The following is a 55,395-nucleotide window of genomic DNA, read 5'->3' as shown; positions in this document are numbered from 1 at the left end:
GAGCGGAGCCGCGAGCTCAGCGTGAGCGGCCGGCCCGGGGAGCCCCCGGCAGCAGGCAGGCTGCGGCGGCTACGGCCAGAGCATCCCCGGTGGAGGGGGAGCCAGCGGGGCCGGCGGGGAGGGAGGTGGCAGGGCGGGGTGGAGGCGCGTCTCCCTGCTGAGAGAGCTGGGACTTGAAGAGCTCTTGGTTTTTTCCCGACCATCTCTTTCCGCCTCCCCACCCGCCCATCTCCCTGCCTCCCTCTCCCCCCTCCTTCCCTCCCGCCTTCCCTCCCTCCCCTCCAGAATAAAGGTTGGGACAGTCTCGCGCTCCGGCATGGGTGCGAGCCCAACGCCTCCTGGCGCCGGCTACGCTCCTGGCTCTCCCAGGTCGCCCGGAGCCGCGCCCCCGCACCGCCCAGGAGGGATGCTGCTCCGGCAGCTGCCTGGGGCTGCTCCGCTGCTGCTGGCCCTCGTGCTGCTCACTGTGCCTCCACCCGCTCTGGGGGTCCCTCCAGGTAGGGTCGTCCCTAGCCCGCTCGCGAGCCTGCGGGGCGAGGGGGGTGGCGGGCCGGGCCGGGCGGGGGCCCGAGCGGGGCGCGGGCAGAGCCGCCTCGCCCCCCCGCACTGCGGGAGGAGGCCCGTGGCGGCCCCCGATCGGGTGAGGCTGTTGCTCTCGGGGGCGCGGGCCCCGCTCGCTGGGCGCTGCGGGACGGCGAGTGTGCGGGACGGGCGGCCGGGGACAGCCCCGAAGCGCCGAACTCGGTCCGAGAGCGGTCGGTCCGAGCAGGATGGAGTTGACTTTCTTCGGCGCGCTGGCGGCCGGAGGGATGGAAAGCGCATTTTGCTGTAGGTGGCAAGATGCACGGAAAGAGGCAGTGGCGGAGCGGAGACCCGGCGGTCATGCCTTGCCGTGGGTTTTCGGTGTTGATTGCGAATTGAGGATTCTGTGGGTTAAGGGCTGAATCAGCTTTTGCCAACTCCGACACGGTGGTGTTTTGTGACCTTGATTGTAATGTGAGGTGACCAGCAAGAGAGACTGGGAGAAACTGGTATATAGTGAGGGAGAGCGCCTATCCAGTTTGGAGACTCAGAACAGCAGCAAAGCTCAAACTCAAATGCGTCACTTCGATATTTTAAAGTTTATTTATCATATATGTCTTCAGAGAAGTGATTGATGAGCCAGCCAAGTGCCGTTCAAGAACTGACCAATTACAGTTTCTTTCTTGGAGAAAATATAGTGGAGACTCCACATCTTTTACTCCCTGATCTAAACTTAGTGACTCCCAAGACATTAAAGAGAGATGTTGTTTGTTTTAGCATCTTGTCTCTTGCCATGAATGACAAAGAGGATTTGTGCTCCTTACGAATTAAAATGAACAGAAATACAACTAAAACAACCCAGTTCCCCTGTCATAGAAATCCCTGCCAGTGCTACCTTCCTGCTGTCCTGCTCAAGTATTCAGGTAGCTGAGCTTAAGTTAAAACTATAACTGCATTTTTCAGGGAAGCATAGTTGGGTGAAAAGAGATGCCTCGTGCAACCTCTCTCCTGTAGTCAGTCAGTCAATCAAATAGAAAAAAAAACAACTTGCATAAACATCTTTCTGGCAAACTAGTCAGATAATCTAAGATAATCTTTCAAAAATAATTATGTTTATAAAAATTGAAACAGGCTCTGAGAAATGCAAAAGCCAAGGAGCGCAAGCTTTCCTTGCTGTAATTTGGAAGTTTTGTTGTCCCATTCATCAACTGTACTTCTGCTATTGCCTGCTGTTCTGTCAAAGAGCAAGCAATAAAGCTGCTCAAGCTTTTGTCCAGTTCACCCAAAACTAGGCTTAATCTAGAGCTCCTATCAGCAGGTACCAATGGGAAGGGCAGGTGTGGAATGCTCACCTGCATGCCAGCCTTCCGTCCTTCCTGTGACTGAAACTCCTTCATCTTTGAACCCCTCCCATGACTCCCTTCCCCATGTTGAGTCATAATCCTTGCTGTTTATCTTCAAAGTCTCACAAGCCATGTTCTCCTTGACTAATTCTGTAATGTTGCATCGTGTCGCTCCCCTGCCCCTGCTCCATCTATAGCAGCCGTCATGTTTTCTCACGTCTCTTCTCCCAGCCCCTTTTCACCCATTCGTCTGTGCAATGACTTATGTGTGGCATTGCCTTCCCTCCCACCTCTTTGCATTCCCTCCCTAGGCCCTGCCTTGTGACACTTAAGGGAATCAGTCAGATGCTAATCAAAGGAGAAGCATTTATTTTATTAAAAGCAAAACCAAAACAAACCTCACAATTTTTTCTCATTAGCCTCATAGCCAGCTCTGTGACAAGAAGGATGGGATGATTCTGTCTGATGCTTTTGACATAATTTAAAAAACAGAGCAGTAAGGGTCATGATAAATAGCAGGGTCACATTTTTTCTGGTTTCATAAACATGGATCTGGATTAACTCTGATGTGAATTACACAGAGCTGTCCTGGGATTTATGCAGTGGTGTTGAGATCTCATCTCTGTAGACTGCTTCCAAGAAAGCAGTCTTGCTTTCTTTGTAGAAGACAAAGCTCTTGCTACATCAGGAGGCTTTTAGAGGTCCCTGTGCCTTTTCAGTCAACTGCAGTTTTCTTTTAAAGCTTTCCTCCTTTTACCTGATTAAAAAAGTCGCAAGAGGGCCACCCTCCAGGGAGTGTATTAATCCTGTTTTCCCATCCCACTCTGTAGAACATGCTCGTGGACTGCTGCAATCACATGGGACTCTGAAATACTAAAGAGCTCTGGCCACATGCAGGCAGCCCCCGATTGGGGTGAGCTGTTCCTCTACTTTATGTAAAGCAGGACTAGGACCACTCTTTCTAAAGGAGATTTTGCATTAAAGAGAAATATGCTACAGGTACAAACTTCAACAGAGACTGCAAAAAGAAACCACCAGTTACCACTTTCTGTTTGTTTTTCCCTGGACATTTGTGGATCAGATTTCATTTCCATAAATATTTTAAAACATTTGTCCTTTTTGCAAAACATGTTCGCATGAAATGCAAAAATCCATAAAGTCAAGTCTACATATTTTCAGAGCAGAGAAAAAAAAAATGCATCAGCTTGAAGTCCAGGCAACACGTCTAGACTGGCCAGCTGCTGAGTGTGTTTTAAGAAAGCCTCATGCCAAACAAACAACCAAGTTTAAGACAGGCCATGGCTTCTCCAGCACCCAGACAAATGGCTGGAAGGTGCAGAGGTAACAGCTAGGGAGCAAGCCCTGTGGGGTCCATTTCCAGAAGTGAACCCTTGCCAAGGCAACCTCTGTGCTACAAACTGCCTGGCAGCCTGTTGGGTTTCTAGTTACACATGAACCTGCAAAGGGCTTCCAAAGCCATTCTGGGACCATGAAAGTGTCCAGCAGAACAAGCAAGCAGTAAAGTTTGAGGCCAGATTCAATTAGCAGATCTGGCCAGAAAAAGATTAGGGTCTTTCAACATGCCTTTTTTCTCCTGCCACATGCTGTAAAAACTTACCTGGAATTTCAGACAGTAAGAAAGAAACATGAAGTATTATTTTATCATCTTTTGCCAGAGCAAGATTGCATATTTTCTAGTGATTTGTTCTGCTTACCTTTAGGAGACACAAGTAACAGCCTTCATTTCTTTCATAAGAAGACTAATAGACATCAACAGAGGGATTTTTTTTTCCTTGAAAAGGGTCCAAATGTTTTTCTTTTTTTCCTAATTCTATTTTGCTACTGTTATCTACTGTTTTATGTTACTGTTGCTATTCTGTCTTCCTGCAGCAGTCCTTGGCTATTTCTCTCCTCTTCGAGGCCCTCAACCTCTATTTGAGTCTTTCCTTTTCCTGCCAGATTTCAGCCAACTTACAAAATCTTTGTTATTGAAAACTAACCATCTAAGAGAAACCCCTGCAAGGTAATATCTGTGTTCCTACAGGTATCTTCTAACAATCAGACATTTTACTCAGTGACAAGAGAAGGGAAACAAATAGGTGATAAAGCCTCTGCTTTTAAATGTCAGTTCTTTCACGATTCTTTAAAAATGATCATACGGAATTTTGCTAAAGGTGCAGGCTCAGATACTGAGAGACAAAGGAACTTTTTTTTTTTTTCCCCAAAAGTAATATTTTCAAAGTAGACAGGACAAAGGAGTGACTGGTCATGTATAGGGTTAATATTGTCTGCAAAGTAATTGAGAAAATTATCCAATGGTTTCTGAGGACGCTCTATTACCAGGCTAGGGTAGGAGAGACTCCAGGGATTTAAAAGCAGTCAATAGCTCTAAAAAAAAGACAGAGCAAGCTTTTGGTTCATGTTCATATTAGGTTAGAGCAATAAGTCAATGTAGCTTTGCCATACCAGTACTGTCTTCAGACTTACATACACAAAGCTGCTTCTGGTTTGCAAACAAAGCTGGCTCCAAGTCTGCTCAATGTTATTCTGCCCTGTGTCTATCTTCTCCCATCACACTGGCTCATGTGAGACTGTAGTGAGCTCATAGGATTCAACAACAAAGGATCTAGTTAGGGGACAGTAGTTATAGCTAGGAGTTAATAGTTGCTTCCTGATCAGTTGCTGGGACCAGTGGAGAGATGGTACCCCACCTCCTTCCATCAGCACAGTAAGCATTGTCACACCCATTCAACAAGGTATACCACAGCCACTGCATGGAGTGGATGCTTTTCTCATGGGGCTCTTCTTGGGAGCGTGCCTAGCACCCCAACACCACGTGTGAACAGTGTTGAAAGAGCTGAGGCAGTATGGAGGATATTCTGCTGCCTGGGATCACTTACTTTAAAAATAAATAAACCTGCTTAGCAGACAGATTTATTACCAGTCATGAGGGATTATGCAGCCGAGTCACTTTGATTCATTAGGCCGTTCAGAGAGTTTGTGTAAGTTCCTGGAAGCTGTCTGAGATGGTCTTTAACCGTCCTCTTACTGTTACCTGATGGTGAAGGGGAAACTTGGAAAGCACTTGTGCTGAATTTGTTTTTCCCTATGTTTGGTAATAGATTTCGACAAGCTGTTTAAAGAACTGAGCCTTCTGCCTTATGCTGTGCTGAGCTGTCCTTCCGACTCAGCTACATGTAGACTTTTCTATTCTTTCCTCCTTCCCTCCCTATAATATTTAATCAACAAAGCCCTACCTCCATTTCCCTGAGGCCAGAGTAATGCGTCTTTCTGCATTTAGAAACCTCCTACGCATGTGAACGTGTCCTTTGTGCAGTGATGTTGTTTTAATTAGCCACATCTCTCTTTTTGGCCAGAAATATAAAATGACTGTGCACAGCTTTTCTGCAGCCAAGAGGCAGTGCAACCCCCTTGGTGCCCAGCTGGGGGGAGTGGGAGAGGTGCCTAGCCTGGGGGTTAGGGTTGAAAAGGCAGAGGAGGCAGACTGTGTCCGGAGCTGGCAGGGAAGGGAAGCAAAGCTTGGACGGGAGAGAGAAGCGGGGAGAAGGCAACCCTGGCTGACCCTGAGGATAGGCAGAGAGGCAGAAGAAGCATGCCTAAAAGAAATCAGAAAGCATGGCATGAGACATCCTCTTTGTAATGACCAACATGTTGTGGAAAAACCCTGATTACAGAGGATGATGTTAGGCCAAAACTATTAGGAAAATAACCCGTCTGAGACCAAACTGCACGAGGCAATAGCTGAATGCTAGTGTAACTGTCCTTAGCTTCAGCAAGACACAAGTCTGTCCCAGGTGGTCTCCTGATACTTACATTCAAAATGCTTGTTAGATAACATGCTTATTAATCTTTTACACTTTACTTTGTCTCCTTAAAATTGTATCCAGTATTTTCCATCTGAGTATAAGTCATTCAGAAAGAGCTGGCTTAGAGACCTTTGAAGTTAATATGTCTCAGAAGCTTCTGTGATGCTCAGCAAATTTCCTTTTCATTAGGGACTGACTCCATTTTGTAGCATTATAATAGGAATTTTAATGAATATTCCTTAAATCATTAGTTATGTAAATACTGCTGATGAAAAGACAAATTTGCTGTTCATAAGTGGTCCTTGTCATGACTAGATCAAGCTATTGAATATATCATATACCAGTACTGGCTAAATCATTGTCCATTGCCAATCGATGCCCATACTTGGGTTCTGCAGTGCCTCATCTTCAGTTTTATTAGCCAACACTGCATGTTACACAGGTTACAATGTGGCATTTCCATTTTAACTGTGTCATTGCTGTGGTCTACAGATGAGTAAAATATGTGTTCGCTCTCCTCTTGGTGGGAAGTGAAACACCCTGTGAAATGCTCTCTCAACTTCAAAGTGATGCTGGCAAAGCAAAGCAGAGATGTCCTCTGGCTTTCAGTTCTGCCATAAGGAAAATGAACATAATCCTGACCCTAACTGTCTTGTAATTTTTATTAGCTCTCTTTGGCTTGCAGCAATGACCCTGTGAATAATGCATGCTGCTAGATGGCTTTCCTAAGGAAAGAAGGCTTACGCAATCATATTGTCTGCCACTGCCTGCCTTCTCCTTACTCCATAATAACTCAAAAACAGCTGGCCAATTTCAACCAAATTTGACAGAGGCAAAAGGAGTCTTGAAGATATTGTATTAAGTAAAAAACTAAAAGATAAAAAACGGGAACCACATAGGGAATAGACACTCTTGTAGTCACCTTAATGAGGAACGTGAGCTCAGTTCTCCCTACAGGTCTGAGGTGCCACTCGGATACTCAAGTCTAAGAAACACATTCATGGAAAATCAGTTGTCACTGTTTTGCTGCTCATGCAATGACTTGTTTCTTCACAGATCACTCAGGGTGAGCCCCAGAAGTCATGCTCCAAGCCTGTAGCAGAGAAAGTTACAGAGAGCTGCCAGGAAATTTGCCAGTGCAGGCCACCTCCACTGTTACCACCGCCTCCTCCACCTCCACCGCCCCCAAGGTTGCTGGCGGTGCCGAGTAAGTAGCCACTGGTACAGTTGTGGTGCACTGAAGGAGGGCAAAGCGACGGGGACACCTGGACAGACAGAAGGAGAAAGGATGTGGGAGAGGGCACAGCTAGCTTGTTTGTCATTTTCCACTTAGCAAATGGAGGAAGAAGTGTTCTCAGTAGAGATGGAGATCTGTTTTCTGATCAATGAATGATGCTTAGCTTTTGGAGGAAAGCCAGACAAGTTCCCTCCTATCATTGTATTATATATGATTCCCTAGTTTTAAATGGTTTCCTAATCCCCTAGCCCTGGGAAATGCTTTCCTACGGAGACTTAGCGCTGTGCTGACCTTTGAGTTGCATGAACTCCTTTTACGCCAGGTACGCGGCTTGACAGTCTGGATACTCCAAGGGAAATTAATTACGGCTGTTACAAAAATCAGAGGCATGTCAGAAGTCAGTGGCAATTGAGCAGTTTTCCCACTAATGCACATACAGGCTAAGACTCATCTATTTCTCTTCATAAAAATCAATGCTCCCCATCTTTATCCGAGTTCCTCCTAATTTCCAGCCATGCGTCCCCATGTCCAGCACACTTGGTGCCTTCAGCTCTGCCAGCTCCCTTCCACATCAGTGGTCCTGTGATCCCTGATGCACAGATCATTTCTGGAGAGTGATAGCTGTGCTGGTGGTCCCCCAGAGGCAGTCCCTGTGCAGTGGGACAGACCTCACCAGTGCTATGTGCGCTCACTGGGTGCAGAGACATGGACTAGGTCCCAGGTATTTGGTATTCCAGCAAATCTCCTTAATGTTTATGCATTTTCACAAATTCATCTCTCCCTATAAGGCTGCCTATTAATTCATCTCCCTGCTTATATAAACTCTCCTGGGAGCAACGTTGCAAAGTATATCTAGTGTCCTCAGCACTTCCCTCAAGGAAAAATAAATCATTAGGTATCATCATTGGGCTGTTTGTCTTTATCAGTGCCGTCTCCAGATGTGCAGAAGACACGAAGTCTTCTGCACAGCTTTTAGTCAGACGGAGGACAGGCAGAATTTTTCAGTGTCTTTTCTGCCAGGAGCATGATTTGTACTTGTGCTACACTGCAGAAAATTAAGGCAAAGGCAGAGAAAAACCAACAGGGAAACACTTGGGAAAGAAAGTACAAAGACAGCTGGGAAAGGAGAGAGGGATGTTTTTTATAGCAGAAAAAATCTCTTTCAATGTTCAGGAAAATGTCATGGACAGTAATATTGAAAATTACCTTGATCTTTGTATCACAGGCAGAAAATTACGTACTTTGCCACTCTGTTTTCTTATACTTGGGGCACCCTGTGTCCCTGAGGGAGACAAGATGTGGCATTGGCACAGGGACCAGCCCTGCTGTCCAGCTGCAGTGGGAAGGGGGGACTGGTGCCAGGCTGCTTCCCCTCCCTGGGCTGCCATCAGGCAGCTGCTTTGAGTGCATGGATTTGGCTCCTGTGAAGTGGGAAGGAAGTCATGTCAGAAAAAAAGAAGTCTGTCACACATTGCAAAAAGATGAACAAGAATTCAAATGGGCCTGTGACTGGGATAGCCTGATGCTTACTCAGGCTGGATTGCCAGGTGCTAACCCAGTTTTAAAAATGAGCTATATATATCCAGATGACTAATATTTAAGCAAGTGACTTCATTTCAAATACAATGAAAAAAATAGATTACACATTTCTTTCACCAGTAAGCTTTAGAGTAGCAATCAAGTGCCTCATCTTGAAAGATGCTTTCATTATTATCAGCTGTCTAGGCACTGTGATTTAGCCCATGTGTACAGCAATCCTCATCCTTGTGATAAGGAACAAGCCTAGTGGTTAAATATTGATGTTATAGATACTGCTTTTAAAATGGTATTCAGAGAAGAAGGCACTAAAAAGCCAAAACGAGCTATTGTGAAGTGGTTGAAGCTAGACTTGCACTTTGCACTTTCTAAGTGATTGAAGTTTAGCATTGGAAAGACCTTAGCAAAAAAGCAGCAGCCTGGGAGCTGCAAGATTTTTACCTTTACAAGGTACAGTGTCTGCCCCACGAGGCACTCCATAAAGATGCTGGCATTGCTCTCAGAGGTTTGTGAGGCACAAAAGGCTGCAGTCTGCTAGGTACTGTCCTTAAAAGCTCTCTCAGCAATCAAACTGAATCTTGCTGGAGGTTTAGATCAACTCTAAAACAGCTGCTGTGGTTTGGGCTGGATGATTAAAGCCAGTACATACAAAATTCCTGTCTATCCAATAACTAAAGACAGTTCAGTTACCTGCTAAATGAAGCCATCTAGTGCTCTTTGACAGCTGCTGCTGTGGAAAAGCAGGGGATCCTCTATGTGTCCTCTTTATTAGTCCCACCTGAATGTTTTGCAGCCCTCCTTGGTTGTATGGGATAGCACTGGGTAACTGTTTGTGAGCAGCTGAGTCATTCTCTGAAAGGTTATTATTGTTCTTGAGGACAACTGAGGACTTTCAGGAACAGTTACAGAATCACAGAATATGCTGAATTGGAAAGGACCCACAAGGACCATCAAGTCCAACTCCTGACCCTGCACAGGACTATCCCCAAGAGTCACACCATGTGCCTGAGTGTATCATCCAAATGCTTCTTGAACTCTGTCAGGCTTGGTGCTGTCACCACTTCCCTGAGGAACTCATTCCAGCATCCAACCACCCTTCTTCTATGTGAAGAACCTCTTTCTAATATCCAGCCTAAACCTCTGCTGACACAACTTCAGTCCATTCCCTTGAGTTCTGTCACAGGTCACCACAGAGAACAGATCAATGTCTGCCCCCCCTCTTCCCCTCATGAGGAAGTTGTAGACTACAATGAGATCTCTCCTCAGTCTCCTCTTCTGCATGCTGAACAGACCAAGTGACCTCAGCCACTCCTCATACAGCTTCCCCTTAAGGCCCTTCATCGTCTTCGTTGCCCTCCTTTGGACACTCTCCAATGGCTTAATATCTTTCTTATATTGTGGTGCCCAAAACTGCCCCAATATTCAAGGTGAGGCCACCCCAGTGCAGAACAGAGCGGGACAATCCCCTCCCTTGACCGACTGGAGATGCTTTGCCTGATGCCCCCCCAGGACACGGTTGGGCCCCCTGGCTGCCAGGGCACTGCTGACTCATATTCAACTTGCCATCAACCAGGACCCCCAGGTCCCTTTCAGTGGCACTGCTTTCCAGCATCTCATTCCCCAGTCTGTCTGTACATCCAGGGTTGCCCCATCTCAGGTGCAGAATCCAGCACTTTCCCTTGTTGAACTTCAAATGCTTGATGATTGCCCAGTCCTGTAATTTGTCGAGGTCTCTCTGCAGGGCCTCCCTGCCTTGGAGGGAGTCAACAGCTCCTCCGAGTTTTGTGTCATCTGCAAACTTGCTTAGTGTCCCTTCCAGTCCTGCGTTGAAGTAATTTATGAAGATGTTGAAGAGCACAAGGCCTAAGATGGAGCCCTGTGGAACCCCACTAGTGACAGGTCACCAGTCTGATGTTTCCCCATTCACTATTACCTTCTGTGCTCCACCTGTGAGCCAATTGCTCACCCATCACATGGTGTGCTTATCCAGCTGTGTGCTGGACATTTGTCCAGAAGGATCCTGTGAGAGACAGTATCAAAAGCTTTACTGAAATCCAAAAATATTACATCAACTGGCAGTGCATTAAGCATCCCTTTAGACATTTTGATATCGACAGGTTGATCCAGCAACAAATCATTAGCTCTGTTTCCTGCAGATAGATTTGTACAAAATCTATTACATGTTGTGAATTCCATAATTCATATATAACTGGCAAATGTTGTGTTTACTCTGAGTGGAAATAAGCTAATTCCCTCTGCAGAAAATTATTAGAATTACACACAGCTTAGCAGGCAGTCTAAAACCTCGAGCAGTGTTAGGAACACCAGCTTTCCAGGCTTTAGGAGACACCTCCCTGTTACAGTTGTGTATTTACAGCAGGAATGTGTGGGTGTTCAGGAAGGACATCAGCTGTGCTGCCCCCTGTGGATGCTGGTTCTCTCAGTTTTGCTGGGTGAGCCTTATCTTTTTCTGCAAAGTGGGGCCTATGGAGGATTTAAGTTTTTGGTTTCCTGAGCTTCATTCCAGATGCAGTTTGTTGGCAGCACATTGAGATATTGCTGTCTTGTTTGGTATGTATACCTTGCTGAGGTTCTTCAAGGAAAGGGGCTCCAGCCCATGTTAGAAGAAAGTAGGATGGTGGGGACTGTGTGATGAAGTGGTGAGGACCGTCAGGAGACGTGGTCTCGGAGCCGATTGAGGTTCCTCCAGACAGTCTGGCATATTGATGTTTCCGGAGTAAGTCCCCTTATGCAAGCAGCAGCCTGCACTTTAACCCATGCCTAGAAAACTGCTCATTGATAAAGTGAAGGGAAAGCTCATGAGGCTCTGAGGGGCCTAAGGCCAACTAAGCTTAGATGCTGACAGCAAAGGAAGGAGGAACTTTCAGTGAGTATGCACCCTCAATAAGGCTCTGGTGACCTGAAGGAGATAGAGATGCTCAGAACCTGGCCTTTAATTAACTGTGTCTTTTTTCCCCCCGATCTGCTTTCCTCTTTGCCTCTGGATTTCAGCCAGGACTAAGACAAGGTGGATGGAGTACTTGTTTAGGCAGCATTTCCAACCTGCCTTCATGGACCCATGAGATTAAGCTAGTTCAAATGATGTTGACCCTTAAAAATCTAAGAAACTGCTGTTGTCAACCCTTAAATACTCTGTGAGCATGCAGGTTTCTCCAGGGGCATTGCAAAGAAGAAAGGACTTTGTTTGAAAATAAAAGGCAGGTTTTCAAAACAGGAAAGGGTTAGAGCTGCAGTCAGTATCAGTTTTAGACTGTGTAAGGTCTGAGGAAAAAACCATTTCAGAAAGTACTTCTTTAAAATGGTACAAGGAAGAGAAAGGATGTTCTACATGAACTCCTCACCTGCTGGTGAGCAACATTTGCTGTCTCTGCTCTACCTGTCTCCTGAACTGTGTGAGGAGTCCACAGTACTGCCATCTGCTCTCTGTATGATGGAAGGGTTCAGTCAAATATTGCTTCAGTCAGAATTTAGAGGATGAAGCTTAAGCCGAGTCTGGATACATGAACCATGTTGTATGCTTGCACACAGGTACACAGTGAAGTCTTTACATCTCTTGACCTCAGTGACAGTTTGTCCTGAGCTGACAGTTGAGATCAAGCATGATCACGTCAGTGCAAAGCCAGAGTGAATGACATCACTGCAGAAGACTCTAATCTCCATGCAGTAATTGTATAATTCTGTTTTTAAGGTGAAATCCTTTCCTTTATCTTCAGAGATAGAGCATCTAATTAACTAATTATTTGGACTGACGAAAATGCCAAAATAAAAATGACAAACTCCAGGAAGGCTGAAACCTTTTGGCAACTATATAAGCTCAGATGTACAGCTTGATTTCAGAAAGTGTGCAGGGTCCCTTCAGTGCAAGTAGGAAAGCTAAGGACATTCAGATCTTTTGGGACAGATGATAGAATCATGGAATGGATCATATTAAAAGGGACCTTGAAGACCATCTAATTCCACCCCTCTGCCACAGTCAAGGACACTTTCACTAGACTGGGTTGCTCAAAACTGCATCCAACCTGGCCTTGCACACTTCCAGGAATGGGGCATCCAGAACTTCTCTGGGCAACCTATTCCAATGCCTCACCACCTTCACAGTAAAAAATTTCTTCTCAATACCTGATCTAAATTTATGCTCTTTCCATTTAAATCTGTTATCCTTTATCCTTATTCCTACATGCCCTTGTAAAATACCCGTCTCCAGATTTCTTGTAGACTCCATTCAGGTACTGGAAGGTGCTACAACATCTCCTGAAGCCTTCTCCAATCCTCTCAGGAACAACCCCAACTCTCTCAGCCTGTCTTTGTAGAATAGGTGATCCAGCCCTCTGATCATCTTCATGCCCCTCCTCTAGACTCACTCCAAGAGATTCACATTCTCCTTATGTTGGGCACCCCAGAGCTGATCACTGTTCTGCAGGTGGAGTCTCATGAGAGTGGGGTAGAGGGAAGAATCAGCTTCCTCAATATGATGGTCATGCTTATATTCATGCAGCCCAGGACATGGCTGGATTTCTGGGCTGCAAGCTCACACTGTTTCTTGTTCAGCAACATCCCCAAATCTTCCACCTCAGGGCTGCTCTCAATCCAGTCTCCACCCAGCCTATATTTGTGCTTGGTATTGCCCTGATCTGGGTGCCAGACCTTGTTGAACTTCACAAGGTTTTCACGGGCCCACCTCTCAAGCTTGTCAAGGTCCCTCTGGATGGCATCCGTTCCCTCCAGTGTGTTGACTGCATGACACATCTTGGTGTTGCTGGCAAACTTGCTGAGGGTGCACTCAATCCCACTATCCATGATGCTGACACAGATGTTAAACAGCACTGGTCCTAATAGTGACCCCTGAAGAACTGCACTGAAGGAGATATTTGGACACACCTGAGGAGCCTTGGGTTGATTTCTCCCAAGTGCTGATGTCCAAGGGAATTGTTAGCAAACAGACAGGGCTGGGTTTGTTTTATAATATGGGGAAGACATTTTTCTCCATGCTTCATACAACATAGTGACTACCAAAACTGAACAGCAGAGAGAGAACTACAGTAGCCCCCAAATGGCCAGGGCCACATCATCTCCTACATGAAGACATTTGTGGTAGTGACTGCTACTGTGAGAGCAAGTCTGGTCTAGACAGTGACTGTTTTTAAATGCAAACAGTATGCTGAAACAGGGAAGCCCTTCCAGTTTTGGTAACACAGCTGTCATACTCTGAATTGCAGTCTTCTGTGAGAACATTGTTCATAATTTACAAAGCAAAACCAAAATTCAATTCTTGTCTTCTCCCACATACACTTTCATGTTACTGGAGGAATGTGACTCTCAGAATTGGCAGTAGGATTTTGAGGCTCTCAAATCTAATTTGAAATCCAACCCCGCAGCCTGGAGTCATAGATGATGGCACATATAGATTCCAGTCCAGGTCTCCATCATGTTGTTTTCACATCACAGACACTCCGATCTCTCTTAGCACAGTGAACCAAATAATTAAGCGTCCAAGACTGGATTTAAGCAGAATTCACTCACCTAAATCAGAAATGCAGTGATTGGATTTTCTGCCTCAAGTAGCTGGCACCTCTGATTTTATCACTGAAGACATAATCCTGATGTTTTTTGGATTTAGCACAGTTATTTCTGGTGTAGGAATAAAAGTTACAAGTCGTCACCTCTCAATCAAAATGAGAAAATTATTTAGGGTGAGGACATTTCTTAAACAGCAGTCAAATAAGAAATTTGAAATAGTTCGGGCATCTAAAATGTTATAGTAAGTCTGAAGAGCTGGATTAGTGACCAAAAAGCAGGTAAGATTGGAAAGGTTCCTGCTAATACTTCCATGATAGAATTCTGCTGTCACTCGTGCACCTGACATCTCATATTGGGTTGTTGTAAACTCCCTGTCTGTCTGTGTAAAACACTGGTTAGAGCAGACTGTCAATCACAGATTCCACTCCTTTCCCAATTCAGAGTTTTTCACCACAATAAATTCTGAAATGTTTTGTCAAGTCTAATTGTTATTTGGGCAAGTGATGAATCTTCCCCCTGCTCTGGGACCTTCTGTATTTGTTTTGAATTTTTCATGCAGTAATAAATCTATATAATGGAAAAATCCTCTCTCTTGAAAATGCATTTTGAAGTATTTAAAAGTAAGAGCCTCAGGACAGATTTTGCAGTGCAGGAATCAGTGGGAGTTCTGCTATCTATAGATTAAAAGCATTGTCTAATTTTTTAAAAGAAACATGAGATATTAAACTGGTTCTGCAGTAGAACAGTCCTTTCTATTCTGAGATGCATACTCCAACAGCTTGTTTTCTTTGTTGTTTTTTTTTAAACAGAAGGAGTTGGCTAAGCTGGAGACATTAATTCCTTCTGTGGATGGCAGTCCATTTGTATGTGCCTACCATTTCACTGATTAAGAAGATAACAAATCTTCAGTGAAGTTACTGATGAGTCAGAGGCTGCTGATTTACAAGTAATTGTAGGTTCACCTGCCCCTGGCAGAAGGAGTTGTGCCTCATCTTGACAAGTCAGAAGTCAATGCTTAATTGGCACAAGCTGTTCCAGCAGGGAGGGCTAAGCAGCTGACCTCGCTAAAACAGACCCACAGAAATATGTTCTTGTAATAGTTGTGAGCATTGTATTTTTGTGAACATGATACAAAGGTGTTGCACTGCTTGTGTAATTGCAACTTATGGGCAATTTTTGAATCAATATAGCAGATCAAGGAAGCAGCAGTCTGGGAATTTGGGATGTTATCCCAAAGTGAGGACATAGTGTCCATTAATATACTATGAACATAGGTTAATAACTGATGCCACTGCCAAAAACTGTCATTAATAATTATGCAAGTTAATTTAATACTTCCACTAGTAAATCATATTACCATTATAACCACATAAATACAGCAGCAGATTGTGGATTCTTAATTGTTATTTAAATTAATCGTTTTATAATTTTGAAGTGTCTTTTAAATGGAGCTGGTATTTCATCAGTTCATTGGTTAGAAATATTTTTAGACAAAGATCTGTTCCTTGACAAATGCTGCTATTAAACTGGACCTTTACCAATGGAGCAGATTCTCTTGAATCATCTCTGGACATTTTCCTTTCCTTCTGGAAGCAATGCATAATCTTATTTCATCGCCACTATCAAAGGAAACTACTGTCAGTGGAGCACAGGGAGGGTTTGGTATAACCCTCGCTTAGGTTTGTCAAGCTGCAGGTGCTCTACCTCCTCTTTATAGGGCACCATTCTACAGCATGGGCTGCTTACAGCTGTAGGCTTCAGCAAGGAGTGATGGTGAGCAGCACTTCTGCAAAAGCTTGCCTACCTGTGCAGGTCTAGACTTCTGTGTAAAGCCTGAGGACAATGCAGGCAGCAACCTGCTACCAATTTGGTTGTAGTTGTGACTGGAAGGTAACCTGTGCCTTTTCTTTTACCTTTCAGAGAGTTACAAATGGACTGAGTGGTGATTGAGGACTTCATATTGGGCATTTGGCATGGTGAAATGCCTTGGTCTGTTAAATGTGATGTAATTGCCTTTTTAGTGTTCTATATTTTATGGAAACTGCATGAAAATTTATCATTTGAAAAATATGATTTTATTTATATTAGAATTAAATTTACTCCTGGTTTGGAAGGCATTACACACGTCAGTTCCATTTTACTCTACATGTGTCATCAACTTAATTTCCCTTAAGTTGAACCTGAATACAATTTGGAAAAGGAACTTAAGTGCACTAGGTATGGGAATTATTTATTGATCTCCTGAGGGGCATTTTTAAGTGATCACTGTAGCTCTTATTTCTGGCAATAACTGAGCCATTGAAATTATAGAAGGAATAAACCACGTAATATCAAACAGCAGGATAATGTTTATATAGATGCCGTACACCAACAGAAGTATCAGCTACTTAGTCAGCTGACTGTTCCATAAAACTTAGACATATGATTTGCAATATGGCTTTCTTAGTAAAGTAAACTCGTTAAAGCCATCTGTACTTACCAATCTAAAGTGTGTGACTATTATAGTCACTCTCTCCATATAGTGGAGTGCTCAACAGGCAGACCATTAATTTTTCAGAGATGAACACAAACTGGTGCCTTAGAAACCGCTGTATTAACACATTAGGAAAATGTTCTGAGTATTTCCAAGTCTTCCACAATCTGTGTTAGGAAATTCAGTCTGCAGTTGGCTGAAGCTGGTTTTGTATCAGGCTTCTCTGAAGGCACTAATGAGAAAGTGTCAACTCTAAGACGTGAGGTTTGTCCTGTCTTTGCTATTACCTGGAGGTTCCTGACCTCTTTAAAAAGCTTTCCAAAAGATAATATCTTAGTTATACCAGTAGCACAGAATTTTATTCACATTGCATAGCCTGTGATTTTGATGGCACCACTCGTGAATGCTGTTGAACTTGAAGAAGTTGTGCAGATCTGGACTTTAATTTAATCTGTACACAGAACATTATACCAAGAAAATCTGTCATCTTTCTGTGGGCTTGAATCTACCAGCCTTGAGGTATCTCATTAATCATTTGCTGGTCAAAGACTGGTCATCAATATAGGAGTTTAGACTCCTGAAACCGTGTTACAGCTGTTTGCATTTCAGCCTATATCATCCCTCCTTTGAAGGTCTGTTCACTGCAAGAGCCGAAAGATTGATAAGCTCTCAGAATACTTGATGGTGATGTACTGTGACTCCTGCAAGTGAGGCATCTTGCCCACCCTCTGGGGAATGGTGAAAAGAGAGTCCAGGGCACTGCTTATCCCTCTTGCCACCAATCTGCTGGGAGATCACAAGAGAGTCAGCTACCCTATCAGCCACTCAGAGTTGTCATATCTGAAACAAAGATACGTTTTCACCTCTGTAAACTTTGGATTTGAGACTAGTGGACATCAAGCACTGAAGATTATTATTATTATTATTATTATTATTATTATTATTATTAGGCTCAGAAGTGAACTATAATTGCTATAGAATTGATCAGCTGTGTCCTGTCCTACCACTCGTTGAAGAGGAGGCTGTACCATCACACAGCGAGGATGACCATGCCAGGAGTGAGATGCAAAGTCTATGGCTATGCTGTTACCACACAGTAATGAATGAAAGGAGGCAGCCTGAGGAGCTGGACATGAACCCACAGTACAACACAGCACTATGTCCTGTCTTATTTCTCCTCTGTCAGTGATGATACAGCTTCAACAAAACCCTGACAAAGGAGTTTGCTGTATCAGCAAATATAGGAATTAACAACCTGGAAAGGCTATCACTATTTGTACTTACAGTGTCCACACAACTGCCACTACCACAGGACCTTAACAGGCTCACTGGAACCTGCCTTCATGGCACCTTTTGGGGCATGGATTTCATCCAAGGGTGCCTGAGGCTCAGTGGAAGCAAGAGCTAGCTTTTCAAGAGCTTTTATCACCTAAAAATGCAGATGGATGCTGAATGAGCTCTCCAAACCACTTAGCTCTCAGCAAGTGTCCTAAGCCATGGCCCACTCCACCTTATTTTGGAGTGGAGAGGTGCTTTCTATGTGTTGTTTACAAATCACTTCCTCACTGTTGATCTGAGGTGAGTGGTGGCCAGCAGGTCACAAGGGAGGATGAGGCCAATTTTCTACTTAATGTCTTTGCTCTTTGGCAGTCACTTCTCCATGAGATGCCTCCTGCAGCTTCACTGCCCCATGAAGGAGCCTATCTCTCCCAGAAATATCTGGTAGCTGGTGATGAGCCCATCTTCTGCCCTAAGACAGCCTCTGAAGCAGCCTGAAAGCAGGCCAGCTTGACTGGGGAAGAAACTCTCCAGAAGACTCATTTCTTTTCATAGTTATCTTACTGCAGTGGATCTGGGAGGGGATATTGGCTATGTGATGAAAGTGGGAAAATGCATCTGCTTTCCCTAGTGAGTTCCACTTTAGAAGCAACCCTTCTTTCACTGGTCCCTACTTTTGTTTGATGTCAAATGGCTCAGGGCCCAGTGCCATAAGCCTGCAAGCAAAGGTAGCTCTTTTCCCAGGAAGCTTGAACAAGTCTCCCCATATCTGATTCCTAACAGCAAACCTCCTCCTGCCCATGTTGAAGTTGTTCATGCCTGTACTGAGCTACTTGGGTCTCAGCAGGCAGGCACCCACCACAACAAACACCAAAACAGAAGCTCCTGGGTTGTTTCAGCCTTATTATGAGATGCAGCGAGGAACGGTCTCACACAGTGGGGCGGCCAACCAGCTCCTTGCAGAAGTGGCCACAGGACACCATACCTGGGGCATGCAGGCAGGGGACAGGCTGCAGTATTTGCTTGCTCTGCAAGGCTGATGACAGATTGTTACAGGCACCAAGCTCATCTTTAAAACATGTTGGGAGTCCACTCATCTTTGTGTGTCATACTGGTTTTTAGATCCTCCCTGGGAAATCTGTGCCAGCCAGAGCAGAATGGGGGGAGGGGCACATCTGTATGGGTGTCTGTGTGCATGTGTGCAGTCTTGTTAATGGAAGTATGCTTGTTAATGGAAGTGTGCTGAAATGGCAAAGGCAGACTTAACATGAAGGTTCAGTGTTTTCAGGCCGCTTTTTTTCCAGGATACTCTTTTCACTGCTGTAATGTGATGAGGTCATCACGTTTGCTGGGACAAGCAGATGATGCTCAGCACTGATTTTTCCCCACTGAAGAATTGCCAGTGCTCATAACGTGCCTGTGCACGTCACTCGCTGCTGGAGAGTCAGACTGTGTGTTTGTGCAATGAAGTGGATGGTACTGTGCTGGCATATCTCTATGTCTCTCAGTGGTGCCTCTGTTCAAAAGAACTGAGAATTACTGTCCCCAGGTCAGTGCTGTGCTCTGCTGTTCTGTCACAGACTGTGGCCTTACTGCTGTGTTTCCTTGAAAAGTTAGTTGACGGGAAGGTCAGGGAAATAGAACTAGTCCTTTAGAAATATAGATGAAGTACTTATAAGTGGGCCTATTTATTAAAGAATCGGGAAAGGAATAACAATGGTGTTGACATGCAGCCTTATGTTGCACTTTTTATCTTTACATCTTGCAGCTATTTAGAAAGATGGGGCTATCCTGTTCCCATCCTGGAGAAGGAGAAACAAGGCTGGAGTGGAGGTCTTTCCAAAATCACCCAACAATCAAGGGGGAGAGCTAAGCGTGGAACCCACATCCTGAGAGGAATTTCTTGTCTTCCACTCACGGTGACACTCTGCCTAAGTAAAGAGAGGTTAAAACCTGTACCATAAAACTCAGAAGATTAACTTAAGGTTTTGTATCTGCGTACCCGACTTAAATCATTCCGGTTGTCTGAGTGCTGAGAACCTCTGGAAATCAGGTCACCTTCTAAAATAAATTCCAGGGTACTAATTTAACAGCAAATTCTCAGGCACTTGTGACCTGTTTCTTAGATGAATCAGATACCCACTAATTTCATCGACATCTCCTGCATTTCAGAAAACATACCACCAAGTACAGTAGGGCTCACTTAAGCATCAGCTCCCACAGAGGGACAGGACTTAGGACTACCCGGAGGTGTCACTGGGATTGTCTCAGTGCTGCCTAGCCTGGCGGTGATCCAGGTTGTGGAGAGCAGGCAACTCTGAAGGTACCCACGAGGCTCTCCTGAGTGTCGGTGTTAGCTGCAAGGAGAAGGCTGCCTTGCAAGGCACAGACTTTGGTTCTCATTTGCTTGGGACAGAAACCAATAGGGTGTGATTTAATCAGGGTAAAAACAATTCAATCCTTTATGTTGAGAGAGAATCAAATGATGATGGAAAAACGGCGTCTCATCGGGAGACTGCTATTAGAAAAACACAGGACAAAGTCAGATCAGAGGGCAGTGGCTGATGTGAGCATGCATTGTAAAGATAAATGCCAGAGCTGAGTGTTAACACAGAAGCTAGCTATGATGTAATCTCCTTAAAAGCCTTTTTTCCACAAGGCCTATAAATGCTACTACTTCTCCAGATCGTGCTTTAGAGAACAGATTCTCCCTCTTTGCTCTCTAACCCCACTCTCATCCAAAAGACCTTGGCAGCTGAAACCATGTTTTGCCCCTACTTGTGGGGTTGTGCCTCAGTTCTGGTGGGTCCCATCAACTTCACCAACAACCTAATAGGATTAAGGCTGGCAGGTCTGACCCTCAGCCTGTCGATCGTTTGGAACACAGACTTTCCCTCCCTACTTTGTTTGACAATCCATTGACTGCTCTGATCTGTGCATTGGCATCCTTCCATAAGTATGTAGAATTGTTCTCTAGTTTTCCTCTGCAGTTGTACAAAACCAATACAGGTTATCCTACAAGCTTAGCATCATCCCTTCCTGGGCACCCTGTGGGATCCTACCTTGTTCCTGTCCATAGGTCTTGCCTGCTCAGAGCTCCTGGGCGCGGTGTCAGTGTGCTGGCTTGGGGCAGAGATTTGGCACCTGCCTGGGAAGGCAAAAAGGGAGTTTTTTGCTTCCACCCCATATTGTAGTTTTGGCCAAATCAAGTGTTTGTGTTTACTCTCAAAGAAGAGGCAACATGTTCCAGAGGGTAGGACTGGCCAGGAGTCAAAAGACATTTTGTTTCCTGGCTCTCTCACAGAGCTGCAGTGACTTTGCACAAGCCACTTCCTCACAATGTGCTTCACTTTTATCTGAGAGACCAATACTTTCACCTGCTATTATTTTATTTTGGTCCTTATTATATGTTCATTTTCTATAGGAATCTCAAATCTGCCAAGGAAAAGCAGCTACAGGACACCTACCAAGACAGCACAGCAACATGGGGCTTTAGTGAAATCCACTGCAAAACCCAAACCTAAATGCATGCAGGTTCAATAACCTCTAAAGGTTAGATCTTGAGCATCACACTTAAAACTCCCCCACCCAGCTGCTCTCTTTCTCACTGACTGTATCCAGGCTCAGGGTTTTTCACCTGCAGTTTCAGATCTGTTTCTTGCAATGAGCCATGCATTACTCTATTGCCTGTGACCTTCAGAAAATTCCTGCAGAAGTGCCCCTTTCTTCCACCTCCTGCACATTCCAGTCTCAAAAACTAAGTATGTTTCTTGTTTCAGAAGGGAAGTGTTTTTAGAAAGGAAGAGAAAACTAAGGAGATGAGGGAACCAAGAGTGTAGAATAACAGCGTCTCCAGTGTAAGAGCTGCGGGGGAGGGAATTTCTCCAGCATCAATCCCACACATTTTTATTATAGCAGAAGTTCCCGCTGCGTAGTGATTGCAGTATCCCCCTTAAAAGTGTAGTAGGAACATATGCATAGAACAGCTGCATGATATAAACTTGTCTGCAGCATAATGCAATAAACAGAAGTATCATCTGCTACAGGAATAGCTGATTTCTACCAGTGTTATTTAACCTAGCTGTTCCAGGGAGGCCGTAAATCAGGCCAGGCTTCTGCTGAGCACACCGCTATTGCCTGCTTATTTACCCAACTGGCTGCTGGCACTCCGGAGATGGCCCTAAGATTACAGGCAACAGGAAGGGTGAAGATCTATAAGGAAGTTTAAAAAAAAAACAACAACAAACAAACAAACAAAAAAAAAAACCAGACATTTTTTCTGGAATAAAATTTGCTCCAGAATTACGTGATTCTTCTTTTCTTTAAGCCAGTTTGTTGCACATCATGTGCAGTTACAGCCATGCTCCAGAGATGAGTGAGTTGGCATAGGATATTGCTGGTCAGAAGCAATTCTTTGGTCTTTCCTCACTGGGTAGTATCTTCCTCCTGTTCTGTGTACAGGATCTGAGGGAACAGGTCCAGCAAAGCAGCTTTCTGGGTCATTGCTCACTGGGGACTGTGATAATCCAAATTCTTTCCATCATGTTCGAATTTACTGGAGATGAACTTGTCCCAGGTGGTCTTCGTTTATTATTGAAGTTGTTGTCTATTCCTGCTTTACATTCCTACTGTGTTGGCCTGGTCCCTTGAGTTAATGGTGGCTGTAATAATGACCTGGCTTTCTGTGGTATCCATCCTGCACCTTTTTTACCCCCGACTCTAAACGGGAAACAATGTGTCCATCACTTTGAACAGAACAGCCCTGGGAAGCCACAGTGCTGTGGGAGTCTCATATTTTATTGTATTTCCTGGAGTTAAGCCACCTGAGACTGTTTTAGTGTTTGGAACTCTTCTTTGGAGCTTGCTTTGTTTCTGCTGCTCAGAGGAAAGCAATGGCAACGCAGCAGCGGGGCTAAGGCTGTCTCTCAGCTGCTGTGCCAAGAAGCTGCAATGGCAGAGCACCTCCATACTGGACATTTAAACATCACAGAGCCACAGAATGGTTTGAGTCAGAAGGGATGTTTAAAGCTCATCTAGTCCAAACCCCCTGCCCTGGGCAGGGACACCTTCCACTACACCAGGTTGGCTCGAAGCCCCATCCAGCCTGGCCTTGAACACTTCCAGGGATGGGGCATCCACAGTTTCTCTGAGCAGATATATGCAAGCATATGGCAGTGCACATGACACCACCTTGCTTTTCTAAGATGGTCTGCTCCCAGTATCTCATCTACATGGTTTCATATCTCCCAGGCGACCAACTGTAGCTGCCATTGGGATGCCAGGAGGGGGGCAGTCTTGCCCAAAGCCCTCCAGCCTGCAGTTAAACACATTTGGTTATAACCATGTCTTACCATGGGCAAAGAAGTTGCCCCATTGCAGTCCTGGCCAAATTCAGTTTATCTTTCTTCAGTGTATAATTGTGTGTTCATGCTGCTGACGACAGCACCTGGTGCCACCATGAGCTCATGTGATTGAGGCTAGACCCGCTCAGACTCCTCCCGTGTTGGCTCCACCATAGCTGAAATCTGGGAATGCCTCCACCCTTCCCTCCCAGAGTCCGGTCACAGACTTAGCTCTGGCTTTGCTGTGGGGTCTGGAGGCAGTGCAGAGGGGGATTATGGCTTCTTGCAGGCTGTCTCTGAGTCTGTAACCAGCCAGTCAGGAAGGGGGCTGGCCTAGACCCGAGGCTCCTGTTGATACCAGGATTGCTTTTGGCATTTGATATGTTGTGCTCCTACATCTCCCCTTCAGGAGTTCAAGCATGGCCAGGTGTGTTGTCTGCGGGCAACTGCTGTGAAGGGAGGTTGATGAACTGATTTTCAAACCTACCAGAGAGACAGTAAAGTGCATCCATTCATATGGCCAATGGCCCCTTGGCCTATATCAGGAACAGTGTGGCCAGCAGGACCAGGGAAGTGATTCTTCCCCTGTACTCAGCACTGGTGAGGCCACACCTGGAGTACTGTGTCCAGTTCTGGGCCCCTCAGTTCAGGAAGAACATTGAGGTGCTGGAGCAGGTCCAGAGAAGAGCAATGAGGCTGATGAAGGGACTCGAGCACAAGTCCTATGAGGAGAGGCTGAGGGAGCTGGGGTTGTTTAGCCTGGAGGAGACTCAGGGGAGACCTCATCACTCTCTCCAACTCCCTGAAAGGAGGTTGTAGCCAGGTGGGGGTTAGTCTCTTCTCCCAGGCAACCAGCAATAGGACAAGAGGGTACGATCTTAAGCTCTATCAGGGGAGGTTTGTGTTGGATATTAGGAAGAAATTCTTTACAGAGAGAGTAATCAGACATTGGAATGGGCTGCCCAGGGAGGTAGTGGATTCACCATCCCTGAAGGTTTTTAAGATGAGACTGGATGTGGCACTTAGTGCCATGGTCTGGTAACCATGGTGGGGTTGGATCCAGGGTTGGACTTGATGATCTCAGAGGTCTTTTCCAATCCAGTTGATTCTATGATTCTATGATTCTATATCTAATAGCTCCTATATCTTCAAAATAAATAATTTCAAACACATACAGAGGTGCCCCAAATGTAAACATTTGTCTTTATATGTTCAGTTGATGAAAGAAATCTCAAGTGCGTGGAAGAGGGAGAAGAAAAAAAAAGAGTTGGTAGAGGAGTTGGTAGGTTCTCTTATTCTGTCACCAACAGTTACTAATAAATCCTGAGGAACCACTGAGAATGTAAAGACATTTAACAAAATTATTTGCGGAGGTTTCGTTTATATGGATGCATAGGTATACCCCTTTATAGACATACATTAAATATATATATTATATATATCTCCTTTCTCTATATATATGTGTGTTCATACACATACATACACATACATAGACATGTATATGTATGCACATATGTATACACACATATGTAATCATATATTTTGTGTGTTTATATGTGCAAACACCAGGGAGTTCCCCCCACAGCACACAAAAGCCTGACATGGTTAGACAAGCCACTTCTTCATCAGCAGTGGAAAATGTCAATCCTTCCATCCTTCCTTCCTTTGGTGAGCTTGTCTGCACCTGATCACCGGCCTGAGCATTGCCTTCTACAGGCAGCTGCAGCTGCCACATGAATGAGAGCTCAGGGTTCCCTCTGGCCACACACAAGCCACGGGGCTCTGCGCTGGGGCAAGCATGAGGATTCGTGTCATGCTTGGCTTCCTGCTCCAGGAACAGGCACCAAGGTCGCCCACCTCCTGGTCAGCCTCCTCTCCCCCATCCTCCCAGGAAATTTTCCACTTAAATCCAAGAATGTGGAAGGGAACACATACTTTGCCTATTCCCAAAATGCCTTTCAGGATAACAGCTGAAGATCTATATTTGTGTCAAGGTCTAGCAGCAACAGGAACTTCACTAGCAGGCTCTTTTGAAGGATTATTTTCCTGTGCTGGCTGGCTCTGGCTGTTAGCAGCCCTGGCTACATACAGTGTGTTTCTATCACATGGATTATCCAAACACATCTGTAGCATTTCCTACGTGGTGAAATACAGCAAACAGGGGGGACATGAGCTGACACTGTCTCACAAATCTCTCCCCATCACCCCGAGTAAGGTAACAAATCTTGCTCCCAGAGACCCCAGAACCTCCGGGGCACTTATGAGCATCATTATGCAGATGCTGGGACAAGATCCTCAGCTGGCCCCAGTCCCATGGCTGTGTGGACTGCTACTACTTTACATCTCTTGAGTCCTTGGACCTTTTTTATTAGCTGCCTAAAGCTTCTTCCGGATGTACAATTAAGTTAATCAGCATTAAGTTAATCAGCACTCACTTTAGGGTGAATTTACACTGCTGGGGGGACTAAAGGACCTTATGTAAAAGTAGACAAGAGATCTCAGGCTAAAGACTGAAATCAGCTTTCTCAAAATGGATATAGGCACGTGATGGAGGTTCCCCTTTTTTCTCATGTTTTACACAACACTATACTCATAGAGTAAATGTCCGAGCCTTGGTGTCAGTGTAACTGTTCCTTCTGTAGGGTTTCTCCTCACAGAACCCAAGTTATTTCGCATTAATCAGGGGATTCATTGAACTCCTCTATTCCACAGGGGCTTCTATAAGGCACCTTGATGTGACCCAAACTGCAACAGACACAAAATCCATCTCCATATTTAACTGGGATTTTTTTCATATACCTTAACATCTGAAATCATATCTAAACCTCTTCACATTTTCTGAGCTTGTCCCTACATCCCAGTGTGATAATGGGTGTAGAAACTAGTGTCTCTCAAATGGAGATGTCAACATGCAACTTACAAGAATATATCAAAATAATAGAGCAAATAGGAGGGAAGATAAAGTAGAACTACAAACCTTGGCTTAGCCAGCAGATTAACAGGTCTCTGGAATATGTGACATACATAGAGATTGCTAAAAACACATTGCCTGCATCTCCAGTTCCCTTTAAGTTGCATCCAAGACTGATAAAACATGGTATATGGTATATGAACCTGCCTTCAAATAAAATCTAATCCTGCTTTCTAACATGCTAATTATAAGCGCATGGCTTATAATAGCCCTACAATAGCAAGAGAAGTGCTACAGGAATAGAGATGGCCCCTGCCTGTTGTGAATATACAATATTAACACCAATAAAAAGATGTCTCATAAAGATCATTCTGACAGCAATCTTGACCTTTCTGCAAGAACAGGAATAAAAGCAGGAGGAAAAATCGTAATCAGTTTTGCTTTATCTTGGAAGCTCTCTTCCTTTTTTAGGCATGAAGTTACTGTTCTTGTAGAGAGGTGATGGGGGTCACTGTCACCCTTCCACATCATATCAGTGGACACTCACCAGCTGCTTGAAGCTGAGCCTGTGAGGGAATTGACACACTCAGACCTCAGCCAGAGACAGCTCCCCTGGGATTGCACATGGAAGCATGGGTCTCTGCCTCCCTTAGCTATTTTCCAGCTTAGCCCTGTGTTTGATTTTGGTTTGTTCTTTGTTTTGTTTTTCTTTGCTTTGCTCTGCTCTATTTTCCTTTGGTTTGCTTTGCTTTGCTTTGCTGGGCTGGCTGATGGGGGTTGGCTGGTGGGAAGGGATGTCCTGATACAGGGTCCCTGTCTCGACATCACTGCTGAGGGCTGCACAAAGGCGCCAGCTCAGCCCAGCAGGGCCCCCATGATGAAACACTTTCTGTCTTCTGACAAACTTGGTGGTGTTACTTTGTCCCGGCATTCCCATGCAAAGAGCGATTAGCCTAAAACCCATGTTTGTAATGGAAAATAATAACCCTAAACAAAATAAATTATAGGAGCACTAGAGTTCAAAAATACGAGCTTCATGAAGTACAGCCAGGACCACTAAAGATAACCTTATGGTGTATCCAAGGATTACAAGTCCTGTTTCTATATCTGTCTCAGGCAGTACAAGAATGTGTCACTTTTATAACTTATACAAAACAATTTAATACTTAACCCAGAAGATTAAAACAGCTTCATCAGATTTTTTTGTTTTGTTTTGTTTTGGAAGCTCAGAGCAGTTTTGAGAGTGACCCATTGAGATTTAATAAAAAGAAATCAGAGGCTTGCAATTTTATGTAAGCATTCTTTCCAGTGATACAACCTCTATTTTTGTGCCTGAACATTGAGGGAAACCTTCTGTAGCTGAGCTAATCTTTCCTGGTATGCACATTTCCGACTAGAACCATGTGTGGTCAGATACCTGCTAACATTAGAACTGGAGCTGTGTCTTTGTGCTGAGCCTTCAAAACAAACTTAGTTAAAGAAAGCAGGTGTAAGATTTTTGTGGTGCTGAAATAGTTTGCAGGATGCCTTTGCTCTAAAAGTACTTTTTCATTAATTTGTTTTCAATAAGTTGGATCCAACAATCCACTGTAGGTGTGAAATGGGTTTGTTCATTGTATTTATTTAGGCCTGGTGCTGATGGAAATAAGAGAAGGTGATGGCCCTCTAAGAGTAAACCTTACCAACTTCATGTACTTCATGAATTTAAAGGCCAAGAGAAAAAAGGCATTTGCTCATGTGGACTTTGCAGAGACAGAGCATTTTCTTTACTTACTCAGTTCTTATTCTGAGTCCAACTCTTCAGCTGAATTTAGACTTCTTACAGGAAAAAATAGAACCTAAATTTTTCATTGGAATGCTTGACCAGAGCTGAAAGACTATGGTAATGGTTAATTATCCTTAATGATAATAATTACCCTATTTCTAAGCTAAATATGATTGTCTCTGTTTGTATTGGAGCACAGTCCTGAGTCATTTACAAATTCTACCCGTATCCTTCACCCTATTCTGGGGCAAATGGGAGGTCACTATTAAAATCACACATTATCTCAGCAGTGACTTTCCATTTATAGTTAGATTTTGAGACGTACCAGTTCTCTGGCTTTTAACTCAATTTATGTGTGCCACACTTACTGTGTGGCTTTGTAGTTTCATAACCCCAACATTATATCGAATTAAGTCAGATGTCATATCAAAGTCTAAGGTTGTCTCACCAGCACTAATACATCTATTTACCAAACTAGTAAACTCCTCAGAAAATATCTAGTTGGATTGACAAGATGTATCTTCCTAAGCCTGTGCTGTTTAGCATCAATTATTTATTTTAATATTTTATTTATAGAATGAGATATCATTATTTTGGCAAGATTTCTATAAGGATGTCAGACTGTGATTGCTTAGCTTACCCTTCTTATCTTCTTTAAAATGTCATCACTTTCCTATCACTTTCCACCCAGCGGTGTGTTCAGCGTGCAGAATGACACTTCAAGGTTTAGGAGAAAAAGTACATTTTCCTGAGTTTTTTGCTCTGTGAAAATAATTTGTCTCCATTCACCTGACTTTGAGAACAGTGAAGAGCAGCCAGGAGTGAGTCAAACCAGGAAGCAGTCATGCTGTGAGCAGCTGAAGCTGCTCACATGAGACTGGTGATGGGTGCCAAGGGAGCACCCACCATGGCCAGGCTGGGCAGTACTCAGCCCTGTGATGATGATGACAGGACTCCAGGCACCCAGGGATGTCCTCCACCTCCCAGATACACCGCTGCAAATGACAGCATTATGTGGCTTGTTGTTTCTTTACACTTTTTTTGTAAACACGAGTGTAAAGAGCACAGTTCGGTTCTGAAACCATTGTGGGTTTTTAAGGTGTTTGAAAGAGGTGGTACAAAGAAGGAGGCGACTGTGAGAATGGTTTCCCTGCATTTCATCAGAGGTTTTTTAAGACAATGAAACAAGTGGACAATGACATTGTTATAGATAGTGTGGAACATCTGCTCAGTGTGTTTTGTAATGATTTCAGTACCTTCTTAGAGGAGGGTTTGGGACCCATATCTTTGCTCCTCCAGAGAGTGCCCAAGAAATACATTTCTATTCCATGCAAAGCGGCACAGTCGCAAGAGGTTGTGGCAGCTGCCCTCACCCCAGGATAATTTCTGATCTTTGAGGGCTTATTGACACATGTGGGCTCAGCCCTTCCCAGATGAGACCTGTTTTTTCTACACTGCAGTGTGCAGCTGGGCTCTGGGAGTCCAGCACAGGATGGAGAGCCTCCCCAGCCCAGGGGTGCCTCAGGGAGCTGAGCTGTGAGCTCCAGCCCATGGAAACTGAGACATCTACAGCTCCCTAACATCAGGAGCTCAGTGTGGGGCTCACTAAGAGGCATGCTGAGGCATCTCTGAGGACATGGTGCTTCCCAGGCACCTTGCTGGCTCTTTGGGAAGTTCCCCTCTCAGCTGACATTTCTAGCTGTACACAGAGTCATCCACGAAGGCCAGACTCAGCCTTCCCATCAGCATAAGGGATTAAAAGCAGTTCTGCTCTTCCTCAGAGGATAATTGTGCGGAGAAATGCATTAAGGACATAGAAATGCCAGGGTAATGAGGGCTATGTGAATGCATACAGGGAAAGGCAGAAACGTGCATGCAACTAGGAGCTTATTAAAAAAGGAGTGGACATTTCTAAGGAAAACAAGATTACCTAGCACTACAATAATAAGGGGTAGAAATAGAAAATAATTTTTAAAGCTGTGTGAAGCCATGAGCCACTAAGAAAAAGGATTCCAGTGTGACTTCTTGTGCTTCTTTCTGAGTGCCTGATCTGGACCAGTGGGGAAGGGAACTGAGCCAGATGTATTAGGAGTCACCTCCACATTAGCAGTTCATATTTTCCTGTCATTAATGACTGCATACAGGCTGTCAGAAGTAATATTTATTATTCAATCCCACATATATCTGTTTATTCTCCATGTAAAAATACAGTGATAAACCACGAAGGAGCACAGACATGTGGCAAGCATGGCTTTATACCCTGTCTCTGCCATTTGTCAGTCTCATTTGTTGTGCTGAGGAGCAACCCAGTCTCACTATCATTTTGCTTTATGACTAGTTTGGTTGATCCTGCCTTTGAAGAAGAACGAGGATTAGATAAGGATAGCTGCACTTCTCACATTTTCTGTGACCTCATCAAATTTTACATGACACCTGATGATGGATGTGTTTCCTTTGACTTCACTGCAATCTTTTGTGTTTTTCAGGACAACATGAGAAGGGTAAAATTGACCTTGAGACTGCCTGCTCCTTCATGCAAAAATTTTGTCATCTTTGAAATGCCTTTTGTTCTGGAATCTTAGAAAAAAATGACATTGAAAACTTTCAGAGAATATTAAAATCATTAGCTTTATCACAACAGAATAAATAGTTCCATCACCCACTGAAAACTGACTTCTGCAGCTGACATAGTAATAAAGTAGAAATTCAGTTGCTGGGACCATCTAGGAGTGGACATAGTCAATGAAGAAGCCAGGAACCACTAGTTTTTAAAATCACTACATTTTTCAGCTTTCTTTTTCTCTCCCATAGGGCGAAAAAACAACAAACAAATGCAAAAAACACCCCACCCTCACAGTCAATATATGCACAATAAATGGAAGGCAATATTTGCTAGACAAGTATGATCATAATGATAGCATGTGTTAAGGGCTGATGCATGTGAGAAAGACAAGACCTTTTATTGGTACCACATGCTGAACTGCCCATAAATTATCAGGCTGTTGGGTTTGATTACTTCTTACAGTGCTTTACCTAGTCTTTTCCTAAGGTGCCCCTGGAGATATCTTGGGATGAATGTTGCCAACTCCTCTTTGCCTCTTGCAAATGAAAAAAAAATCTTTTCTCAGTAATTCTGTAGTTCAGGATTTAACCTGTTAGGAGTTAATCTAAGGGTATGTGTATGTCTTTTCCTAATCAAACACAAGAGATAAAGCAGAGGTCAAATCACAATACATAATGCCAGACTAATGACATATTTTACCTTGTGCAGCTATTTGTGATGTATGTAAAAGGGAGTTCAGAATATCAAATTAAACAATTAGACTTAAAAAAGACCTTTTTGTTATTTAATTAATTATTAATTTTACTATTTAATTCTCTCCCCTTCTTAGCTGAGCATGTAGATATAGACAGTCCCATTGACTGATTGGTTATTAAACTTCACTTAAGGTGACTGAAATTCTCATGGATTTATGTGATTGCACATGCTGCATTAAGGGTCGCTTTGCCTGTCATAATACACTGGTACTGCTCGTGGCATTGGCTGTTGCTCACCGTTCTTCAGGAAATAAGTATCCCCCCAAAGCATGGGAAAAGGAACATGGCTCCAAAGAAAAATATATTAACTAAACGCCACCGAATGTGAAATACTGATTGAGTAATATTTACATAGAAAATTCTAGCCCCAATTGTAATAGGAAAAATGTAATAATAACTGCTTATATTTTCACAAGTTAACATTTTTTAATGTTAACATTTCTTAATTGTTTGACTTAGAATTAAAAGACAGTGCAATGAAAAAGAATCTTGTCAACTATAATACTCTGAACATAATTAATAAATGTAATAGAATTCATATTCTTTTAAAACAAATCCCTCTTCCTCACTCAAAGGTTACAGTAATATTAGCTGCAATATGGATTGGTAGGCACTGCTGCAGCTCTCCAGCAAACCTCCCCTAATGGGCTTTCAAAACCTACTCTTATCAGCTTAACATCTCTCTCTAAAATTAAATCTGATGCAGCAGGAGATGGCAAATGCAGAGGGAGAAGATGTTTCCCACGAGTAGCAGAGCTGAGCCTTTCTCCTTCATGCTGAGCGCCAGATTGTAGACAATGCTAACACAGAGAACTTGGTCATCTGAGGACCATGACAAGAAATATCTAGTACCCAAAAGAGCAATTGGTTGCTTGGGGAAAAAAAAGAAACGGGTTCTAAACGTGAAATAACCTCTTTGCCTGTATCTGTGGCCCTGGTATAGTGCTACTGCAGGGGAGATTGAAGTGTATATGATTATACCCTGCTGATTTGGGGGAACTCATGTATTTTTCTACTCTGTTTTTACAGCTCCCAAGTCTACCTTCTGTCCCACTGAAGAGACCTGGTGGCCAGGCCTGATTATTATCATTGCAGTATGCTGCGCCACACTAGTGTTCCTCTTTGTAGTTGTCATCATTTGCTACAAAGCCATAAAAAGGTAAGGCTCCAGATGCTTTTACTGTGCCTAAGGCAATGTAGCCCCACAAAGGTTGACCCAGGAATTTGCCTGACACTTTGTTTTGTTTAAAGGCATCCTAAAGACAAAAGGCATCCTGTAGTCAACATGTGTTTCCATTGGAAGGTTGCTTGTGTACCATATCTTACCTGTGTAAAGGGTGAAGTTCAGTCATGGGCATGAGGAGGGGAAAAACTAGAAATGGGATAGAGTGCAGTGTTCAGATTAATAAGAACTTGCCTGAAGTCAAATTGCTGCAGGTCACTGGTGAATGTGGAGAGCTTTGGCTTGGCCAAGTATAGGGGTGGGAAACTGTCCTGTTCACTTCTGGTAGTGTTCAAAATTTACATGAGGGATATGAGATTTTTGGCCCAGGCCCATCACTAATTTTAGCACTTCAAATTGATGCAAGCTCTTTTAACTCTAAGTCTTCATTTGGAGGCTCTACTTCTAATTTATTCTTCCTTCAAAATTATAACCTATGGAATGAAATTCAAAACCTGTCTCTTTTAATGTAAAATCCTCTGTGAAACCTATGTACAACACAGTGTGTAGTAACCATTTCAGGTCACTGTCTTTGCAATAGCTGTGCTTCATATGACCTTGAGTAGTTAGAAAGTATTGACTTCAGTTACACAGAAAAACGGGAGTGAGAATAATTTCTTCACTTAAATAACATTTTATATTCTAGTGAAAAAAGTCAAAACTAACATTTCTGTATGAAGGCTCCAACTGCAAGTCCAAAGGGTCAACTTAGAGGAGAAAGTAACTTGTGCGACTTGTAGGCTAGATGGATGAAGATTCTTTTGTCCTCTGTTGGTTTTAATATGGCTCTGACAGCACCCCACAATAGTGTCTTCATGGTGTCATGTTTTATACTGTAAGTGTCTTGGACAGAAGCTCTTAGTATATCCAGGTGCCCCAGCCTGAAGTAGAGATCACAATATGCCATCCATACCTCTCATGAGACACTGCAGTGACATTGAATTGCAGCTTGGATTAAATAGCAATTTTTCTCAACTTTGTCATTTTTGAATTATGTTTTCTTGGGGGGAAAAAAAGGAAAATAAATGAAAATACGTTTAATGAAAAATGTTATCTCCATGCAAAGCGATTGCAAGATTTGTGTTGAGCCTCAGCAGGGACATCGCAATGGTGGAGCATTGGACATGCTTTGTGATTGTTTGAAAAATTTATACAGGGTTTGAAAGAGCATCAAAAAGGGAGAATTCAAACAAGAGGAGAGAAGTCTCTATTTTATTTCTTATTAAATTTACATAAGTATCTTTGCTATTCTAGTTTAGCTGAAATGAATGTTTATTATTTGGGGGAAGCTGTAAAGTTTTCACTGTAGCAACGGCACTTTTAAAAAGTGATTTCTGGAGGACAGAGATTATAGTCCATTTGAATTGGTAACACAGTGAAAAATCTCTCACTTATAGATCCTGATCTATCATTGCTGCTCATTTGTATTTGTCTGCCAAATTGTGAATGATTTGTGTCAAGGCTGCAAACTATACATGTGAGAGCAGTAGCCCTCCAGGGCAACTTGTGCCTAGCAAGGAATTGCTTTTCAAATCTGCCGTGATGCTGGTAGATGGGAGGAATAGATGAGAGGAAGAGAAACAAAATTTAAATAGACAAATTTAGAGCTGCCTTGCAAAGGTTTGGGGAATTCACATAACAGCCTCATGCTTCATGTCAGTGAAGAATAATACTGATACTTGATGAAGATACCCATTATTTGTCAACAATATGAATATCAACATACAAGTTATCTGCTTGAACAGGCATTAAGCTCAGAGAAAAGTGAAAATTCCTCTTAGATCTTCTTATTGTTGACATTCACACTGCTGACAAATGCTAAGCTAAAAACTGCTCGAATGTGGGATGGACAGCTATGAAGGAAAATCTTATTAATTAGAATTTTATAGACTAACTAGAGCATTTCTTTTCATCAATGAGTCCTTCTTAAAACAGTTCTACTAAAAGAATGCCCTAAAGTGCCTGGCAGCATTCCCCAGCAGTTCAGTTTTCTTGATCCACTGTAAAAGATATCTATTGATAAATGCTGGGAAATAAGATCAGATGCTTCACAAGAGAAACATCTCTACCTTCAACACAGAGTATTATCATATATTGTTGAGCTGAATCAGCTTCAGTTAGAGTGAGAAATCCTCCACTCTTTTTATTGGGAGGTAGAAGTGGCTAGAGAAAGAGAGGGGATTAATCTGGGTGATACTGAAGCCTAGAATCCCTCCAGTGGGTTCCCAGCCTCTGGCTCCATAACTGTTGGCTGCCCTGTCCTTTCTCACACCCTCATCCCACCAACTCTCCTCTGCACTTCTCCCTCTAGGCCCTCCTTCCTGCACATCTTCTGGAACTGTAACCTCTGTCATTGCAGCATCTCTGACAAATCTGTCTCCTACCTCCACTGAAGAGGTGATGAAGAGTGAAATAAAAGCAGTCATCTGGTTGTAGGGTGTAACAAGGGTTAAATGTTTTAGTAGGAAAGTGCAGGCAGGGATTTATTTGCACAGAGTTTGTATCTGTTGTTAATCCCTCACTTTCATGTGAATCAAATTTGAAGTAGAAAAGAAAAGGAAAAATCCTATTGTGCTTATGTTGAAATCTCATTTCCTGGTTTCAAAGGGCCAGACCCAGTCAAACTCTGTCATGTCTGCTTTTCTGAAGCAGGAAGAGAGGGACTAACTGCCCTCGGGGTATCATAACTCAGATGTATTTTTATTCAATCTGTATATAAACTGTTTCTCTCAGGGTAGTTTGTTTTCCCTCGTAAAAACTGAAACTTCAGCATATCACCAATTTTAGGCACTAAGACATTTTGTAATAAAATGCAACCTAGTGGATTGGTGCTTCTTTGTGTGTAATAACTACCTGAACCAAACAAGCATGCTACTACCTCCATCCATGCGTCTCCCCTGGAAATACTCAGGTTCTCCCAATAAGAAATGGTCGTAAGAAATGCTGAACTTCTCTTGTCCATGAGGGAACTAATAGCAAATTGCATCTATCAGCTTTAATATTCAGAGAAATGCTAGGCAGGTTAAACTCTTGGGAAAATAGATATGGAACCATACTTCAAAGGCACTTCAAACAACCTCTAAATTCCCTGTGTGTGTTGCTGGTGACTGCAGCATTGGACACTGCATGACCAGCACACAGGGTACAGGTGTGTGTTGCCGCACAGATCAAGCACCAGAGGACATCATACATGATAGTGTCGCTTAGCACCATCTGTGACATTTGCAGATTTCTAGGACAGGCTTAATCGCTGGCTGGAGCTCAGCCTCAGTGTAAGCAGTGGGACTTTTCCACTCATTTAATGGATGAAAAAGTGATCTCACAACCAGTGATTTCAGTAAAACATAGCAAGAGCAGATGAATAACTGGTTCAAAATCTAGAATACCTCCAAGTAATTACCTATCATGTCTCTGTCTGTAAAAACTTACCATTCTTACTCTTGCCCCAGAAGACTGTCATCAAGAAGTAAAACCAGGAGGTCCAAGGACAGTTCATAACTAGAATAAGCTGGAGGAAGCTGGATTATTTCAGTATATTACATGATCTGTGGGCTTGCACAGTGAATGCCAGCAGCTCATCTTCATCTGGTGTAAATCAATTCAGAATCAAAAACAATCAGTGGAATTTAATTGATTTTAATCAGCTGGGGAGGTGACTGTCTCAAGCTTTTTTTAACATCTGCAAGCACCTGAATAATAGTGAGACAGTAAGACTGAAGGAAAGTGAGAAGTAAACAAGAGTAAAGAGGATTAACGAGAGTTATTTGGTAAATAAGCAGATGAGATGGGGGAGAGAGGGACCTGCAATATATAATCCTATTTCTGCAGCTCACTGGTGTGTCGGTGTCTGTGAGAGGAGTAAGATATTTACATAAAAGGGAAAAATACATCCCTGGCTTTCTGTATGAAATTAAGATACTGGAGCCATCTCTTAAACCTCAAAGGGGAAAACAAAGCTGAGCGTCCTGGTCTCTGTGACAAGTGATGTGCCAGCGATGCAGCCTGGCAGGAGGTGTTTCAGATGGCTTTCCAACATGTGAAAACCATACACTTAGTATCTTCAGAACATCCATATAGTCTGAGATGACCCATGAGCAGCTCATTGTGTCTAGGGATGTGGCTCCTTGGCTCTGCTGGATTTTAGGTAGGATGGATACATCTATTCTGAGATGAACCACAGGGCTTGCTGCCAAAGAGCCCTCTTTCTAAGTCAGCAGGGGAAAACAGGCTGATGGTAGGCAAATTTTTCATTATACACCTTTTATTCACTATTGTAACTTTGTCAAGCTGCTGTTTTGTATGTGTCCCATAGCCTCAGAGAAAGGTACCATAAATGCCTACATATGCACTTCCTTAAATCGGCACTGAGTTCACCTTCAAATAATAATTAAATGGAAGAAAACGTACCGAAATAAAACAACAGGTCATATTTAAACTGTCTTAAAATTCATTGCTCAGGTATTTCTAGGGTGCTTAGCATTAGTGTATGATTTATGGTCCCTGTATATTGCAAGATCTAGTTTCAAAAGTGGGAGCAAGGTTCTGAAATTTGGCTTTGTTTAACGAAATGAGGCAGATGCTTGTGAGGCAAAAACACTGAGGAGGCCAAGAAGTAGCAGTGGGGGCCGTGGTGAGAGTGTCCCATGGTGCAGGAATTGATTGCCCACGAAACGGGTCATGGCCCTGTACCTTTCCTCCAGCCCATTTTGTACCACTCACTCCCCCAAAGAGCAAGAACTGTGTAGTCCTCTACGTGGCCATCTCCTGTGAGCCACAGAGGCCAAGTACAATCTAGTCCAAAATCATTATTAATTGCAACAAAACAGTTCTGTCTATTGTGGGGAGAGAAGACAGAACAGCATCTTAAATGTTCTTATCCCCTTAAAAGAAGATGCTCATGGCATGACTGATGACAGATGGGTCAAGGTGAATCGAGATTGTTGATCTCTTCTACCTGACATATTAGAAGGTTTTGTACTGAAACTGTGTCTTAATTCTCAGCAAGTGCCAGCAAAGACAGCAGTTACTCAGGAGACACAGAGTAAGATAGTTGATAGAAAAGCTGGGTTTAAAAATACTGTTTGAGTGGGGAATGCTGAGAGGGAACAAGAAGATCTATGGGGGCAGATCTCTGCCTCCTTGATGCAATTCATCGATGTCAGACCAGTTCAAAAGGGAATAGGGTCTTCATTGAAAGATCTTGGGAATGTTACTGAGGGCAGTTGAAAGACTTGAAAATTTTGGAAAAGCAAGGAAAACACATTGTAGCCCAATTCCACTGTCTGAATGTTGATGCTTAACAACAACAGGATCAGTATCTACTACTGAACACCACTGTCCAGATCTTCTGTTACCCCCAACCAAAGCCCAACATCCCCATGTGTTGCTTAGCCTCTCTGCCTAATCATCTCCCAGTAGTTAATTTACTCTCATCTTTGGAATGAGGCTGCAGGTGGTCTTATAAAGACAGTTTAAATACCCTGAGCAACCAGTGTTTCTTCAGGAAATCCCATATTTTAACCATCAAGAAATGAGTTCATAGAATCACAGAATGATTGAGGTTAGAAGAGATAACTTCTGATCCAAACTTCTGCTCTAACAGAGTCATCTAGAGCAGGTTGCTCACATCTGTGTTCTGGTGGGGTTTGGATATCTCCACAGATGGAGAGTTCTTGCTGGTTTTCTTGTGTTCTTTCAAAGCTATCACTATTTATTAAACTAAATGTAGCCCTGCCTGATGAAAACTGTGTGCTAGTACAAGGAAAATCAGTTGTTATCCCAAACAGTATTGAAGTCTAGATGTTGGTTGTGCAATAATTTCCAGGGTAGTGTTTATGAGACAAGCAAGCTGCTGAACAGCTTTACAACCTGACCCAAGCCCACTAGAAATTCCAGAGCTCTGCTGTATTTATTCTATTAATTTAGTGGCCTCATTGGGGATTTTGGACAGGTTACTGGTAGTTAGCGCTGCCCCGTGTTTTTTGGGTGCATCGAGATGAAGGAAGATTGGCCTCATTTTTTTAAGTACAACAACAAAAATATTGCTACTACTTGTTAGGTTCCTTTGACAGATCAAGGACTGCTGTATAAAGTGGATGAAATAGTCTTTTACTTAGAAAGACAGCTGAGCCAAGCTGTATTAGCACTGCTGTGCAGGACAGTTTGCTTTGCTGTTGCCTCTGCAGAATGTGTTGGTTGGATAAGCAGAAGGATCTGCTCTCCAGTGATGTCAGTCTGGGATTTTTATAAGTGCTACATGTTTTCATAGCTGTTATAGGGCAGGATTTCTCTGTCTCTTCTAAGTTGTACAAACTCACATTCTGCTAGGGAGAAAGTTTGTGGTCATAAATGGATAAAATGCCCCAGTGTTTCTCATAGCTGGGAAGACTGGAAGCCTTCAGGAGGCTTTAGTCTAGCATAAAGCAAGTGGTCCAAGTGTTTCACAGAATACTCTATGATGGATCATTTTGCACTTTTTCACTCCTAATTTGTGATGTATTGATAAAGATGCCAACAGAAATCTGAAGAGCATTACGATCTACCTTGTGAACAATTAACTTTCCACTGTGACCTGAAACAAACTTCTCTTTCTACTGCAGAAGAAATTGAACAGGCAGAAGTCCACCAGTAGAGCCAAGTATTGTAGAGTTACTGCCTCAGTGCGATCTAGTAGCCATGGGTGGATTTTACATGCTCATAACAGACTATAATGCTCATGGTGGTCTAATTGTATTGGTTGGATTTACCCCAGCACAATTAGAAGACACAGGTGAATGCTAGAGCTTTAAAATATACAGGAGAGGAGAGTTGCCAGGTTTACCATGATGTTTTTATTACATTTTTTCCTGAAGGCAAAGAAATAAAATTTTCTTAGACCTTCATATAATTTTTAAGCCAATCATAGTTTTTGCAAGCTGACAGGAGGTCACTTGTGGCTGACCCTGTTGGTGAAAAGCCACAGCTGTGGCTGAGGCATACCCAGCACATTTGAAGAAAGTTTTTGTCTTGATTTGAGCTTAGGACTGTGTCTTTTACAGCCTGCAAGAACCCAGCAGCAGCATCCTGGGGTTCTTGGGTCAATCTTTTTGTAACTCAGAAGAAGAAATTGTGCCCGTGGTAGTAGGGTGGCTGTGTGGATCCTTTACTCCAGCTCTGTATGACCCAGAAATTCCCTCTACACAGTAAGATTCCTATAGAAACCTCCTGGGTGCCCTTATTGCCCCTTTTGCTTTGCATCTGGAGTAAAAGCAATAAAGCCTGATTTCTCCAGTGTCTGAATAACTGCAGCTCCTCGTGAGTTCAGCACACATGGTGAATTTGCAGGAGTTCTAAACCACCAAAAGTTAGAACAAAAAAGTTAGAAAAGCATGGGAGTGCCCTAGCAGTTCCCACACATGCCCTACACTGCCCCAGGCAGGCTTTGCCAGACTCAGTCTGTTCTGCCTCAGCCTGACAAGAAGCCAGACCTGAACGAGAAGCAGCTGAGCACCAGTTGATCTCCCACCCATCGCGAGCATCCAAACACTTTCAATATGATCAGACCATTCAGCACTCCACTCAGCCCTGTGCACATGCCCCTTTCCCTACTCCCAATCTCTGCCCTTTCATGTTTTCTGCAGAACTTTATTTTCTGCATCACCCTACCATTGCCCCAAATTTGGCCACGTAGAAGACACCCCCTTCCTGCCTGACCTTTCAGCATCCTTCTGGCCAGCAGCCTTGGCTTGGTGCCACCCTTGACTCCCCTAATTTGTGGCCTCTGCTGGCTTTGATTTTGATGCCTGGCTCTAACCTGGACTCCAATGTGCAGAAACCCCAGGGAAAGGCGGAGCTCGACAGCACGAGCTGCGCTCAGAAGCACTTCCCTCCTGTGCAGGGAATCCCAGCCAGAGGTAACAAGGCATCTGACCAAAACAAATTTTATTTCCTACTGTAATTTACGTACATTAGCTTCACACCTTGTTTAGTTAGTCACAGCTTGGTGTTTTAACAAGATCTCAGCTTTACCATGCCCTCACAGAAAGCAGGTGTTAATAAAGAAAGGCTCAGAGGTTCTTGTCCACTTGAGCTGGTTTCAAGGGTCCCCCCTGAAGGAAGGTTACATCCTGCACATCCTCCCCTTGCTGTGCTATTTACTGCCCTGCAGCCACACTGCCCAGCAGGAAAGGGTGCAGACAGGGTCCCCCTCTGCAGATCTGTGACACACCAGGGGTGCACATCAATCGCTTGCAGCCACCCTAGAGCCCCTTGCAGCTGTGCTGCCACCACTTGTGTGTCTGATTTCTGCTACCTCTGTCCTTCCTCCTCTGCACCCCGTGTATTTACTGCTGAATGTTTATTATGCTGCAGGGTTGCTAAGCAGCACATAGCTCCCTGCTTTGGAGAGCCTTGCCATGAAGGCAACACACACAGTAGGTCAGTGTGGGCAGAGCTGGGGGGGGGGAGAAGATGGCACTGTCTGGGGTGGTCCTGCTCTGCCACACTCTTGCCTTGCTCTCACACCAGTGTCCCCTCCATCAGCAGGCACATGGCCACCCCCTCCAGTATGGCTGGCCTGGAGAATGATGCTCCTGGTTTGTCCATCTTGGAGAGCTGCTGGCTAATTAGCCATGTCAGAGAGCATTCGTGGAGATGAACGTCACAGCATCCATTCCCCAAGCTAATGCCGGGTGAAGGAGTGAAGGACTGATAACAGAGGGTTAAAGATGTATGTAAAGAGATGTATGTAGAGTCTGATCCCAGCTGTGTGCAAGGTTGGAGTGCGAAAATAGGTAATTCCTCATTCTGGCCTTTAAAAGAAGCCATGAAAAGAGGTCCCACGTGGAGAAATAGTGCTCCCTTTGGTGTTTGCTTTTTGAGGCAGCAGCATGAAACCTTATGAAATGTTAATACTCCCAAGCTGCTGGAACTTCCCTTCAGTTGCTCTGAGCCCTGAGAAGCCAGTGTGGAGACTGGCTGAACTCAATTTCTTTCTCAGAAATTGTCCCCAGTTACAATTTTCTAAAGCCATATCTGCACAAAACCGAATCTTTGCGTAGACATCAAGGTGTGCAGGACTTTCTGGTTGCTCTGCTTCTGCATGGACTTGCCCCATTGCACACCTGGAGCGTGGGAAGGCTGAGACCACCCTGTCCAGTCCATGCACAGCGGGTTTGCATTTATCCTGCAAAGAGCAGGATCTGGCTCTGCAGACTCTTCGTTGTGAGTGGAGAAAGCCAGAAGCAGATGCTTGGAAATAGTGGTTTCACTCTAGTTGGAGGTAGAGACAGATTGCCTCAAATGAAAAGTGATCTAGATAGCTGCAAAGGTCAGTTCATTTTACAAGTTTTGATTTTCTTCTCAGTTCCTTGCATTTATTTGTGTTGCAGACACTCTTCTCTTGAAGACATTTATATAGCAGAAAATCTACAGAGAATTCTTGTTCATCTGCACAGAAATTAATCATACTATTTAAATAATTTTGTGAAATAGCAGTAGCCTTGTTCTTGTGTATGGATCAAGTCTGATCATTCAAGGTCTTGCCTATGTTTACCAGTGATTAAATGGCAAGATAGTTACTTGTATTGAGCAAAAAATCTGGGCACAAAGTAGCACAGAAGATCAACTTTGTTTTGAGGATGGAAAAGTCCATTGCCTAAAATGGCAGTATCTACAGTCACTTGGCTGGTGAGAGACATACTGTCCTTCAGAGACAGCAAAAGAGCAGCGAAGAGCAGCCCTTGATCATCTCCTCTCTCAGTCCCTTATTATTCCAACCCCACATCTTTCTAGTACTGATGCCCAACCTGACTGGAAGCATGGGCACCAAAAGCCATTCAGTTTGCAGACATGGTAGGGGATTCTTCTACCTTTTCCTTCTTCCACTTTCCCCTCCAATATGGAAGCTGTGTAGTTTTCTCTCTCTCCCTGCTCTCTCCTCCAGCGATCCCAGTTCAAATTGGTATTTTGAGAGTGAAAGAAACTTTTATTTGCATCTCCAGCCTAAATTTACCTATGGCTTCTTCCTTTCTTCTTTTCAAATGCTGTTCTCCTTTTCTGGTGTTCCCTGAGGCCAATCCCATCCACTCTTTCTTTTCATTAGACTAGACTGTTCAAGCTTGTTTATTGTCTTCTGTAAGACAGAAATTGGAGCTGGCTACTCTCTTTAAATGATAGACTTGTTAGGACAGATCAAGCCTAACGCAATAGAGTTACATATAATTCGATTTATCTGGGTGGGACATATATATTGCCAATCCCAGGCTGTTTCTGGATTGCTTGGAAGATCGTGGTGCACCATGAACTAAGCTCCATGAATGTGCCTTAGCTGCCTGCACTGCTCTGCAGCTGCTCAGGCCTTTGAGGAGCAGGAGTGTGCCCACCTCATCCCTAAATGGCACTGCCCAAATGTCAGGGCCATGGACATGACCATCCTCCAGACGTGTTTTGACTTTGTTCCATACATTCGATGTCTTTTTTTTTTTCCTCTTTTGGTTTTTGGGGTTTTGGTTGGGGGGTTTTTGGTTTGTTTTTAGTTTGTTTGAGGTTTTTGATTTCATTTAGTGGCTTTTTGCCAGGCTGGAAAGCTGGCAACATGAGCTCATTTTTTTATATTGGTCTCATTCATTTTTTTCTTTTTGTAATCAAAACATATCAACAGTGTATTCCACACTGAGAACACCCGACAGACGTCAGCTGTAATAACCCTCCAGTCAATAAAACCTTTTAAAGATCTTTAGAGGAAATGCAAAGAATGGGTTGCAATGTGAGGGGTCACTGAAAGTACTTTTATCAGTTATGTCAGTTAATTGTCTAGTATCCTAATAATAAAGCTGCTTCTCTTCCTTAAGATTGGTTTTGTGTAGGAGAAAAATTCTGAAGTTAGCTTCATTGAAGGACTTAGTAGGAAATGGGATTGCATCACCTTAGTCTCCCAGGGACAGATCTTCCTCTGTAACATCAGAACAAATCTTCCTCAAGTCCAACAAAGTCTGTGGATTTACTCTGACTTTGCACTGCTCAAAATAAATGAAGACTAAACTCCACTTCTTGAATTTCATGTGCGGCTCAGCAATCTACTGCAATTACTTGCAATCTGAACGGGCCAAATCCTTCCTTCAGATATACCCAGAGCGACTTTAGCAGGCTGGGATAGATGCAGTTCTGCAGAAAGAGATCTGCCTGCCACGCTTTGCAAGCCTGAGTGCACCAGCTCAGGGAACCTCTAAGTGCTGATGAATGGCTGCAGAGCAGTTACGTATGGATTTTTTTTTTTCCCCAAGAGAAGCACTCAGCAAAGGCTTGATCTTCAATCTGTGCACAGAGAGGGGGATTTGAGTGTGAACCATCCCAAAACAGAAATCACCCACACACCTGCAGGGCTTGCTTAAAAATACACCAGGAACCAGTCAGCTAAAACTGGCTGTGAGGGAGAGTCAAATTAGCGGTAAATTGCAGGCTTCGAAATGCTCATGTGAACAGCTAGAAAAGAAGAATCCCTCCTTGGGAGATTGTATCTTGGGGTTAGATCAAAGCCTATTGCTGCAATATGACTTCCAGAGCTGTGAAAGAGACTTTCCCCTTTTGCATAATAGTCCTAACACTGTGCAGGGCACTTGTACAGATCTTCTCTTGTTCTCCACACAAGACAGACAGAAAAGGTCTGAAGATTTAAAAATTGTATGCTTACTTACTCTTGTAAATATTATTTATCACCTGATCACTAGTTTTGTTTGGCCAAGACTGAAGTACTCAAAGGTCTCTAGGAAAAGAATGGCCTTTTCTGATTCACAAAATACTTTTTATTTATTTTTGTAAGGAGAAAAGGGGTAATGAAGCTTGAGGAAGGAGAGCTCCATCAAATGTCCAAATGAAAATAATCCAGTATACATAGTCCTTCCAAATGCCGCAAGTAGTATCATCCAAGTTACCTATAAAACTCTCTAGTTTGGAAGAGTAAGTAAAGAAAAAATCACATATTGGGGTAATAAGTAATAAACACTGGGACAAGACAGTTTGTCTTTTAGATGCTGGACTATCTAACTTACTAGAGAGGAGATGGAAATACGGGCAATGTAAGAGCCTTGGGAGATTGGGAGTACTGAATGTTGGTCCATGACAAACACTGAGCAGTAGTGAATGTGTTGCTGAAAGTTGTCCAGATGGAGCTGTATTTTATTATAACTGTAAAACATTTACCTTGTACATGGAAGGTAGTTGAGCCAGTAACCTCTTTCTACAAATAATAAGTAGTATGCTGCCTTTTTTCTGGTCAGATAAATGGTCCACATATGGCCGTTAACTAATTTAATAGAGAAAAAACAAGGTTTCAGAGAATTTTCGTCATTAGAGTTTCTTCTTTGATTTCTATCTTTAGATTATCAAGTAGAATATATCTGGACTAATTTTTTTTGTCCTTCTAAGACAGTCAAAGGGGAGAAGTTGGAATGTGATTCTTCCCATGGCTCTGAAAACTCTCACCAGACAAGTGTCCTTTTTCAACATGAGCCCCATATGTCTGAGTCATAGCATCAGGCTGGCCAGCAAGGCTCATTGTGGGTGGCTGCACACAAATCTGATGGCTGTGTCCCTGAAAGCAACTGTTATCAGTGCACTGAGCTCCTCTAGCAGGAGTCCTGTTCACAAACCAGTCTTAAAGCAAGTTCACTTCTCCCACCAGTTTCTATTGTGGGAACTGATTTGCCTCTGATGACTGATGGCCAGCATGAAGCAAATGGCTGTTTGATGAACACCCCCAGTACTGAGATGTAAACAGCCTCCATTCATGTTCTTTATATTCTTATAAACATGCAAGTTATGCAGATTGATGGTCTAGTAATTGAATAACATTACAAAATTTATTCTTCCAGTCCTACCCTGTATCTGCTAAATAAGGATGTTTTTGAAGTGTGACTAGAGCCCACACATCATCTTGTCTGGGCTTCCAGCAGTGAAGTCTAGCTGAGAGCTCTAAACATAGCTGCCACAAGTACTGCTAGCATCCTAGCCCAGGAGATGAAGCTGAGTGAAAATATGCTTAATAGATATTTACCTTGTTTCTTGAACAACTTTTTGTAACCCAGGAAGATGCCACTGCAGTTTGATCTCTACTGGTAAATAAGTAGCTTGGATATTTCTGCTGTGCACTGGGGACTCATAGGATAGACCAATCCTATGAAGTAAATGGGTGTCTTGTATGAGACCCAATTTTATTGAAAAACATTTTTTATGTGTCGATAGCTAATGAAATATTCATCATTATGGAGAAGAGCTTTGAAATCATTGCACTTATAAGCAAAACAGCTCTCTGATTTACCTCCTCCTTTCAGCTGCTTTTGCTGGTGGGGCAGCTCCCCAGCTGCTTATCCTTGCACAGCCCTGTGCTGTGATGTGCACCAGTGGGGCTGCCCAGAGAGCTTGGTAGCAGCTTTGTTATGGGTAGGAGCTTTCTTGAGGTGAAAGTGCTGTGAGAGGAGAGACAAGTTCTTTGTGCACTATTAAAAGCAACTTCCCAAGAGGAGCTGAAAACACAAAAGGATTTTTTGCATGGGTACCTTGTGCCAACTTTGGCATGGGTACAGTTGTGCTAAGACAGTACAGAGACGCCTCATAGCTTTCACCATTGGTAAAATCTCTGTCAGTTGATACTGATACCCATACAACGCAATCTTTCAGATATATATATATAGAGAGAGAGATGTATTTTTGTAGATGGCTTTTACAATTTTGTACCGCTGCTCGGGGAAGAGTGAAGTTTCACTTTGTTCTTCTGAGCATTGGGCATCTCCTTGAACAACACACACTAAAAAAACAGTCTTTCCTCCTCTAACTACATTTGAAAAGAAGAATGACACTCTATTCCCATTTCATAAGAAATAGGATATGTGTTTCCTCAGGGAATAATCCAGGGCAGCAAATCCCAAGTCGAGACAGGTGTCTCCTGGCAGTGCTGAGTCGGGTATGGGAACCCCAGAAGGAGATGAATTTGAGATCCTGTCATCTCTCTGCTGCCAGCCCAAGGTCACCCCCTCCTAGCTTGACTGGTTTTCCCCAGGGCCCAGCCTTCCCAGATACTGGCCATGATGCACTGGCACTCAACAGAGGCTTTGCTATGGAGGTAGGCCACAGCAAACAGGTTTGCAATGCTCAGACTTGCCTTATGAAATCAGGTTTTATTCTTAACTCTCATCCCTTTCAAGCATGAAGCACCTGCAATTGTATGAGTTGTGGATTGCACAGTGGCTTTTAAACTCTGTTGCAGTTTACTGTTCTGGACAAAACTTAAATTCCCATTTCTAAGTGGTCTTATTCTCCTCAAAGCTTCAGTAAGCCTATAATGAGGCATAATAAAGTCCTGATTAAATTAATAGTTTGCTCTGCTCTTGCTTGATTTTGTCTGAATAGTCACCTATAGAGATTTTCTTAAGTGTATACAAGTGGGACATGAGGTGAAGCCCTCCCCTAATACTCTACCACACAACTGCCTTACTGACTCCCTGCCAAATTTATACCAGTAGCCAAAGCTGGCAAGAAGAGTTTTGTCACATATACTGAGTTTTGTGGCTAGACATAATAAAGAGCAAAAAATTATGTTTCCTCTAGGAAATTTTCTGAACACAGAACATACAAATTATGTTTGAATGTGCATCATTACATTCACCTTTACACAGGACTCTGCAAAGGATTGGTACAAGCCAGTATGACAAGTCAGTATGAAATTCTTTGATAAATAAGGTTTATAATGTGATCAGAACCTCCTCTGAAATTTAAGCTTGATATGTGAAATACACTATTAAATGAATGTTTCGTGCTTTCTTGGTTTTAGGACTCATGCAAGTTAATGCATGTGTGGTGATGAGGTCAATATGGAATCTGAGGCATCATTTCAGGCATGTACTAAGCTGTACAGAATTGCACGGCCCTTTCATTCACAGATGTTTGGCATGAAGAACACACCAATTTGTTTGCTAAACATCCAAGCACAATGTATGGCAAATCATACTGTAAAACAATGCAAACCACTTATTAGCAAACAGCCTGTTTCGCCTGCCACCAAGTGAGTATGTCACAGATATGAATAGTTCCTTACTCATTCCCTTACTAATTTGAAACATCCCTTTGACCAGTGAAGAGCAACCCTGGAATGGAAATGCATAAATGCGTGGCCATAGCTCGTCCTCTTAAAGGGGGCTTGGAGTATTATACATTGGAAGATCATGCATAGTCTACCTTATTAGGCAGAAAATAGGATAAAGGGGTTCCCCTTGATGTGTGAGAGGAAAATTTGCATGCTTGGATCTCAACAGTCAACAAAATTTGGAATAAAAAAGAGCTAGTGGCACACAGAGAGCCATGCCCTAATGCAAGAGGGCACTTGAAAAATCAATAGGCCAAAATGACCTTGCATATCTAAATACATAGGTCAGTTTTAATCATGGTGACAAGTCCATGCAAGTGTGCCAAGTCAATGATTTAAATAGTGTAACTTGGTCAAGTTTGACCCCAAATCGATTCCTGATGTGAATTTGGAAACAAATTGAGTGAAGGAGTTAAACAGAGCAGTCTCCAAGCCTGAATTTTTGCATCTGACAGTAGTCTTTTCATTGAGACAAGAAAATAGCTGCTCTGTTCTGCTAGCACTAACCCTGAGCAATTGATAAGGCAGAAGAAGAATCTTGATAAAATCTCCATTCCCCTACTTGCAGGTTCTGAAAAAATACCCTTCCAATGCATGTAAGTGCCAGTGGTGTCATACCCCTGGCAACCTCTCCAGGGAAAGAGCAAATGGCAGCTCTCAGGGAAGAGCAACTGAAGGAAAAAAAAAAAAGAAAAAAAAAAGAAAAAAAAAAAAGAAAAGAAAGAAAGAAAAAAAAACGCAGGGAGGAAAGTAAAAAAAGTTTCAGGAGAACTGAAGCAGTCTGTCTTAAAATCACTTCTAGAAAAGAGAAATATGTAGATAAAAATGAGAGGAATACATTTTTTAGCATAAAGAAAGAAGAGGAAGATTAGACAGGGTAAAAGAAAATGGAACTGGAGAGGTGCAGAGAGAGAGACCAAAGAAAGAAGGGGTAAGCAGGAGACAAACAGCAATTAGAAGTGGCCAAAATGTCTTCATTTTTTGATAATTGATAGGTTCGGAACTAGGGGAAAAGCAAAAGGAAAGAATTTTTGAAAGCAGCAAAGAAGTTTAGATAGCCACAGCAATTTTCCTGCCCAGAAAAAAAATAAGTGTTGCCATCAAATTCTTCATCCCTTTTGTCAAGGATGTGGCAGGGTGCTTTACAATGTCACAAAAGACAGAGCCAAAGGACCTTATGTCAGATGCAGACAGGCACTGCATGTTAAGGACTGAAAAACAGTTCATAAAACCCTTAGTCTCAACAACTCTTAGTCCTCCCTTGCCTTCCATTTCCATTCTGGAATCATGACTAATATTAACAAGTTTTAACTCTAACCAGCTAAAGAGAGGCATAAAATAACACAATCAGAAGTATTGTCTTTGAAATAACAAGCAAACAAATTTATCTTCTTGTAATCATTCTCCATAAATCGTTTATTAATACTTTGCTGAAATTAAATGTCATTAACTGTCATTAATTGCTGCTTGTTTTTTTAAACATTGTCAAGAACAATAGCACAGACAGACTGTTTTATTACATGTATCTGGTCCTCTTTTTGCCCTCAGAAGCACCTTAAACTCAAGGCCCTAATGTCTGAAATATCTGTGTGGAAAGCACAAAGCTTTTTCACAGAATCACAAAATATGCAAAGTTGGAAAGGACCCACAAGGATCAGCAAGTCCAACTCCTGGCCCTGCACAGGACCATCCCCAAGGGTCACATCATGTGCCTGAGAGCATTGTCCAAATGCTTCTTGAACTCTGTCAGGCTTGGTGCTGTAACCACTTCCCTGGGGAGCCTGTTCCAGTGCCCAACCACCCTCTATCTGAAGAACCTCTTTCTAATATCCAACCTAAATCTCCCCTGACACAACCTCAGGCCATTCCCTGTGATCCTGTCATTGGTCACCACAGAGAAATGATCAGTGCCTGTTCCTCCTCTTCCCCTCACAAGGAAGTTGTAGCTGCAATGAGGTCTCCCCTCAGTCTTCTCTTCTCCAGGCTGAACACACCAAGTCCCCTCAGCTGCTCCTCATACAGCTTCCCTTCAAGGCCCTTCACCATCTTTATTGCCCTCCTTTAGACACTCCTAAATAGCTTTATGTCTGTCTTATTTTGTGGTGACCAAAACTGCACACAGTATTCAAAGTGAGGCTACCCCAGTGCAGAGCAGAGTGAGACAATCCCCTCCCTCGACCAGCTGGTGATGCTTTGCCTGATGCCCAGAGAATTCAGAGAAAAACAAATGCCTTGGGCACAAAGCATCTGACTTATTTGGGGTTTCTACTTTAAGCTGTTCTGAACCATTTTTTATTAGTACCTGTTTTTCTCCATTGACTGTGAAGATTGTCAGGTCACCACAGGTGTACGTATCTGTGCTGGTCAGATGAGTCTACTCTTAGTGACCGAACACAGTGTGGTTTATGGGTTTTGTGGTGGGTCCTAGGTGGACACAACTGGTCATCATCCCAGTCTGAATGATGTAACACTTTGAGGAGGAAGGCCAGGACTGCTCCGAGGCAGAGCCCAACCAGCATCCCAGCCTCTCTTCCAGAGATAGAAGTGATGGTGGAGGACACTCCTTCCAGCAGCCTTCATCTCATGTAACAGGTACACCTGTATCTATTACAGGTATTCAAATTAGCATGGGCACACCAATAGCACATCATGAGACCTCAGGATCAGACCTCTCGCCCTCCAGGTGAATCATGATGCTTGACAAATTTTAACTACTGATTTGGCCTGTGTTCAGAAAGGGGAAAAGAGATAGAAAAAGTTCAGCATTGTGATGTACCTTACATGTCCTTGCTTTCAATCTGTATTGACAAAGAAGATGTTTATCTCTGTTCTTTCTTTTCTCCCCACCCTGCCTATACATCACCGAACCTGGGATCACCCAAGGAAACCAATGAGAAAAGAAGAGAACGGAACCAGTCGGTCGGAATATGCAATGACCTCCTCCCAGAACAACAAAACAGTTGATAACAATGCGGTCGTATAATCCCTGAAACCCCGCCAAGGGCGCAGGAGGTGGTAAACTTTCAAAGCACACACATGGAGGATGCAAGGTGGGTGAAATAAGGCAACGAAGGGAGCTGTGTGGCCAAGGACTTCATTTCGGAAACAGCGCACACATCAGTGATCCAGAAGGGAAAAGCAGGCTGCTCTCCAGGCTTGCTGCTTCTCCAAAGGAGGATAAATTCACCCACCTGGGCTGCCCGGAGAAAAGGCCTCACAAAGGCATAAGCATTGCATGCTGCCTCTCATGAAAGCGATGTTGCAATGCCTCCCGCTTTTCTTCTTCCTCTCTTCCCCCTTACTTTTATGTTTGTATTGAGTATCCACAAAAAGCTGCTGAAGTAGGATCTTTTGAGGAGAGAGTGATCTACCAGAGTGGTGGCAGCTTTTCATAAATGGGTCAGAGGGAGGTGTCTCCCTTTATATGGGAGGACACCTCCCTCTATATGGTGGGAGGTGTTACCTACATGCTTCTCCAGCCTGTGCAGTTTTGTACGCTAATAATTCATTCTTAGCGTTCTTATTATTTCATTATTAAAAGGGGAACAAAGGTTTTTGTTAAGCCATCAAGGAAAATTTGCGTGAACTTGTGACTTGTCCCAGGAAATTTATCTGCAGTCTGGTGACTATGCAATTTCCATGGCTGAAGACTTTTCAGGCAAAAGAAATCAAAATGTAAGATTTTAGCAATTATCATTGCTATTGAAAGAGAGATGTTATTAAGAGGTACTTTGAACGTTATTACTTCATAATCAGACTCTTTTTTTTTCATCACATTTAAAATTTATCTTTAAAATTGTCCTTCCTTTGCAAAATTCTACACATTTCTCTGTGTTTGCATCACATTGATTCCCCAAGGAAACTCCTACAGGAAGGATATTGTTTACATCTTGGCGTATTTGGGCGGGATTGTGTTGAAAGGACTAGCAGCCCTTTGAAGTCCTCTTCATTCACTGGTTAGTGTTGTTTTCTTAAAGTGTTAAATCTCCTGAGCTGACCTACTGAGGACATTGCAGGTCTGGCTTGGAGGACCACTTTTGAGGGTCCAGTAAGCTGGTTGTGCCCACGTTAACTCAGTCTCTGCCTCTCCTGAGCCGAGAATGCCGATTATGCCAAATTCAGTGTAATAGCTTAGTATACGTTCCGTGAGGTGGATTGCAGACTATTTAAAGCAAGGCTGAATCTACCCAAATTCATTTCATGTAGGATCTCAGGTTAGACTCAGTAAATAACCCTTAGGATAAAGGTGATGAGACTAGTCGAGATGCTGGTCTTTCCCCACCTCCTCAAAACTTTTCTTCGTGTCATACCTCCACGTGTATGTCTCCGTTTACCTCTGTGCTGAAAGTAGTGATGCAGTCAAAGACAAATTTACACCCTGGCTTCTTGTCCGGACATAAAGCTTCAACACCACTGGGTCTCCGCATCTATGAGTAACTCCCAGGTGTCAGCCCAGTCCCTGGGATGTGGCTGTGCCCTGGCTGTTATGTCCCTCGGTACTGCAGCACACCAGTTTTATATAAGGATGTGCCTGAACTGCAGAAATCAGACCTTGATTTGAATGCATTCCTGCCTGCAGTTGGTCTATTACTGAGATGCAGAGTTTGGCCTGATGGTAGAGGAAGACAATGTTCTGCAGACCTTCCCCAAAAGAAGCTCTGGGACGTTCAAATCAGCAGTTTCAGGTCAGGCCCATCTGTAGCTTTCTATTACCTGTTGAACAATAGGGTGTATGTAAATATAAGTATCTTTTCAATGATAAAATGAAATGCTGCTATATACTGCTCTTGAGAAATTTATGGATTTATTCATTTAGCTTTTTAGTCTGTCATCACTATGTAGAAGTTTAACCACATAAAATTATTTTTTAAAGCTAGATCTTCTTGGGAAGTGAATGCAATTACAAAAGTGAAAGGGAATAAGTAACCCTTTGCCCAAGAGTATGATCATTCCCAGACACAGTCATTTTGTGTGCTTGCACAAGACAGAGTGATATGTTCTTAGATCCAAAGTGGGATTAAAATGACAGGATTTACACTTTGAGTCTAGTATCCCAAATGATGATTGCCTAAAGCACTTAGCTCCTAAATACTATAATAATAATATTACAAGTATATTTCTAGAATATTTTTTAAGCTATAACATTTATTTTAATGTAGTTACCTATGTTTGCCTTTCTTTTTTTACTCCACTTGTTTCAGCCTAAATGTGAAAATGTGGCATAGTTTGAGACTGGTTGCATGTGTCTCTGAGAGTATAAAGTATGAATGCAGATAAGTTTAGCATGATACAGGCTCAGGATTAGCACTTTCTCCTAAAGGTTGTTGGTTTTATTTTATTCCTAATTCAGCTTTAAAGGCATGTTCTGTAAGGTGAAAATCACAACAAGTCCATCAAAATGCATCTGTTTTTGCAAGAAAGAGATGGTCACTAGACACTGTCTGATTTTCATTGATGTAAATGGTAAAATGTCCTCACTAGAGAAGACCCTGGTGCATGACACAACCCACAAGCAAACTCCCCCAGGCCTCCTGAGGACTCCTTAGGAGAATATAAACATTAAAAACTTCATGGAGAGTGGGGAGGCGGGGCATTGCAAGACGTACTACATGTGGACTAGGATCTGTTTTCAACTCTGCCACTGAATCTGCTCTTTACTAGCAAGTAATTTTGCCTCTCTGTGCCTCAATTTACCCATCTGTATAATCAAGATAAAAGTATGTACCAGCTCTGTGACAGTATTTTGAGAGATATAGATGTAGCTTATTTGCATAGGCAGATATACACTATCGTTATATGCAACATGCTGATAAATGTATTTGGGCACATAATCACCATAATAGTTCTTGGAACAGACATTTCCCTTGTGCTTTTCTAATGCATTGGCCACAGAAGAGCAGCAGCAGACAGCCTGAGGGCTGCTCCTCTGCTTGCCCAGATACTTTCCTCTCAGCCCTCACACCATGGCACGGCAAGGAGAGGTGGGAAATCTTCCATGAGGTAGTTTTGCCTTTAGATTCCTGCCTAGGTACAGTTGACTACACTGCACTGAAATTTAAAGTGATATTCAGAAGTGCTTAGAAAAGTATACTGGAAGCAGATATAAGTCTTCAGAAAAGAAAGGCTAGAAAGGCATTGTCTCTCAGGAGTGAATTCAGAAGCCTGCTGATGTGGTATGAGCTTGTGTTTAACACTCTACAGACTACTTGCAAAGCTTTTATAAGAGAGGCTTCTATGCTTCCTTATTGTACTATAATTAAATACAAAAGGAAAGGAGTAGGCCTGCTGGATAAGCGCTTCACTAAGCAGTGATCCTGGTTCTGGGGAACTGGCAATCTAATATGCAGCTTTAAAAGCATTTTGAGTTCCTTTTTAGCCACCAAAGCATCAGGGATAGAAAGGTCCTTCATAGCTCCGTTCACAAAATAGCCGGATCCCCAGCAGATGCAAAGGTGACCAGTTTCTACACAGAAGTTACCTGTTCTGCTCTGACCACCACCAGACAGACTGAGTAAACTGCTGTGCTCAGTCTGAGGGAAAGCTGCCACTCAAAATCTCTTCTCAAGGATCACCACTAGCGGGGAGTGCATTTTAAGGGCCTGAGCTGTTGAGTTTCCTTGTTCCTCAGCAGCATCAGGAAGGTGGAGCTGCCACCCTTCCTGACCCACACCCAACTCAGAGGTGTGCCTGGGGAAAGCATCTCTGCCTTGGACAGATGCTGCAAAAACAGACATGGAAGGGAAGAGGAAAGTTCTACTAAGTATAAGATATAAATATACTGAGATATATATATCTATACAGAGACCTAATTGTCCGGTCTTGCATGCCATATGGTCACAGCATGTGAAGAAAGTGTGGGCATCCTGCTCCAAACAGGTCATGACCATAGACACTGCCAAGCAATGGAGAATCAGGCCTATGGTAGATATGTATTTACAATACTCCTTGCACCTGTACAAACAAAAATATATTATTTTAAACTGCAACATAGTGTGTTTAAATCAATGCATGAATGTAAATATTCTAAGATCTGCCTTCTTGACTGTGTACCACATGTACAGATGAAAACGAATATTGTTTATAGGAAATCTGTATCAGTGGTTAAATGACTAAAGAGAAAAAAAATATCAAAATTAATGTTGTCATGTTTCTCAAACAAGCCATTAATATATATTTAGTATTTAAGGATATTGCTCAATAAGTATGTTCCGTACCAAAAACTGTGTTGCATATACAGATTGTGCAGTACCCTATTTTAAAAAGCCACCATAATTAATTTTTATTTTAAATAAAAATGTACTTGTAAAAAGTTTCCTGTGTCCTGTCAGTTATGTAGTTGAGAGCAGTCTACATGTTGAAGGGAGGAATGGCTGCAGTGCCTCTTCAGCACTCTTTTATTGCCCAAATTCACCCTGCTTGCATGAACACTTTCTGTTATGGTTTTGGAGAAGCTTGGGGCTGCTGCTTGTGCATGTGTCCAGCCAGGTTCTGGTTCTATCTCACCTAAACCTGCAGTTTAATCCCAGATAGGTGCACTGCTGGTGCTGTGTAAGCAAAGGAATTACACTCAGACATTCCTGCAGCCCCACAAAGTTCATGAAATCCTTTCTCTTTATGCTGAGAGGCTAGAAGTTTCCCTAACAACATAGTCTAGTTTTAGACGTATTTCTTTGTCTTTTGCATAACACTACATACCTTTATTTATTTTGGTGCAAGAGATAATATGCATCATTTTATATTCTAACTCCCTGGGTGGGCTTCACCCTCCCTTTTCCATGCAAGAACAAAAGCCAGTTATGGACCAGTCCTTCAGCAGACCAACACTGACACAGAGTAGTTAAACCTGTGTCCTTTTGCTGGTATTCACCCCTCCCTGTTCAGAGCACACCCTGCGTGAGGTTCTCTGAAGCCAAGGGGCTGCCACAACCTGAACCCCTCCTTCACAGTGGGGTCTTCCTTCCCCAGCCA

The 55,395-nt window shown here is 43.1% G+C and overlaps 1 protein-coding gene across 1 annotated transcript; it reads left to right on the top strand.

Annotated features, from left to right (window-relative positions):
- The first annotated feature begins 406 nt into the window (after nucleotides 1-406).
- PRIMA1 (proline rich membrane anchor 1) lies at nucleotides 407-54,736 on the top strand. The gene is given in 5 exon segments (XM_029964327.1): nucleotides 407-424; nucleotides 426-497; nucleotides 6,749-6,899; nucleotides 32,120-32,249; nucleotides 50,311-54,736. Coding segments are annotated over 5 exon segments (471 nt in total). The 3' UTR covers nucleotides 50,411-54,736.
- Nucleotides 54,737-55,395: the final 659 nt, after the last annotated feature.

The sequence above is a fragment of the Manacus vitellinus genome, unplaced genomic scaffold (assembly GCF_001715985.3).
Source record: "Manacus vitellinus isolate BGI_N305 unplaced genomic scaffold, ASM171598v3 scaffold_6_pilon, whole genome shotgun sequence".
Taxonomy (NCBI): Eukaryota; Metazoa; Chordata; class Aves; order Passeriformes; family Pipridae; genus Manacus; species Manacus vitellinus.
The sequence above is the reverse complement of the archived record's forward strand: the minus strand, read 5'-3'. Positions and strand labels throughout refer to the sequence as shown.